Source organism: Periophthalmus magnuspinnatus, chromosome 16 (genome assembly GCF_009829125.3).
Source record: "Periophthalmus magnuspinnatus isolate fPerMag1 chromosome 16, fPerMag1.2.pri, whole genome shotgun sequence".
Taxonomy (NCBI): Eukaryota; Metazoa; Chordata; class Actinopteri; order Gobiiformes; family Gobiidae; genus Periophthalmus; species Periophthalmus magnuspinnatus.
The window spans coordinates 16,640,277-16,712,365 of record NC_047141.1 but is presented as its reverse complement, the minus strand read 5'-3'; the positions used below and the strand labels follow the sequence as shown (position 1 = coordinate 16,712,365).

The following is a 72,089-nucleotide window of genomic DNA, read 5'->3' as shown; positions in this document are numbered from 1 at the left end:
CAGTGCTTTTCCACCTTCAAAGCGCTTTACATCAAGGAACCACTCACCTATTCACACATACATTCATATCCCAGTGTACACAGACACTGGGGGCAAAGAGGGTGAAGTGTCTTGTCCAAGGACACAACAACAGCATTCATTTGTGGGAGCCGGAATCGCACGTCCAACCTGTGCGTGAGTGGATCTGACCAGTGATGTTTTTTATGTCGAGAGTGGGATTTGAACCGCCTACCTTCGGATCAGTGGAAAAACACTCACATCAACTGAGCTACTGTTGGCCCAACTAACTCACTTTGAATAGAATAGCTACTCCTTTAGAATCAAAGGAATACATGGTCGTACTTCATGCAATTTTGGGTTAAGCTGCATAAATAAAAATGTTCTTGTATACATTTTACTACAGGTATTCAGTATTCTGTAACTAAATATATTTTCCGTATGCAGTATTCTTCCCAACATTGTTAGTACCCCAAAAGTTGCATTATGTAAGTTCAGTTACTTAAGTCAGCTATTAAATTATTAAAGTTTTGTCAATCCATTTATCTCCTTTCCCCATTTTCCTGTGTAATATTTCAAAGTGTCTGTAGTTCTTTCTTAGTGGATCAATTTTAACTTTTTTTTTTTTTTTTTACTTAAGCTTAGGCACAGCTGTTAACTGAATTGTGAATCCCATTGTCAAATAAATTTCTGAACTGTGAAAGATTTTGCGTAATGTCTCAAATGAAATATAATTGGTAACAGGAACTTTGTTTTTATGATAATCTGCTTTTAACATCAGTTTGCTGTTATTAAGCCCCTCAATTTCTCATGAGACTATAAAACACAATATTTCAGAAGTAATGAATGACGTAATAAAAGTGTAGCGTTTTTAACACTGAATATGTTGAAGGAGGTTAAAATGGAGGTTAGTGTGTACAAGAGCTGGGCTTGTAAAGTGTTTCCTCTCATCTCTTATGCGCTCGGCCTGGACAGACAGGAGCTCAGCTGCTAAAGCCATCTCCACCAAATCAAACTGTAGGACATCTGCTGCGGTGCTCAGCAACAAGTGAAAACCAAGACCTGTTTTGATCCTCATGAAAGAGGAAAACAGGTGCTTCAAGAGGGCAGAGGGACTAATTAATGACTACTGAGTTGACTACTGTTTACATGCAGTATCACCAACCTAGACGATAACATTATGTAAATAGTGGCCACACCTATACACACTTGATAAATGATAAGTGGTCACATTGCTTTTCCACCTTCCAGGCAATAGGTGCGCTTTACATCAAGAAACCACTCACCCTTTCACACACACATTCATACATACAGCTGTGTACACAGACACTGAGGGTGAAGTCTCTTGCCCATGGACACAACAACAACATTCATCTGTGGGAGCTGTAATAGCACCACTAACCTATGGGTCAGTGGATCTGACCACTCAACCAATGATGTTAATGTTGCAAGCGGGATTTGAACCTACAACCAACTGTACCAACTGAGCTACTGTCGGACCACTTCTGCAAAACTTGAGAAATCTTCTGTATAGAATAAAAAAAGAGAAACAGCCTGGATCCCAGATAAATATAGTACTTATTATAAACTTGTCATACCAATCATAAATTCTAACCAAAACAATAAAAGTGAAGATGCTTGCAAGATGTCTGTGAATTAATGATTAAACTAATGAAAGAAGCATCATTGGCGTTGCTATTATATAACATACCACACACCACAAAATATACAGTATATTATTTATTGCACACTTAAAATTATTTGAAATTTCTGAGACAGTGATAAATTTACCCAGCCCTGACCTAACCCACGTCTCCCTGAATTGAGTGCTATGGGGTAAACAGGCCCATATAAAGCACTGTAGTCTGGGATTTATGACACGTGCCTCTATTTAGACATAAACACTACACATATAACTCAGATCACATGGGCCAGTATCTGACTCAAGGCTGGTGTTTTATTTGAGATATTTATTACAGTCTGTTGAGCTGCAGAGCCAACAATATCACTGCTATATCACTGTTAACTGGAGGCACTGAGGTCTCTGCATTAAATCATCACGATTCCTGAGAGTTCTGATATGTTTATGAAGCCATAGTTATATTACATTATTAATTCTGGTTGTTCCTTTGTGCTTAATGCCTTCAGCACAAGTACAATAAGAACATTTGTGATGGTATTACTTTATAATTCAACTTTAAGTATGAACAAAGACCATTCATAATGAGGAAAAATGTTTATTATGAAAGATGCTACTTAAGACATTAAGGTTTGGGCATTAATTAAATCAGAAATAGTCTTTGTTAAGGCTAATTAAGGTGAGGTATTATAAAGTGAAATGACTTGCAACAGGTGTATTTTGTAGAATGGTCACCAGCAGTGTACTATGTGTGTTACTCACACACTTATTACTAAAGAGATTCCACTTGTGGTTTGAAGAATAGGTCAAATGCATGAATACACTTCCCAACATAGATCATAATGTCCCAAGATCTTTTTTAGAAGTCAAATGTTTTCGGCAAATGATAAAAATGGATAACTGTTGGTACAAACAAAACAGTTAGCAGTGTCTTCCCAAGATTAATGTGAAAAAACATTTAGAATAACGGCCCACTCTAAAACCACTGTCACTGCAGTGGGTGGACGCTTAGGGACCTGTCTCCATACTGTGGCTGCAATCTTGGTCAGGAGTTCTTAGCTGGAGGATGAGTCTGCAGCTGTGTATTGGGTTTCAGATGACATCACAACATTATGAAGGCCGATAATAATTAATACAGATATAGGAAGTTAAAAAAATACTGTAAAATGCAGATTTACGTTGTAATTCAGTGGGTTCGTGGGTCTATTTACGAAATGAAATGATCAGGGTCAACATTTCTGAATTTACCTTTTGGATATTTCATGAAAGCGTATAATGTAATAGGAAAAAAATGGCTCTTGCCCCCTTCTGGGAGTATGACATCATCTGAAAACCACCAATAGCCACATTTCCAAACCCACTCAGCTTTACTCTTTTGACTTGGCTTGCCTTTACCTGGCTTTCATGTTTTTCCACTTTAAAAAAATCATAAAGAAACCAAGGAGCAGACTTGGATGTATTGAAAGGAGCCTTAAAGGTACACGATTTTCCGCCACTGGGATTGCTGTGACTTGAATGTTTCACAGTATGGTATTAAATTTATCTAGCATGTATTTCATTCTTGGCCCCAAAATAGACTGTATTCTTTCATGTGAGCAGGCTCAACTCTCCACAGATCTAACCTATAACTTGATTGATCGGTTTCGGGAATGGTCATATTTTTATATAGCGCTTTTCCACTTTTAAGGCACCCAAAGCGCTTTACATCAAGGAGCCACTCACCCATTCACACAAACATTCATACATCAGTGTGCACTGGGTACGAGGTGGGTTAAGTGTCTTGCCCAAGGACACAATAACAGTATTCATCTGCGGGAGCTGGAATCGAACTGCCAACCTTCGGATCAGTGGACAAACACTCTACTAATTGTGTTACTATTGTTATAAGCTTGATGCCACACAGCTGAACATTCAAGGCAAAGCAATAAAATTGTCATGGCGACAACTAGATGAGTTAGAAAAGTCACATAGTGCACCTGTAAGTAGTGGTGTGACAAAAACACAAATACTTCAAAACCGAAGTGAAAAAAAGTCTGAGTTGGCACCAGACTTACAATTTATCTCTAAAAGGAAATGAAAACACAGAAAGAGGAACAACAGAAGTACTTGAATAAAGTTTGTGGTTATGATGCCTGGAAGTCAGCAACCAACAAAACAGAAAAACATCTGAATTATTGTTTTTTTTTTCTGACATTTTGACTGGCCCAGCTACTGCCTTCTACTGCCACAAGGAAAGGCCCATCCCAGTCACAGGAAGTAGAGATTTATTCCCTCTCAGTCCGGAGCACGTAGCGACCGACCACGGAACCTGTTTATTTTGGGAGAGAAAACTGCTCCTAATGAAAAGCAGAGATGGGCGTTTTAGCTTGACTTTTTCTCCCAAAACAAATGAATGGGTGATACTTGATCCACGCCACCTGATGCGCTTACTTAATAACTCCGCCATATTGGATTTTCTGTTTATTTCTAAGCCCACCTTTGAGTAATGAGCTATGTCATTATGGGCAAGTCTTATATATTTTCTTACACCCCAAAAAGGAAATCATTTTTGGTTTTACTTGCTTTAGTTAGTCAGCGACTTTGGTTAAACGTTGACATATTCTTCCATTGTGCTTGTTATTTCAGTGTGGAGTATGCCAAAAACTCAAATTATGCGCTTAATTATACGTACAGGCCATATGGTTCTGGGTTGTTTTAAAGACATTTTTGGGAAAGTGCTTTGTCATGGGTTGTAAATTGCCTGTGAATTTTTGGTGTAGATGTGTAGAGCGCAGACAGAGCAGGACTTACCGTTGGTGATGACAATTATAAATGTCTGACTGTTGGCTGGGCTGGGTGGCAGTGTTTTTTGTATTCTGTCTAGACCGTGTTCACATGTTTCACAAGCATAAACATGGCGATAAATCAGATAAATAAAAGAGGAACACAGGCCGACCGCAGAGGGTGAGTAGCTGTGTGGTGTCAGTGTGAAATGGAACACAACTCTTCAATATGGGCGGATATATTTAGGTACTTCAGGAATGCAAATAGTTATCATAGTGCAGATCAAATTTGTATATTTTTGTAACTTAACCGTTTTTTAAATAATGTGATTTTTTATTATTATTTCAGGTGTAACAATGAATGGTATTACGTCAAGACTCTCTGCACACCAGTAGTAAATTGCAATGATATTTGAACTTTTCTGGTGGAAGGTATACCACCTACTTGTCTCATGGAGATTTTATTGCTTTGCCTGGAATGTTCCACAGTACCGACATTAAGCTTCAATTTCTTCACCTTTTTTGTTACCTGACTGTCTCCGTAGTGATAGACAAGTTTAATGCTATGCTACAGAACATTCCAGGCAAAACAATAACAACTCCATGTGGATGAAGAGATGGCGGACTTGGTGCACCTTTTTTAGACTTGGTTTTAGACTATTTGAAGAATGACCATAATTGTGTCCCACTGTATTCTAAGCAGGTGGTTTCGGAGAAAGGGGACCCCATTTGGGCTGTGGTTGCATTTGAATGATAATTTGGCACTAAAGTGATGTTTTGTTCTGACTTTCGCCTGGGGCACTTTTATTCCAAGACTAACTCTCAAAGGAGATTATACAAATAGAGTACTCGTAAACATTGTGGTAAAAATAGCGAGTAGCGTAACCACACAGAGCAGTGAATGAAATGACCTTGTATGGCCTGTATTTTTGCAGACGGTCTTGTGTTGTCCGATGATCCTGGTTTTGGCAGTGAGCCGTGGCAGTGGTCAGAGGCTTAGAGGAGATCAAACAGTGGATTTAACCAAAGACGACAAACCACAGTCAATTAGGCCTGTGAACATAGGAATCAGCTGACTGGGATCACACCACAGTCACACCACTCAGGGCAGGGCAGAGCTGCAGCAACCCAAGGATTATATTTTATCCTGCTCCTAGATATGGGCTGATAGATAGAATTATGTAGTATGCCTTGGCTGGTAAAACACAGCCAGAAAAAACAGCGTTCATATTGAAATGTTTAGTGGTTGTACACATCCGTCCACTAATCAAAGATCAGAGTTTTGATGCCAGCTCATACGTCCCAGGGTAAGACACATTTCTCACGTATGACTGTAGGGACTGAGTGTGCGAGAGGGATTTCTGGTGGTTGGAAGAGCTGATGGCACAGACTGGCAATCTCACTTCTGTCAGTCTACCCAAGAGCTGCTTTTATCCTGAAGTAGCTTACAATCACTACTATCAAATGCAGAAGACAAATTTCCCTTACCTTAAATGCATTACTATTGGTAGTTGTTTGCCCACTGATCGGAAGGTTGGCAGTTCCAATCCCGCTCTCGACATAAACATCATTGGTTGAGCGGTCAGATCCACTGCTCCACAGGTTGGGGGTGCGATCCCAGCTCCCACAGATGATTACAGTCGTCTTGTGAGAATGTTTGTGAATGGGTGAGTGCATGGTTTCTTAATTCTTTAATTCTTAAAGGTGGAAAAGCGCTGTATAAAAATGTGACCAGTTACCATTTACCATAACACCTTGAAAAACATGCATTTACATAAAGTTAGCGGGAGTCACCTTTCCACAGATTTGACATGTAACTTGGTCCTCTGGTGACCTGTCCTGCTTTACGACATAGACTCGGGTTTAATCCTAAACTGTGGAGCACTGGGAAAAGCAATTACATTTCCATGGAGACAAGCAGGTGACGTTACAGAAAAGTCACATAGCCCTTTAAAGACATTAAATCTTATTTTATTCACAAGACTCCGATTTTCCTGACCCCATTCAAGGATACGCATAATCACAATCACTGCATAATGACACGACTACATTAACATTGAGAAAAGTAGGCCTCATTGCTTTCACATTTTTTCCAAGCCCAAAACAAGCAGAATTTTTGGCAGTGTTGCTGAGCAGAGCTGTTGTGGTCCATTACGTTTGCATTGGCACTTCCACTGGATGCTTACTGTGTCAAACATGTTTCCTCCCTTTAGCATGAGCCTTGTTTTATAAGTACAACCAGCCCAGCGCTCTGGACCAGGTACAAGCAAGCTTTCCCAGCCTCTGTAAAAAGGCACCATTGAACAAAGACTATTTATTTCATGTTTGGTTATTTATCCCTGTTGGCTGCACTTTAATTGTTCCAATGTGTGCATGGTGGACATTCAGTGGTGCAATGCTTTGTTTGAATCAATTGTGTTGAAGTTTAGCTTTAGCCGTGAGCAATGCGCTAATGCGAAATACAGATTGGCAACGGGAGATCCACGTTATCCCAAGTCGAGTGGGTGGTCAAATGAGGTAGAGTGGGAATAATGAAATAAACAAGGATTGATGATCGTCATGTTGGGATTAGGCAGAGGCACAAAACGTTGGTCATTCTGGGTGGAGCTGTGGGAGTTGTTTATAAAAATGTAACAGTTGGAAAGTGTGGCAACATGTATCTAATAGTTACCGATAACTATGACACATTTCACTTTCCTATCTCTATATCAACTAGGTAAAAGGTTGAGATGAAATAGAAAAAGAAACATGAATTCTGTCTAGACAATATATTATGAATGTTTTTGGCACTGATCCAACTGACTTCCTTAGTTTTGGTAGGTTTCTCGTAAGTAACTATCTTAAAATATCTGAAGGGAGGAGCTAACTAAACTGAAATGAACACACCTAGTTTACAGTAAGAAGTGCTGGGTTATTACTGGTACTGGGTATTTTACACAATCATTAAGAAGGTACTTGGATGAGTAGGCAGGACATATGTGGTCTGCTTAAACTTATACTGTAAATACTGTAGAATGATCTTTCACATGATCTTGGGTAACCAATTTTAGAACATAAAATAATGGCTGTCCCAAGTAGGATTAGCAACTTTTCTTCACATGCTAGCAGAAACATGCGGTTGCAATGAACACAGTTGGCTTCAGTTCTCTATTATGGACTTTAAAACAATGCAGGAGACCTCTGGATTTTTACCTATTACATCACACGACTGGGAGTTTCAAAACGGTGCGTGTTTTTTTAGGTTTAGAAGGAGCGGACTCATCAGACAGGGGAGGCACCAGGGGAGGCGCCTCTAGCCGTCCCTAGAATAGCCAATGGTGCCAATGGTCTCCTAAAGTTCCTCCAGAGATTTTTGCCCGACTTTCATAGCACATCCAATGTCAATGAAAAAAATGTTCAAATGGTGAGGGAAGTCTGGGAGTCCCTGCTTAGACTGCTGCCCCCACGACCGGCCTCGGATAAGCGGAAGAAAATGGATGAATGGTTCAAATTTTGACTGTTCAAAATGAGACTACAAAGAAAAAATGAATTCCATATTTGGTTCTGTAAATCTTTACAGGGGCTAGTTACATTTATACTGGTTTAAAACAGCGACTCAAAAATGGTAGAGGGGTGGGGGATACACTACATTGTTAAAAGGCTCTAAATGAATGTGTTAAGTATTACGTGAGTACCCACACTGAAGACCTTATACCACCTTAGCTCCTCCAACCAAAAATGCCTGCCCCTGTCATCAAATAAGCATGAATAAAGCAAAAAATACAACGTTTTTGATTTGGGAACAATGCTATAACATGGTTAAAAGTTGAAAAATTAAAAAAATGCATAATATGTTGTATACATATATAATTAATCCAGTTCATTAGACACATTATCTGATTACTGGAGTTCAATCAACAGTTGAATTCAAGTAGAAAATTATTACTGGAACATCGCCAAGAAAAGGGAACATCCAAAATAAAAAGCAAGGCTGGATTTATTATCTTATGATGCATGGTTGCAGCACCAGTGTTTATTTACACACTTATTCCAGGAAATGCAGGCTATTTGTGTGTTCTTAATTATATCTGGGACATTGAAGTCAGACTGAGTGGAAGAAAGACAGTGACTAAATCTACGGAATACAAAACATTTGCGGAACAATAATTGGAAGAGAATGTGAATGAATTCGGAGCAGATGTTTCTTTGATTTGTGATTAATTACAAGTGAAGAGACTGAATATTTCGCAAACAGTTGTTGAAGAGACAAGAGGAATATTATTACTATTTGAAAAAAAAAAAAAAATACTTAAAGGGGATATATTATGTAAAGCCCACTTTTATGTGCCTTTAACCGTGTTTTATAACTGTGCTCCGTCATCAGTAGTTTGCTCAGAATTGTGCTGTATTGATTCATGCTTTAGTAACTCTGTGTTGCATTTGAGGCTTTTTGCTCAGAAATTTTAAATCATCTCTCACTGTGTACCTCCTCCGATTTTCTTTACTTCTCTTTATTGCAATTAAAATACTGCACGACCATTTTTAACAACAACACATAAATGAAAACCTGTTGATATACGATGAAATTCCACTATGAAGGGGTGGGGCCTATCCATATTGCAGTTTTGAACAGGAAGCCAAACAATGGACCTGGTTCTATTGTGAAGCCTTAATTCAAGACAACTGTTTACAAAAAATGAAATGTGAAATCAAAAGCTTATAGTTTAATACAAAAAGTCATACACGTCTCCACTAAAAAGAGGATATTATGCAAAGTTCTTGAGCTTTCTACCATGTTATAATGTTGTTCCCTCATCAAAAACATGCCTGAGGAGGTTTTAGATGTCATGCTCGTTTCAGTATTCTCAATACAAAAGCATGATACAAAACTGTACACAGCAACTTGACAAACCAGATGCGATAAGGTTTTTTGCTGATTGACAAGGACATTTCAATTTCAGTTCAAAAAGTCCAGCAGCTATAACTAATAACTAAAAGCCTATTGAACGCATGCAGCCTTGAGATGACACAAACTCACACACTCCAACACATAGTTCAGCCTTGTTAGTTCATCTGTCACTTTTTTCTCTTTATCAAACCCACAGCTGTTGACAGTCTGTGGTTTGACTCATCTTCCTGTCACTGTACTACACATGTCGTCTTCTCCCATTACAAAACAACAGTGGTGGAAGAAGTACTCACTTTTGTTAGTACAGGCATTGGAGCAAAAAAAAGGAAAAATAATATTCAAGTAAAAGTATTAGATGAAAAAAATGTACTTAGGTATTGAAGTTTAAAAAGGTAATTCATTCTTCTGATTTTGTGAAATATTAACAGATTAAATATAGTCTGGATAATTTTGGCTTGGTTTGTTCAACAGAAATAATTAAACTGATTTCTTACTTTTATTTTCATATTTGTGTTTCCTCAAAGTTGGATGTTACGTCAAACTATATGAACATACTCAAAACTAACCCATCAGCTTTTTCAGACGATCTCAAACCACATAGAGAAGTGCTGGCAAGTAGAGTAGAAAGTACCAATACTTAACCCGCAAATAGTGAAGTGAAAGTAGCAAGTACAGATACCTCACTTTTACTTTTGTTCTTTATTTCTTTGTTCCACGACTGCAAATCAGAAAATGCCTTTGAGTACAACAGACACATAGCATTTCCAAAGACAGAACACGGCCGCATTTTTGAACCATTCTTCAAACTACAAGTCATACGCTGCCTGTAAACCCTTCGACGAAGCTGAGATGTAGAGGCAGTGCGTTGGCAAGTTTATTGTCTAGACTGTCTGTGCAAAGATGTCATCACTTCACTTACAACTGAGTGCAGCTATTCTCTCTTTGGTAATCAATTATTCTGCATAAAAACAACACATCCATCTTGAGTATATGCTTTTTTGTTTGCTGTTAAATCATGATTAAGGTCATATTTATGTTTTATGATTCCCTTCAGATGTTTTGAGTAGATTTCCCTACAGTTCTCAGCCTATTTCTCCTGCCTGCTATAAACATAAAAGTAAAGTTGACAGCACGTTTAGGTTCAAAGCTGCACACTACCTTCAAACAACAAATGGCATTAACAGTGTACATGCCAGCCGGATTCTAATAGCTATAGTTTTTATTTCCAAAGCACTTTCCAGTTTCTCATTGCTGGCTGTGTGGGCTGGCCAATTGTCAAAGCAATGAACACGGTTTGGACTACTTTACATTAGGCTTGAACCTTCTCATTTTCCTTTGCACCTGCCATACTGAATTAGTTCTAGATATTTTTGGGTGTAGTGAATGTATTGGGAGCCATACAGTTCTTATGAGTATTCTTTAGTTTGTTCATATTCTGGCTACAACAGCAACAACTGATTTTGACAAAACACAAAATACAAAACCAGAATCCAAACTTGATTGCCTGGGATCCAGAATACACTGTAATATCTGCATCATTGACATTTTGCAGGGGTGTCAAACTCATTTTCATCGAGGGTCACGTCAACAAAATGGTTGCTCTCAGGGCCAGGGCCAGATGTAACTTTAAGATAAATGTCATTATGTTTTAATATTGTTAATTAACAGTTTCTATATTTATTACTTATTCAAGTTACAAATATTGCATATGGATTTGCATAGACATGAAAACATGCCTGTTTAACTGTGTATCTCCTGATAAACTGACATTTTAAGACAGTCATACCTTTTAATTTACTTTATCACGGGCCACATAAAATGACGGGGCAGGCCGAATTTGAGTTTGACAAGTGTGCTTTAGAGTATCTGCATTAAACTGGACACTTAACAATACCAGTCAACTTAATAAGCCATGTTTGCACTGTTCTGATGTTGTTGTATGTCGTTGTATATATCTACCTCTAAGTATATTATTTTATTTTTAAGCATATCTTCTTTAACTTTACTGTATGCATGCCCTTATTTGTAGCTTGTGAGCTGTGTTCAGTGACAATGGCAAGAAAAGTCTTCTGATTCTGATTGAACACATTATGAAGCTGGGAGCCTGGTCAACCTGGTGAATCAAAAACACATCTGCTCACGAGGAAAAAAGATATAAAGACATATCACAAGGGACTGAAAAACATTGCACATATCAGCTGGATCAATAAAAACAAAGCAACTGTGTTAATCTGAGGTGAAAGAAATGTGATTTTGTTTGTGAATGATAAGTGACCAATGAGCTCCTTTGTTTCATATGTCACTGAAAAAATCTGATTCCTCGAGATGTGACAGAGGGCATGGTGATCAGACTGGTACCATCTGTATAAAAAAACAGAAAAACTGAGTTGTGGATTTGCCAGGCAACAAACTAAAACCATCGATGGGAGAAATCACTCATAAATACCAAAAGAAATCAGATGGAAATGTGGAAGGAAAAGCTTCAAATGGTGAAAAAATATCTGTTGTCGGACAAATGTTATGTCCTCGGGCAAGAAACTTCGACCATGTATGTGTATGTAGCATGTTTAGTTCTGGACAATATCACTTCTTCTACTTTTCTGCACTTGCCAGGCATATTTAATTAGCCCCGCCTCTTTTAAATTAATGAATTTGTTTTATAAATATGTGTTTTTGATCAGTGTGGCAGAAAATGTACAGTCTTTTCTTGCACATCTTTAACAAGGCTTTTGTTCGGCCCATCGCACTTGGACTTTACCCACAACACCCCCCCCCCCACCCCCCCCACCCCTCACTCCTGCGTAACTTTCATGTGGCAACCCCCTCTCCCTTCCCTGCCCTCTGGTTCTCTCCCACTTGGCCTTTGACCTTTCCACTTCAATCCATATTTCTCCTCTTCTGTGAGTATCTGTTTACATCTTGTTTGGTTGTGTCCCCACGGCAACCAAATCTGGGCCTTTCGGAGCAGGAGCGAGTGGAAAGGCAGATGAGTGCAAGCCAAAGAAAGAAGAAAGAAAAGAGTTTGCAGATCCAGAACACACTCCAGGCACAGAGCAGAGAAGCATGTGTCTGGGAAAGCCAGCGCTGCTCTCCATTTTGGTTTCTGAGGTTTTAAATGCACTCATGAGAGAAGAGAGAAGATCACAAACACAGGGATAGGGACCGAGGCCAAGGATTCATGCTGGAGATTCCATTGGCTCAAGTTTCAATATCAAAATATGTCTGGAGGGAAGAGATACACTTTTTGACACACAATTCTGCAGTAATTAGTGAAGGCTCTTTGTATGCATGTTTTCAGTGCGTCTGGAATCGATATTAGACATTTCGACATTGTGTTTTACAAGCCACGAAATGAGGTAAAAGTCAAGAAAAAATGTTTCATGTCTCAAGTGGATACATTGTTTTGGACGGTTTACCTAAGTGTTGCTAATTGTCACGAAACTTACATTTTAAACTTCATTCTGATACCATGGAAAAGGTTAGATATTTGATACACATTTTGATGTCACAATGATAATGATTAAAAAACACATACCTGATTAGATTAGCAGCCTCATTTCTGTCAATCAGTCACCGGGCAGCTGTAGGAATAGTAGCTTATCACCATGGAGTGAATGAATAATGCACTGGAAAGCACTTTGTTAATGGTTCTAAAACTATTTAATTCATTTTTTTCCCATTATCTTATTCACATTAGTATATAGTTTCAATACTTGGTTAGAATTTGGATATCTATTATAAATAAATGCAGATAAAAAGAAAATAAAGGGTGCACACTACAAAAAGCAGAAGCTGACACTCATTTATTCATCTGAGGTATTTTTGAATCACCAGTTCACTTATGAAACAAAAAGGATAAAAACAAAAGAACTGTTAATATTCTTAACAGAATCTAACTTTCTGCCCAGCCCTGAACTGGCCCAGTATGACATCATGTTCTTCCATAGACCTCGGTGCTGCAGTGATGGAGCTCTGTGGTAGGTCCTCGTTCACGTTTACTGCACTTTCCAATGTTTCTGCTCCACACAGGAATAAACTGTTTAAACCAAGAGGAGGAAACACAAGTGCCTATTACTGCAAAGGTCAGGGCACAGTGACGTCTGATGTTTGAATGAAGCCTGTTATACATGTCTATTTTACGAGTTGTACTTTCAATATACATTCACATACTGTTGTATGTGGGTGTACCTTTGAAGTACAAAAGCTACTCTGAGAGTTGTAATGTGTGCAGTTTTTAATGGATTTCAGATTATATCAGTGGATTTTAAACTATCCTTGTGTGCATTCACAAAAAACACCATATCAAAAATGGAGATTTACTGAACCAAAGTCAGAACTAACCTGAACCAGAACAGGAACAAGCCATGACTAGAACTGGACCAAGCCAAGTCTGCATCAGAAGTAAACCTGGATAAAACCAGAACCAAAGCCAAATGTGAAAACAACAGCTACATTGCAACATAAAATCAAAACAGAACAAAAAACCATACACATGTATACATACTTACTATGTAGGCTACATTCTATATACATTCTAATATTGGCTTTTTATTACTTTTCTACTGAGAAACCGTGTGGAAGTAGTAATGTGGTTTAGACACATTTGTGTTTGATAGATAACTTATTTCAGCTGTATCAAGTTTTTTAAAATTGCAGCAGATCTGACCATTGGCCAATAAAACTACAGACAACTATAATACATCATCATGTCTGTCTGTCTGGAAAATGAAAGGCAGAATGGCGGGGTTGGCAAGAGCGAGACAAAACTTTAAAAACCCAAATAATCAAAAGAATTATTTTTCTTGGTCCTGCTTTTCTTTCAACTTTCAGTATGCACACATACAGTGCATATGTTCAGACATACATGGTAACCTGTGAGAAAGGCTCTTATTGATCTCTGTCACTGTGTGAAATTGACCAGGTTTCTCTAAGTGGATTTTAATTCTTTCACAACAGCACTGTAATGGTTTAAGTGCAACACATGTGAAGGGTCTGTGGAATTACACCTGTGTCAGGTTACACCAGACCCAAAAAAGCCTGATCTGGGAGACACGGTCATTTATTTAACATGCCTTGGTACATCAACAATTAGTCATATGTGTGTTTTACTGAGATAGAACTAGACTAGACTAAATATTTTAAAAATGTATAGAATATTAACATCCAAAATTATATTTCCAAGCCTCAAACTATCATCACTGAATCTAAAGCAAGACGTTCAACTCACTGATGAGGAGTCAAGACACTTTAATCGTCCCCTTGTGGCTTGATGCAGTATAAGTCATTGCACCCATAAGCGTCATGTGAATCTATTGGACTAAAGTCAAGCATAAATGTAATATACTTCCAGTAAAAGTTTGCCAAATATGAGTGTTTATCAGTGGTATATCTGCTCAGAGCATGATTGAGATTGGCATTTATAATGACAAACTGCTGTGACTGTGGGCAATGGGCCAGGATAAGCCATATTGCCAAAATGTGTGTGTACAGATTGTTCAAATGTTGTGCAAAGGCAAATGCATTTCAGGTTGTAAAAGTGGATTGTATGAGAGATTGTAGATACAATGTTACACTCACCAAAATATTCATAGATTGGAGGAGATGACATATTCAAGTACAATACATTGTGCAGGTTAAAGAGAGACTATACAAGTGTTTGACATGTGCTTGTTTCCATGGAGATGACATGTTCCACAGCATGGCAAACTTTATCTAGCACGTTGGTTTAGGACCAAACACCCAATGCATGCAGGCGAGATAAGTCTAAGAGTAACTTCCCATGCAAAACAATAACATCTCCATGAAGACAAATAGGAGGTGTACAATGTGTACCTTTAAAAAGAAAATGTGGTGGTAACTGTGGTGCTGAGAGTTGTAACTGCTAAATCACTGTGACTGGTTTGCAATGACACGCCCTGAGAAAGAAGACAGACAAAAAAAAAAAATCATCAATACATGGGGGTTGTGGGGGTAGGCCTCTTTGGATATTTGACTCCTGCAATGACTCATATGTAGCTTGGTATTTTATGAGAAAAGAGGGAAGATGCCCGGGATCCAGAATAAACACTTCTTCAATACTTTATGAAGATGCGGGTCTGGTCACTGGTGAATCTTCCTGTTTTAAAATGGGTGTGATTGACAGGTCTGTTAATCTGAGCTGAGATAGATTTGATTTTATTTGTAAATCTTAGGTGACCTATGACCTCCTTTGTTTTACATGTGTCACTGAAAACTAATTGTACGAGGACATGGAGACTAGACTGATAGCAATCTGTATAAGAAATACAGAGAGATATCATTCTGGATTTGCCAGGCAGGGAAAATGCAACTTTATTGAAAACCATTTAGTTTAAAAGCTGTTTGAAATCTGTCAAAATCGTGTAGAAACAAGTGCATTGATTGTGTCTTGCTTTCATCACCATAGTGGGCACACCTCTGGCAGTGTTTTAAATAGAACCACACTAATGCATTTCCTCTGCTCTGTGTCCAAGGGCCTGGTACACTGTAAAAGTGGAGGCATCTCTCCAGAAGCTGCCTGCTGAGTTTGGCTGTGGTGAGCTGCGAGCTGAAGCTGTCCAGAGCTCTGCTAATACCTGTTTACATACAATGTTGTGGCCTCAAGGGCTTTGGTCATAAATTAGGGCATTATAAAGTAGCCACAATCATTAGTATGGCTACATTTTATTATTTGTTTTAAATGTACACTATCTAACTTTTCAGGAGACAAACAAGGGGGACACCCCTTGTTTGTCTCCATGGTGATGTTATTGCTTTGCCTGAAATGTTTGGCATTAAAATGATTAATCTAGAGACAAGCAAGTGCTGCAACCAGGCCATGTTATAGGCCCAGTCAGAGTAGAGCCCACTCATAGAAATAATGCATATTTTTCAAGATATTTTGAAGAGATATAAACAGTTGTAATGAACTTAATGATGTGTCTCTCTGAATTGAGTTCTACACATTATCAGTCTGGAATGGCTCTCACTGAAAGCAATCGAAAAGCATGGAACATCATGACAATTATTTGCATCTAATTGGTCAAAGCGTCATAACAGCAGAACAAGATGGAAAAAATCTAACTTTTGTTACATCCAATTGAGAGAAAAGCATAGACATCTTCCCAGTCCACAAATACACAAATCACTTATCTTCTTAACAAACAAAATAGTATTGATGCTAAAATAGGCTGAAGTATGTCTGTTGTCATCGCCATGTTTGCTTTGGTTGCTTGACCGCTTCGCCTTTGGCTTCTGCACAAACCTAAGACCGTGCCAGTGGAAATGAGGCTAATGCTGCTCTGTGATTGATGCACCAACCACCTGTCGGGTCCTATCGCACCAGTGGGGGCATGCCCCAAGATGGATTCTTGTGAGTTTATAAACTCACAAGTATCACAAGAATCCATCTTGTTGTGCAAGGTTAGGACATGGTGTGACAAGCAAGAGACATTTAATCTCATTGATAAAGAATTACATTACAATTAAATTACAATTATTTTCTGTTTCCAACCATTATAACAAAGAGACATTTTGAGAAATTGTAATAGCAATTGCGATAAGATCAAGACAGTCAGTACAAATTTTTGGCAAAAATGGCTGTGCTGGACACCTGAAATAGGGACAGGTGGTTATTAAAATGGGGGACATAATGACTGAAAATGTTGCAGACTGTTAAAAGCTGGAAATACAGTTTTACACATGTGTTAATGTGTTTATTAGAGTAAACATTTGCAACCAAAACATGAGCGCAAACTGCAATTAAAACTCAGGGCAGGCCTCACCAACTGATGCGCTTGGAGAACTTGCAGTAAACGTCCTACAAAGCATTTATGATGCTGCTGCTTTACATGTGATGCTCTTGTTTTATTTTATAGGAGTCCCACCAGCTATGGGAGACACTGCTCACACTGTTATATAAGGACTTTATTGCAGCTGGCCCACACCATTTCAATTGAAAAGTGCAGAAACTCCCTGATACTTCTGAGCCAACGCCCACCATAAACCTACAGCACTGAGTTAGAGATAACAGAGGAGGCCTTGTGTTCACACTGTATCAGAGCAAGTCTTTTGTATTGTATAACTCAATGCTTTTATAGGTTTGGGGAAATACCACTTTCTTTCACACATGACTTCACGCTTGCTTCTTAATTTTATGATGATGACCAACCTGTTTGTTAGGCTATTGCACTTAGAGCTCACAGCATGGTCAGTCTACTGTATTCTGAATACTTAGAATACTTTCAGGTTGAGGATTAAAAACAGCTTTATGTTTGTTGTACCATTTGTAATACATTTATTTATCACTGATTACAGAAGGAAAACACACACATGCACTCACCACAAAGTTTATATTTTTTTCTTACCAATATACCATGCAGCTGGAAGCCTTATTGCACGATCAAGAACTGCAATGTATTCCTCTGATTTTAGAAAACTAACTGCATTCTGAATATCAAGAAACTAAACAGCAACTGCACCAGAATACAGTGTGTACACCAGCTTGTCTCCATGCAAGTGGTATTGATTTGCCTGGAATGTTCCATAGTATAGCATTAAATCTTATCTGTCTTCAAATACAGGTGTTTCATTGGTAAAACTACCTTGAAGACATACTGTGTACACTGTTGCCTTTCCATAGATCTGACCTGTTACTTGGCCTTTTGGTATCATCTGCCTTCCTCGATGGGGATTTCATTTCATAAAAATTCCGGATTAAGTAATAAAATTCCCTGGGCACAGCAGGTGACAGACCCCCACACCAGAAAAGCTACATAGTGCACCTTTAAACTGAAAAGCACTGAATCTTGGTTAGTGTTGTGGAAAACAGTCCTCTCGTGTTCATTAGTTTCTGCTAAAACAAACAATAACCTTGATCCAGAGATGAAATTGATTAAATGAATTTACTTAATCAACCAGTAAAGAGCAATACTCGTACAAGGAGTCTGTGTAACTGACATTCACAGGCAGAGACTGAATGTTTACGCCTATACAATGAGTTTTATACATAAACTATAGTGGGAGACCACCATGGTTTAGACTTAGCGCCTCTTCGTTGGTGCAAAGGGAGCCAGGCCTCTTGGCACGTTGCACAGTCTTGAAGGGATGACGAGTCATGAGTCAGCGCATGCTTATCAATAAGTCATTGCCCTACCTAATTATTTGAGTAGATTAGATATATGGATAGATATAGAATATCATGTACATGTCCTGAACATATCTGTGTCACACAGCTGTAATCTAGTCTTCATCTTCACATGTACACTGGTACAATAATGGACTATAGCAATACAATAATAAACTATAGCAGTGGTCATGCAGAATAGCTACACAACAGTTGTAATCCTCAAAATGTTATTTCACACACACTTGCAAGTATGAGTGTTTCTGACCCAGTGCACATGAACTGTCATACAACAATATTTGCCAAACAACAACATTAGAGATTGCCTGACTTGACCAAATTACAGAAAAAAAGAAAAAAAAAAAACTGTAATATTGTGATTATTAATTTCTAGGTACATATCTCTCTTATTTTAACTTTCCAATCTGCTGACCATGTGCAGTAAAGTGAACCATAGCGGAACAAAAACATTTCTGTTTCATGGGGAGCCATCTATCTTCTCTATGTGACTGAAAATACTTCTCCTATTTTCCATATGGTGTGAATAGAACAACACACATGCACACATACATAATGTGAAAAATTGCCTCTTATAGCTCTGGTTTAAAGGTTCTTTTATGTGACTGAAAGAGGCTGTGTGCATAGAGTCGAGTTGCTCTGATGGGAGGTCACAGGGGTGAGTGGGGTCAAAGTTCAGGGGGAGTAAAATGAAGTGGTGATTGTACAGTGGACTGAGGAATGAGGGAGTAGGAGTAGTGGAAAGTCAGAGAGCAGAAGAGATGGACAAGCCCACTATGAGTTCAGCCTTTGTTCCTTTATAGATTCTTTGAGCATCAAGAGTATTGGATCTGACTTCAGTGGACACTGGTGACCACTACTGGTGATTATAGGTATGGCGAGAACTTAAACATTTGCAGGTGGAGCGACTAAAAGGCCTGATTTGAAGTTCCGCCACCTGCTTTTCTCCATGGAAATATTATAGTTCTGCCTGTAAAAATACAATTCAAGCAATTTTTGATAATTAAAACATGTGAAATACAAATGTATGCAATATACATATGTTTAATGCCATACCGTGCAACATTCCAGGTAAAGCAGTATTATCTCCATGGAGACAAGCAGACAAAGTACCCCTCACTAGAAAAGTTACATAGTGCACCTTTAATTTGTATTGACGGCTGTTTATGTTAAAGTTTCAGTTGAGATGCAGTAGAAAAAATCTTTTTAAAAACAACAAAGAAAGTGATGCAAAATGGAAATTCCCACGAAACTGAAGCTGCTCTCCTAGAACTGTATATGCATCTTTAGCTGAGCCTTCATTTCACGCCTCTACGGATTCAAACAGCCTAACTTTTACCTTTTTTTTTTTTTTTTTTTTTTAACAAAGGAAATACTGACACCTACTGGTTTCTGATGTACAGCACATCTAGTAGATCAGTTTGCTCCATAACAGAACTTGTGCTGTACCCTGCCACACTGCCTCAAACTGCCCCAGGAGACTAATATAGGACCTGATCTAAAACATAATCCCCAGATTATTTTGATCTAATCTGTCATTAAGGAGAATTATATTTATCCATAAAACAAAACAATATGAAAGATTTTGGGACCATGTATACACTTCATTAAGGACTTGGCCTATTTCAGATGACTTCTATGGCATCCTGTAGTTAGTTCTATAAATGTAGATAAATTCTATAACTGCAATTTAGACAAAGAGAATTGAGTGTTCTGATATGTTTTATTACAGTCACAATTGAAACACAATAAACACACTACTCTGTAATGGGTAAGTAATACCATGGTACAAAACAACAGAAAACCACATGCAGACTTGACTTCAGACATTTTAGTTAAATTTGAATCAGTGGATTACGAATGCACCAGGCATATGGAGATATGGGACACTAGAGGGCAGTAGACCACCGCTGAATTCTTATAAATTTCATTCTTAAAATGAAACAGCTATTCATACCATCATCATGTATTTATGATAATGGATTGAAACATTATTTCTTCATGTGGCTCATTATATTAGCTGCATGAATATTTCATGTCTTCTATACAGTCCAAATGACAGTGGCTGATTCATAAAAACGTTTACAACGTAATCAGTCAGTGTTAAAAACCTGCTAACCGTATCACAGTCCTGTTCCTCCAGCTGCTCATGCTGTTCACGTGGCAGTAATATACAGGCTGTGCAGTAGTTGATGAAAATGAGCCTCATCATATGAGCAGATATGAGCAGATTCAATCTTTCCTGACTTTCATTCTGTGCATAAAAGTTACTTTCTGAGTGATACGGTGGAAAACTCGAATTGTGACCTTATCCATGTGACAATACGCCATTTATGTCATATATTCAAAATGTGATTCACTCATTTTCTGTTAAATGCAGCTCTCTACTCAACCCACTAACTCTTATTTGTCAATCCCAGTAAGGATTTAAGCAATTACACTGAAGTTTAAGTGAAATGACAGATGACTTTATATACATCTTCAACGCTGGTGCCAAGAAAACTGTGACATGATTGATTAAAAAAAAATATATTATTATTATTATTATTATTATTATTATTATTATTATTATTATTATTATTATTATTATTATTATTATTATTATTAACATCTTAACATGGATAGTGGTTCCAGTCCCCATCTGAGAAAACAGTGTATAATGATAATGTGGAGGAGTGATGACAGAGGGAGCACAGAAACAGCTGGAGGTCAAAGGTCAAAATCAGAGGTACCTTTCAGAAGCAGACCGAGGGGCGGATGTATAGATTTACTGCAGCTGCTTGATGGGAACAACAGACCACTGCATACTTCTTAGTTTCCCAGACACACAAGCATAGAAAGTAGAGGCATGTGCAGTTTTTGTACTTTACTAATGATTTTGAAGGCAAAGTGTTCTTTTTCATTATGCGCTGCTGTGAGAAGAATAGCAGAAAGCATTTCCCTTGCATTATCAACAGAAACTAAGCTTTTGTATGAGGTCAGTAGAGTAGATATAGCTTAATTATGACTGGGGAAAAACATAACCTCACTAAAGTAAATGGTGAATAATTACAAGAAACACACCAACATTATTTTAAGTTTTTCCAGACAGGATCCTTCCTTAGAACGTGTAATATATTTAACATAGTTTATTTAGGACTTAAGGACATACTGAGTAAAGTGTAAGTTACTGAAGGGAAATGTGTCTTCTCCTAATTAATGAGGCATTACAAAACAGACTAAACTAACAAACAAACTGAATAAATAAATAAATAAATAAATAAATAAATAAATAAATAAATAAATAAATAAATAAATAAATAAATAAATAAATAAATAAATAAAAAATAGACTACAAATACATAGTTGGCCTGATTATGAGTGCAAAACCGCATCAGATCAGACATGTGGCTTTAAACTTGAAATGGTCCTGGAGGTCAAGCCAACCGGTCATGATAAAAGATGAAGTTTAAATCTGTCAACTGGACAAATTGGTGTAGGAGTGAAGATTTTTCGCTGCATATCTAAGCCGCTTCTTCAGTTCTGGTCAGATTGCTGGTGGACACTGCCTTATGACACTTTAATGACACTATTCAACCTTTAATGGCCCTACTATTGTTCTATTTTGTTTCTTTTGCCAGTGATAAGCACAAATGTATCCAAAAACACCAATTATCATCATCATGTATCATTTTATTGATGTCTTTAGCCACATTTCTGTATAAAAATCAAATTAAGGGGACATTACTATCTATCCTCCTCATCATCTCCAGTGCAGACAGTCCAGTCTCGCCTCTCTCCAGCCCGGCGCAGTCTTCTCAGATTTCACTGCAGAGTATAAACCTGGCGATGCCCCCTTAAAAAACTTTGCGCTTTTACTTTGAAGCGCGCAGTTCCCCAGACGCAGAAACGTAGCCGGCTCGGGAGACAAACGCGGACACTCTTTGGACTAAAAAGATACAAAAGAAACACAAACATACAGAATTTGACTGATCATTACAGTGAACTTTCTGATGTAGTGGATTTCGGATCAACAATTGGTCGTGAGGCGAGGATGGAGCTGCAAATCCGGTGTTTATCCATCCAAACCATCGGATATATCGCCTTTACGCACAATAAACACGTTTTCTCCAGTTGAAAGTGGGATGACTGCGCCAAAGAAGACCAAGCATGGTAAGATCCGCAGCGACTGTGTGATTATTTGATTATTTGAGTGTGCAGAAGTTGAAACAGGTCATGAAAAGTTTCGCGCTGAGAAGGCACATCCAGAACGCGCACGCATGACACTTGTGAGTTACAACCCAAGAGCCGGAGGTTAGAGGAATTTGTCAAAAGCACAATGTGGGCTAATAAACGCGCCATATTTCATTTCACTGCCCGGGTTTGTCCAGCTTGACCCATTTATCAAAACTTTAAAAAGGCTGCGAAGGGTTGTTGGGGTTGGCTCAGTGGACAAACACCTGACAAAACGAGTAGTGCGAGTAGTTTGTTGTTGTATTACAGATTTGACACATTTGTGCACTTTTACCAGGTATTGTTTTGGTTTAAAGTACTAGAATGTATGTTTTTGGCTAATCAAAACTCCTCAGAATAGTTTTTTCTACATTCTTTTGCCTCTTTATAGTAATTTTGTAGTTTTTTATGTAGTCTGACTGTTCATATTTTGTGTTTGAACTGTATATTGTATATTTATCTAGATTGTTTAGAGGTAATAATTTCTGCTACCACACTTTCTGGTATTAAAATGTGCAGCTGTGTTACTTTTAGTTTACTTTTTTGACTTCTGCTTGATGGGCTTTTTGTGCAATGAAAAGTTCAAGCATACTTTTGGACAAAGTCACTCTCTGGGTCTCTGGGTGTGCTCCTATACAAAAGCATGTCCTGTCAGATCCTATACAGCCTTCATACTATTCACATGGATCTGTGCCAATGTTAATATAGATGTCTATGTAAACCAAGCAGAACTGTTTTGGAAGTGACATCTTTGTGACTGCAGTAATGAGTGGTATTTGTCTAAATGAATATCTATCTCAGAGCAATATGTCAAAGTAATTGTAGTCTCGCCATGTACCTACCAAGACATAGTTCTCATGGTGGTTTGCTGGCCTCTGAAGTGGTGCGTGCCCTGTCCTTTTGCTTAGTTCATTGCACTGGAGTTTAGTTTTGCAGCAATTATGTCATCTAAATATAATACTGTATAAGTTATGCACAGTTTTACAAAGGCATGATTATCATTCAGTTGGTGATGGTAATCTTCTGTTGCCAACAGCAGCTGCCCCACTAGCAGTCACACAAATACATACGATAGGTGGGTGACGTGTCCTGCTCAACAGTATGCCCTAGTGAGACCTGGGATCAAACCAACAGCCTTTGGGTTAGACTGCAAAGGTCTTATTTCTGTTCTTCTGCTGGACCAGCCATAACTATCCAAAACCTTACCACCCAGGCAGAGGCAAACATAGGCTTTAGTAACACAGTAATAAAATGGTATGTTTTGATAAATGGTTCTCTCAAAACAATATATCAGAGTAATTAATAATTATAGTCATTATACTATGCCACTGTAATACAGAATATTTAAAGAAACATTTTATAAACTGTTTACTGTGGTTGCATGTGACTTTTAGGTAAAAATATTATATTTTTTCTCCAAAATATGGCTCATTTTGTTATTAGAAGTCTACAGTAACTCTCTTTCCCTTAGGTGACATGATTTTGATACTTTTGGCACAGAAATGCTGGATGCTCACCAGACCAATTTTGATATCTAAGCTTGTAGTTTCCATCTCTTTATCAAACTGTGTTAAAAATCTAATGTAAACACATAAACCTCAACTCAACTGTGCTATTGTCTGTCCCACAGATAATCTGGCAATCTAAATTTCAGTATTATTGATGGGATGTGTTTTGTTATGGTAATTATTGGCCTGGGTGTTGCTCTGTTTGTATTGGGATGAAGTTGGCTGGACTGGGCTAACAGTACTTGCCTATCTGGTGCCGGCGATCATCAGTCTTTCATGCAGTCCCCACAGTCTCGCGTTTCAAATGGGTTCCAGATGTGGCACAGACACAGGCTCCTGGTCTGCACTGCCACAAGAAACCAAAAGGAAACTCTGCCCATTCTTCTGCACACAACAGCCACTCAACAACCACTGCTATTCTGCTAATAAGAAGTCAGCCTTTTGGTTCAAAATGTATCATGCCACCCCCTATGTATTTGCACTTATTGATTTTATAATGTCAGAGCTGATACAGCTTAAAATAGGACTTTTACTATGTAACTTTGAGAATAAAATATTTTACTTCACTATCTTTAAAATAATACATCTGTCTTATAGTGCATTTCAGACGCTCAGAGTCACTTTACAGTTTTGTGCATTATTCATTCACTTCACACTGTGTGATGGTAAGCAACCTTTGTAGCCACCACTGCCCTGGGACAGACTGATGAAAGTGATGCTAATCTGTTCAGCCCCTCCAGCCACCCTCACTCATACACCGCATTCATACTAGGGAACCTACGGACACAACAACAGTTTTACCATTGGTGCTCCACTATGGCACGTGATAATCCCTTACCTGACCAGCCAGAACCTCACACTTTGACAAAACTTTACAAAGACGAGTGGGTCTGGAACCGTATCCTGTTTCACTGAGTCCAGAGGGTGTGACTGACAAGCGAATTAGCGAATCAGAAAGATGCATACTCTCTTTCGGTACAAAACAAACATGGCTGCTTATGAGGAAAAAGGTAAAAAAAAAAAAAGACACATAAAGACAAGGACTGAGAAACAGAATCAACAATCAATACACCAAACGTATTTATCTCAGGTAAAATAATTTATATATCTTGTGCTGAATGAAGATATTTTTTGAGAGCTGTTGTGTTCTGTATTTGAGAAACATGATGCAAATTAGCAGCAATGATTGGACCATCCCATGTAAGGACAGGTTTTTCATGCTCTATGATCCAATTCCAGGCCCATCTGGATTCCAACAGAATACAGAAGGGACTGGCTGTTCAGGCAAGGTATTCCCAGTGGCCTCCCATCCAAGTACTAACCAGGCCCAGCCCTGCTGAGCTTCTGAGATCTGTTGAGATCAGGCTTTGACAAGAGGGCGGGTCAATAATTACACTTTTTAAAATAGACTTCATTCATAATGAACATATAGTTTATTAAGAATGAGTCAGGCTTTGTAACTACTTAATCAGTACTTTAACTTCTAGTAGTAGTTACTAAGCCCAAATCATTGTTAATAAACAAAAGTTGTGTTCGTAAAGGTATACATAATAGTCACTGAAGTGGTTGTAGAGGAAGTAGCAATATATTATACATTTGCCTCTATAGAAGTTTATACTTGTTTCATAATTATTTCAAAGCTAGGGTACTTTCTATATTATGTACTTAGACATTTAGATAAGGCAGATCTGTCTTCTACAGTCCCAAATGAAATGTAAAAGTGAGCACACAGTGTTCTACCCAAACTAAAGTGTGGGTTTGAGACTTGTCGTAACACTGGGGACTTCTGCCCTGTGACTGTGTGCTGTAAGCTTAACTGTACTTTGCTGGTTCAACACTTTTACTTGTTTTAGAAGCCTTTTTGCTCATTACAATAATACTTTCCATTGTTCAACTCACAAGGATATAGTGCATTTGGAACAAAGAAATATATTAAATAAGAGATTAATGCTCGCTCAATGTATTCCCGATCTACCACTAAAGTCTCTATCCAGACCATTAACAGGTAAATGTATCTGTGCATTCCTCTATGTATATGTACTTATATATTTTGATATCCTAAAACAAGCACAAAGTATGCCAGGAAACACATTCTCATCCCAAAAGGACTGTTGCGGTTTAGGCTGTGTCAACCATCTGCTATTAACCCATGGGCACTAGGACCATGGGTTTTGAAGTTTGTGGTCTGTCCATTTTTTTCTTTTTACAGGATCTGTCAGGGCCTTTTTTACAAGAAGTGTTTCCCCAAACACAGGCACATGCTGAGAAGACTGCATTTATTGCGGATGCTGTAGCTATATGCACTGCACTAGACTTTAACAAACCATAGAATAGTTACAGAGACACTCAACTATAAACAATTAATATGCAGCGTTTAACAACTTGCAAGAGTCTTAGGGCTCTAATTAATTTGTGAATATTATGCACACTTTCCTTGAGAATGAGAAGGTGGTAAAAAAATTTCAATTTGAGCCAGCAGTTTTATCATACCAGCCTATCTAAGTACCCTAAACAACTGATTGACATTAAAAACAGCTGATTGACTTATTTTTGTGGTCAGGTTGCTTTCTTTTTTTTAAAGACCTATTGTGCTTGTGTCTGCTTTATAGTTATAATTTATGACACCCGGGGATCATTGTTGTAATTTGCACATTTTAAATTGCAATATTGATTTAAAACTATTTAAGAAAGAAGTCTGATGACTTCTGCATCAGAAAACTGCGGTACCCAATGGGACCTAATGTCGCTGTAAAGGTCATCACAACAAAGACTGAAGTTGCTAATGGATAGCTGCAGATCATGCTAGCAAGTAGCGGATTTTTTTCACAGCTGAATCCTAGGCCTATCACTGATTAAGAAAATAAAATTGAAGAACAAAGTACTGAGCAGTCGGCTTATGCCGGTGGTGATGAAAATGGAGCTTAATCAGAAACATGGTGTCTTGAAAATAAGCGATTGAAGATTGCTCATACAAGCACAAACCACGCCAGATATAACTTTGGGTGACTAAATGATGAGGGAAAACAACTTGGCAAACAACAACATGGCTAAAAACTCTGAAGAGTTTTATACTTTTGGCTTATTTTTATGGGATTCTGATGGCTTTTTTGGGCATTTCTTCAAAGGCTTAGTCACTTGTTTCTTTCTGAAAACCTGGCAAACATAAACCATACTGCAGTACATTTGAACCAGTCATGACCCTTAGCTCATACGTGTAAGTATGTGGCGTGTGCCTGTAGACTGGAGCTGGAGCAGCTGTGAGCCCATCTGATAACCATCTTGTAATCCCAGAACAAGCTCAGAACACGCAGCAAACCGGAGCTCTGATTCAGGTGTGATGTGCGTGTATGGAAAACATATGGTAAACTTACTGTAATAAAGATGATAAGCTATGTAAGTATACCAGCGATGTCCTCCTCCTTGTTTTTAAAGATGATACATTTACAGTTACCAGACTCATTTGGTCATGTCAGTGTTCAAATTGTCTCCTCTGACCAAGTATTTTTTGATTGAAACTTCCATTTTTGGCCCACTTTTACAAACTTTACTCCAGTCCTTGCATCTCAGGTTGAACAAATTAGAATTTTTCTGACAAGCATTAGCGCAATTTATGTTTTAATAATATAAATCTGTTCCAAGTTCACATTTTAAACGCATCCTTTGAACGGACATAGGCCTATTTGTTGTTTGCACCTTGCAGAGACAAATGTCATGCTCTTTAGAATTTAAAGAGCAGTATTTTTTTTGGTGGAGGGTACGTGTCCATACATCTTATTGCACTGCCTTGAATGTTTCACTGTAGGGCATTAAACTTCTATCCAAACTTCCAAACTTTTTACTGTCATGGCAAAGATAAAAACAACTACAAACAGTGCACTTCCTGGTTCTCCAATGATAACAAAGTTTACAATTTATCTTGGGATCTAAGAGAAAAAAGTTTGCTCTCTACAAGGAAAAAAAAAACGCACGTACAGACACTTTAATAAGTTTCAATCAATTCCAAACATCAATTTTAGTGAAGGCTAAACTGTCCCTAAATCAAGTCATTCTAATCGGATTTCTCAGTGCCAACCAGGCCATATTTCACCATAACCAGAATGCCAAAACCATCATTCTCCATTGGCCCATTGCAGCTCTCATCATGTCCAGGAAAGTGAACTAAACGATAGGAACATAACTTGCTTTGTTTTTGGCAGCGACTTTGGTTGGCAGTTTCATTGAGCCGAGCGAATTATACTTTGTCTGGCTCTGCACAATAAACGCAGCCAATAATGTTTACAAGGCCCTCTATAATGAGCTGCCAAATGTAGTGATATATTTACTTATTAATACACCGTGCTTGGCTAAGTGCAAAATGGGGGTACATTAGTTCAGCTGTTTTATGGTTAGATAAGGTTAATGCTAATTTATGAGTTTGAATGTATTTCAAGTTGTGAAATCAGTTTTAATGAAAGTGAAATGAACATGTACCATAGCAACATAGCATTAAATGTAATCTTTGACAGCATTGCCCAGTGTTTGTAGTAAAGTACTGCAAAAATAAGTTAAAGCAGACCTAATATGCAAAATCAACTTTTAACCACCCTTTGCATTTACCCTCTTGAAGTTGTATTTGGAGATATTTGTGCAATCTTGAATTCCTTCTTTTCAAGACGTCATATTGTCGATCGATTCCCCATTTTCACCACCACCGGCACGAATGTTGCGATTTGAAATGCAAATTACAACATAAAGATTCACGGGTGTCGTATCAATTTTTGACTGACCCCGTATAAAGATTTGGTATTTCATTTGATACACACTGTAATCCTGAATATGATAATCCCAGTTGGTATCATTTCATAATTGCAAAATAGGGTCAAAAGATTCACTGTGTAAGTTCTCTGGAGAAGGGTCACTACCTGCTTGACTCTATGGAGATGTTATTGCTTTGATATTTCTATAGAATGTTCCACAGTATTGCATTGCTAAGACAGTGATGCCATCGGTTCAGATCTGTGGATAGGCGAGTGAGATAGTTTAATGCTATTGAACATTCTCGCAAAGCAACAATGTTTTCTTAAAGACAAGCAGGTAGTGAACCCCCTATCAGCTACGCAAAGATAGTGTCCAAACCAGCAATAAGAATCAAACTATTAACTTGTCCTGATTCAGTCCTGATGTAGATTTGTATTAGTGACTGAATCCAGCTTGACTATGACACAGTGATAGGGATAGACATGTAAGTTTTGAGTTTTTATCAGTGAACTCTGCCATTAGCTATGAATTGCAGATGTTCTTGGAATGGCCAAACAATGTGAATGTGATATTTTGAATTTTAAGAATTTGTTGTTTTGAATGTGTACACCATCAGTTATTCTTTCTTGAGGAGAAAGAAAAGCAACTTATCCAGATTTAGTTCTGATGTAGACTCAGCTTGGTCTAGTTCTAGCTCTGGGTCTAGTCCCAGTTTAATCCTAATTTTGATCTTAGTGATTAACTCCCAACTGAGTCCTTGTATTTTCACCATTGCTATTTCTTTCTTTTTTTTTTCTTTGCATTTGTTAAGTCTGCGAATATGTGCACACAGTTTACCCCGCGCAGGCTGTATCAGTATGAATATGTTTAATTAGCCCCATATGCAGTAGCCTGTAGCCTGTCAACCTTTGATTCATTATGTGTCCTGATTGGTTCTGCATGTTTAACTCCAAAATACATTCAACTACACAACCCAATTCTCTTCCTGTCTCCGCCTTTTGCACACATGAACCCGGCTGATTAAGATTCCATTATGCACGCTAAAATGGATTGAAAATCTATAGCTGCATATTGGCCATTTAACCAATTTGAAACGTAAATTAATTCAATAAATGAGCGCTAAATAAACCGCCCACTTTAAATGATGCTGGAGTACTCAGTGAGGCGTTTCAATGGGGAATAATAACAGGCGTACAGCAGCCATATCCTGCAGGCCTGAGGATTATGGGACGTGTTTACAACATGTAGAAGCTGGTAAAAAGTGCTAACACCGTGACATTAGGACAGAGGCATGCGCTCAGATTTCATACTAATGCTGAGGTGGTGTCAAAAGGTGAAGAAATATACTACATAAGAAACTAAAGGAATATCTAAACCTTTCTGGTGTGGGTTCTGCCTCCTGCTTATCTCCATAGATCATTATTATTATTATTGGTTTGCCTGGAATCTTTCATAGCATGGCATTAAAGTAACCATACTTTTATTACATTCCTGATCTTTATATAGCTAAATATTGTGACTTATAACATCAACTGCATGTGTATGTTTAATGCCATATTGCGGAACATTCTAGGCAATGCAATTATAACTTCATGGCGACTGGCAGGTACTAGATTCGTCACTAGAAAAGTTTTTAAAAAAAGGTAAAAGTGCAGCTTGAAATCTAGTTCAAAATGATTAGTCCCCAGGGTCTACTGACAAAAAATAGTTGATGGGAGAGGGAAAAAAATCCACAAATACTGGTTTTCTTTTTTATCATTTTTATTGTTTTTTGAGTCCAACCTGAGATTATGACAGAACTGCAGGCCTTGACATGTAAATTTAGAGTTTGTATCAGTGAATTCTACCATTAGCAGTAAGTCGCAGATGCTGGAATTAGCACTGAAATGGCTAAACAATGTGAACAGTGATATTTTCAGTATTTTGAATTTTAAGATGTTTTTGTAATTTTGTATTAGTCACCAAACATTTTTATACACCATCTGCCACTTTTTCTTGAGGAGGCGGAAAAACAGGTGTTATTTGTAGTTTTTAAAATGAAAAGGACAACTGCAGGCAGGTTTAGAGAAGATATTGAAGGTAATAAAGCAAATGACATTTTAAAGGTAGAATTAGTCTCATTTCGAGGCAACTGGCTCCCAAACACAGTTACTTGCAGTTAAGGAAAGAGATTGCAGATTTCACATGTTTAAAGTCGCTCTGTCTCACCAGTTGTGACACTTTGAGTAGAGTGGTAGAAAGTAAAAGTAGACTATCGTTCTTAAGTACAATCGTTAGGTATGTAGAATTATTGTTTTAGAAGGTCCACAGTGACATCCTGTATAAAGGATTTGAGTTAAAGTCCTAGATTTTAGCAAACTAAATGACTAGAAAAATTAAGAGATTGATAGAGCTGCTTCAGTGAGTACATTTTAAATAGATACTCCAACTTTTAACCCCTACCCCAAAAATGTCAGCCTAAAATAAACACATTTGAAAAAACATGCATGCATACTGAGCACGCTTGGATCTCCACAGATCTGACTTATCACTTGGCCCGGAGTCGTACTGTTGGAGTGGCCAAATGAGTAATGCAGCTTGTTTTTTTTTAATTTCACACAACCACAACCACAAGACAACCACACTGCTCATGCCCCACCCCATTCACCCTCCCCAACATCCCCTCAAATTCAGCAATCAACATTATATTCTCTTTCCAAATTTGTCAGTATCAGCCAGTCACATGTCACCAGTCCATTACTCAGATAGGTGCTTTGCTAGGTCCCTGCATGAAACCCAACACTTTCCTCCATATTGGAAAAAAAAAAAAAACAGAGCAGTCCAATACAACTTGTTTCATAGTCATGTGTGTCCCCCACACTAACAGCCATGACAACATTACCTGAGAGTGAAGACGAGAGGATAAGACCAGGAGAGAGAGGACACCAGGGAGAGGAGATGTGATAAAAGCAGGAGGCAGTGCACTCACAGCAGGCTTCTGTTTGAGCTGATCAAATATTTACATCATTATAATGTACCAGAGATACATCTGAGAACAGAACAGCTCCCTCCGGTCCACACTACACTTGTATCTCCGGTTGTGTGTATGGAAGAGGTTCACGTCTTCACTACTCTGCGCTGATATATTTTTATAGAAGTGTACTTGTGATAAATTTATGTTTGAGAATAGGATAAAATGATCAACAATTCCAAATTCAACCTGAAGAGCAGTGTTGCAAAGTCTAAGGTCTTTTTTCGGAAGAGGTACTTTTAATAAAGAAGTGATCGGTCAAATGAAGCTCATCGAGGCTAGCGGTTATCGGGGCGGAAGCTGGAAGTGCGCCCATGCTCACTTCCCATTTGGAACGTGGCGGCTACCAGGTTAGCTATGTCCATATATATATACAGTCTAAGATCATAAGTGGAGGTTTTTATCCTTTTTCAGTTTGGTTTAGCTTAGACTAGACTCAACTCAACTTGACTGAATTACAATCTGTAAACATTTCTTCTTTTTTTCCATAAAACAAGCATATATCAAAAGTACAATGCAATATAGATTACTCACCCCCCTTCAATCCAAAATAATAATAATCTACGCGCTAACAGCATCACAAAACATGTCATACTGATTTGAGAGTTTGATAGTTTAACAGCTGCTGCTTCACTCCAGAGACCAGAGTATTGGATCTAGCTCAATCTGTAAACCGTGTGAAGATAATAAAGTGTTACATGTTTTCTGATCTTAGACCGTGGCCTTTTGAGAGATCAGTAAAGCAATGAATAAGACGTACTATAGATTTACTTAAGTTGGTCATAGTGGACAAGACAGAGAAGCTAAGGCTGAAATAGTTTGCACTGTTATGTCAATGGTTTACAGAGTTATTAAGTGAGAGGGAAACTTATAGACTGCTGGACTTGCACTTTAATATCACCTTTTAAACAACAGACGCTTTATGTTCCGACAACAATACAAATGTCTTCAAAGTGATGTGACTAACTTACAATCTGCCTCCTGTCTCCTCTGCACACAACAGCTGGTGTGAAGATGGTATTTTTTTTTTTTTACTTTCCACTGGCTCTATATTCATGTCAAACAGAATGATTGTCTTCCACAGGCCGTATGAACACATTTTAACCTGATTATTATGTTAATGATTTAAAGCTCACGAGAGGTGCTTTCTGAAAGAACGATTTTTAGTTTGCACTTACAGAAGTTTAAACTCTCTGGATTGGCTTAACTGATATTTAAAGGTCCTATATAATGAGAAATTTACTCTTGTGCACTTTAAGCATGTTATAATGCTGTTACCACCACAAAAACAGACCTGGAGTTGTGTTTTGTTTCATTCACACATGTTTCATTACCCCTTTATTATTAGTCTGTCTACATCTCCAAAGCTCAAAATGCTCTGTTCCACCTTGTGATGTCATGTAGTGGTAGTTTTCAAGTTACTAGTTATTATTTAACTTTTGTCAGTAGAGAATCGCAATTCCAGGGCTGAAATGATCCAAATGATTCCAGTTATGTTTGTGGCGCAATATGGGCCTTTTAACATGCACTATGCAACAGTCCTGATTGATCTGCTGTCTGCTTATCTCAAAGTAAATGTTTCTGCTTTGCCTGGAGTGCTCCACAGTAAGACATCAAACTTCTCTATCTCCATGGAAACAAGTGAATGACACCACCTGACGAAGTTACAGATCAGATTTATGGAGAGGTGATCTTGCTCACAGTAAAAATGCCTATTTTGAGTAATAAAAACACATTTAATTCAATAAATTCAAGGTATATAGTTCAATGCCATACTGTGGAACATTTGAGGCAAAGCAATAACATCATGGTGACAACAGGTAGCAGAAAAGTTACATGGTGCACCTTTAAGTAGATGGGGAACATTTTATATGAAAGAACCGTAGATATCCTCACACTGATGTCTTGCTGAATAGAAATAGCCAGTGTATTTTTGTGAGTCTGGGAATTGAACCAACAACCCTCATGTGATTGGGTGTAGGTTCTTTGCCCTTATCTACTCTCGCCTAAAGTAAAACATTGCAAAACTGATTGACATTGTCCTCAAAAGTACATTTTATTCAGAACATCTTGCTCAAAATCATGCATTTTGGCTGTGGGCCTAGATCTACATAATTAACTTTTTTGCGGGCAACAAAACAATATTGTGACTTGTCAGGATTAGTTATCATCTTCCTTGTGCAATGCTTTGTGTTTCTGTTTGGTTATTCGAAAGTGGACAGGCTTCCGTTGGCTCCATATGGACAGTACCTTTAGTGCCATGGAGTAATCACTTTCAGGGCTGGATGTGATCTGATCGGGACTATTTTCTGCTCAGGGCACTGGGACGAACATAAAACTCTGCTGCCTCCTTTTATCCTTTCGCCAATGGAGAAAAATTGAAGTGCACTCAGTCACAACAAAGCGTTTTAACAAAGGCCGTTTCATTTCAAGGTGAAATTGGCTCGGCATTCAGAACAGAAGAGAGAATCTGCTGCTGCTGGCGGCGTTACACAATGTTTATTATGGAGAAGTTTTCGGAGAACGGGAAATTGAATCAGATGTGTTTTTTATTTTTGTTTAAAAATAACACAAATATTCTCAGAAGAAATGAAACAACATGATGGAATGCTAAATTGTTGATAGAAAACTGCGCACAAGATGCTCAGGGGAGAAAATGTGCCTTTTCTTACTTCAAAAACTGCAACGCCAATGTTTTTGTGATATAAAGGTAGAATGAGAAGGCAAGGCACATTTGTTTGTATACTCTTTAAGCATATATATATAACTCACTTGTCTTGGTTTCCTGCAGCTCAAGAAAACTTATTTTTGTGATGTCCAGTTCCTTGATGTTGTAACACAATTCAATTCCATGAAACAACAATTTTAGGTTACTTAAACTTACAGAAATATTATCTCCCTAAATACAGGGTTAGGGTTAGTGAAGTTGATGTATTTTTAATCATTTATGTTACCATTTCGTGCTTTGGCTCTCAAGCTGATTATCCAATAAGAGAGTGGCATGAGTGGCACACTATGGGCTGCCACATCCTACGATTAAAACCAGTTAAAAAGAAACCAAAAAGTTCTTATGATCTGAATACTCACCACCAAAACCTGAGCACCTGCAGCCAATCATAATTAGCTCTGGCACAATCTTCAGCAGAGCAGTTACTGAATTTTGATTGTAGTACATTTTTAAACCAGTAAAAGCACAGGCTACAAACCCTATCTCTAAGTCAATCCATTCTCTTTACTCAGATTAGATCAGTTGTATTTCAGCTTTTCAACTACCAAAATTGTTATTTTCATTCTAAAAAAGAATAAAAATGATAATAAAATAAAAATCCCGGTCAGTCATTGGGCCGTGGTCTCTCCATCCCTGTCAATTGTTGATCTCTCATTCAGACCTGCCCAGCCGTGGTCTTTGTCTGCTCTCAGGCCTTAAGTGCTCCGGAGAGTGGTGCAGATGTGATTGGGGCCTGGCGGAGTGACATTTCAAAGGCACATTCAGTAATCTTTAGTTCTTGTCAGGCTGAAATGGTGGCAGTTAGAACAAGTTGCAGCATTGTGTTGTAGAGCTGATATTCAGATTTAGTCTGGGACCAGAGTTTGCTGTAAGCAATGTTAGCAACTAGGGGTGAGATGAGACACACGACTAGGCCCCCGAGAACAAGACAAAGTGAGATTTTGGCATAATTTATAATAAACTGTACTCCAGTTGACAGTTTTTGCTTCATGATTTTTGATTAATTGAATTGCATATTGTGTTGTCATTTCCTTATGTGTGCCAAAACCTGTGGTAATTTTGTGTGAGTAGATCTTATGGCCCAAGTCCTATCCCTATTAGCACCCAAAGGTACTGCTCTAATGACATTGCTGGTAAACAGGTTACACAGTTCTGCTCGACACTGCTAACAGCTCTCCATTGTGTATTAAGGTGGGCTTTATTGGCCCCACAGGCACATTTGTCCTCTGAGCTTGACTCATTCTTCAGTGCCATTGGAACAATCTGTTAGGAGTGGTGGGTCTCAGCCATGCAACATAATGGCCATTACCACAATCTATTGGTCCATTGTCTGGGTACCCTAGCAAGAAGTTTGGGCTGTGGTGGATCTATTAGGTTTACGAAGGAAATTGGCCTGGAATACAGAGAAACTTATTCTCAGAGCATATCCAAAACATTTGTATTTCCTTTTGCCTATGCCCTTGTGCACCATTATACAAGACTTGTGAGTTTAACCAATGGTACAAAGACGACACCTTCCCCTTAATCTCGTCTAAAAACTATAAATGTGTGAATATATTATCAAGCTTTGGTCTCTCTTTTGGTCTCAAGTGAAAGACTATATTCCCAATTACAAATTTAGATTTTGAGTCTAGCTTAATATCTTGCAGAAATTGAAATTTGATTTAAAAAAAAGAATTACGTAATTACAAAAGAAGGCTATTTTAGATTTTTTGAGTTACTATTTCTCTACTTTTTCACAGGCTTAGTTTAAGATGTACTACTATATTTATTACTATGTTGGAGCATCCTGGTAGTACATTTAACCTTCTTGTCAAGGGCAGGTCTTTCCATCTAAATGAATCCATGTCAGATTTGGGAGTGTGTAACTGGATCCAAAATGCAGTGAGTGGAAATGTGCTGAGTGAGAAGTGAACAGGAGCTCTCATATTCCCCTCAGGAAAACCAGGGTCCAGTTTCCTCTCCACCACAACCATTAGACCATACAAACCTTACACTTACAAATCTGTGGATGGGCACTTGACGTTTGGGGGTGTAATGCCTTTTTTCTGTCCTGCGGTGTGATATGCCTTTGGAGAAAAACAAATCAGTTCTATAGCAGATGTAAGTGAACCTTTTCATAAGATTACATAATTTTTTGTGTAATTATTTTTAGACATCAAGCTGGCGCATGTTCATCGTTTTACAGAAAAGTTTGATTTTACAAAATAAGGACATGATAATTATTTCTTCTGACCTGTATCTTAAAGCCCTAAGCCCTGAGCTCTTTCTGCTATATACATGTCAGTTGTGCTACTTCTATTTTTTGTGTAACTCTTTTTAAATATGTGATTTTTCATGTCACACCACAAGAAACTATCTCTAACACAAGAGAGTCTTTTTGAAGAAAAGTGTCACACCTCAGGACATTTTAGTGTTTTTTTTGTTTTTGTTTTTTTCAAGAAATGAAACGTGACTTGTCAGTGAGTAATTTATAGAATACATATTTGTGCACAGTCGAGTTGAATTTTAGAGGAAGAAAAACATTATGTAGAAAGTCATTTAAAGTGATAACGCTGAAAATGGGCGCCACATCAAGTACCCACATACACTAGCTAAAACACTTCAACGTGTGCATCATTTACATAATCTCATATTCAAAACAACAAAAGCACATTTCTCGGAAAGGCCTATTCAGTACAAAATGATTACGCTTTAAATAATACTATGTACATTGCTCAAGATGGGTAACATATGTTAGTAAAATAAACTACATGCCCACATCAGTATTACATATTATTATTATTAAGTTGAAGATAGTGAGATATAGATCTTAGCCAAAGAAAAGCAATGCTTAGAGAGAGGAGTTAAAAAAAAGTCTTTTGTTAGGAAAGACAATCCTTAATTGAAGAGGAATGGGGGCCTTAGACATCATGTATCTCATGTATCTTTAATTCTATCCTCAGACCCAAACCAAAACAAAGAAAACAATAGGACTAGCCAAGATACTAAGAGGTGTGAAAGCAGCCATTAGGGGCTTCAATGATTATGGTAAGTATGATTTAGGCACAGTGCACACTTAGTGTAGCTCAATCGACCTAGTCTACAAACAGAATCTGTAAATAATAGCTGTTTACAGTTTCAGTGTAGTTAGTTCCTCCCTTCAGATAGATCTAAGGCAGTGTCCACCAGCAATCTGACCAGAACTGAAGAACTTGAATGAGCAGCAAAACGTCTTCACTCCTACAACATTTTGTCCAATTGACAGATTTTATATTTTTTCCTTACTTTTACTACAGCTCATACCTGGATGACTGAGGGATTACAGACATTATTAAGTTGAATATAAAGGTTTTTGAGAGGTAGAGCAAGTCAGTATTAAGTTGTAGAAATAGTAGCTTTTGATTTAGGTTCTGTAGTTTGTTAGTGATAAACTTGTGTACTTGTAGAGTTTTTAGTGGTAGGAGTGGTTGTATATATAGTTAAGGTAGTAGTACTAGTAATACTAGAAGCAGCAGTAGTAGTAGAAGTAGTAGTGGTTACATCGTACTGAATGCGCTTGAGGCTTATTGATTCCTGTTATGCTGTGCTGCCTGTGGCTCTTTACCCTGGGCTACTGTGGTACTGTGGTACATGGATTTACATCATCATTTACATCCTCCAGTTTACTGTTTAAAAAATAAATAAATAATTATATATATATATATATATATATATATATATATATATATATATATATATATATATATATATATATATATATATATATATATATATATATATATATATATATATATATATATATATATATATATATATATATATATATGGGCTTCTGTTACAAGCCCAATATAAAATCCCAGAGTTGTCCAAACCAGATGGCTTGTTTGTGTTTTGGTCCAACTTTTATACAGCAGCAATACTGAAATGGACTTGTGTGTTATATATATTTATTATCAGCAGTAAAGAAAAAGTAACAAAGAAAGAGGATTACATTATTTAAATCTCCATACAATCTCTGTGCTAAATCTGGGTGTTTTTGTGCCCTTGTGCTCGACACAGTGAGGCTGATGTAACTGAGTGTCAGTGCAGCCTGCAGCACCTCAGAGCACAGTTTACTGAAGCACAGCTGAAACAATACAACCCTCTTCACTGATCCAGCTCTGTTGTAAGGACAAAAAGCAATATCACAAAAACCTATTTTTATACTTCTCCTATTTATACCTTACAATATTGTCAAAAGTATCGAAAAAATACTAATAGATTCTAAAACTAGTATAGAAAATAGATACTCATACTCAATACTCATCAAGTATCAATAATAAAAAAGTCACATTCACAGGACAGAAATGAACCCTTCCTGAGCAGCTTTAGAATGATCTTGGAACTTACCTGTACGACTGAGGGATCACACAGATATAAGACCACATGGTACTATGAAGAAAGTACTATGATTTAATGCTGAAAATTACACTCTATTGTCTAAATAAAGTGCTTTTAATATCATTGTGGTATCGTAATCGGTATTGAGTATCAAGTATCGAGTCTGTTCCTTAGAATCCCCTTTGAAATGTTAGTATCGTGACAACACTATGTCGGTTTTTGTTCTGTTGCATGAAGAACAGGCGCAGAGGCACAGGGATCGTTCTGTGGATCTTTATTGTCGGTTACAGCAAAATTCAAAGCAGAGTCAAGTGAGTGGTGTCTTAAGCAGTGTCTGAAGCAGAGTCTAGTGCAGAGACTAAACAAGATGAGATTGTACCAGTGCGTTATACTACTCCCAGAATGGAGGTTACACATTCTACAGATAAGAAATTTAAAGCAAAGTCTAACAATGTGATCGCATCAGTGTCTTATAACCCTCCCAAAGTCAGGGTCACACATTTCTGAGATGAAAAGAGAGATAAGAAATGTGGCCTTAACCAAAACAACCAGAACATAGCTGTTATCTTCTCTTAAGCAGTGTATTACATTTGTATACTGTCCACAACTACCACACAATGAACTAGAAATTGTGCTTAAATGTCGTAACATCTGGACAGGAGGGACCAAAAAGACAGAACTCAGGGAAAGGTTTAACAGTGAGTGCAAGTGCAAAAAATGGGGTGTTTGCCGTGGTCCAGGGACAGTGCATGAGTAGCAGAGACAGAGACGGGACGAACAGTACAGAGAAGAGCAGGGTTGAGGCGGGAGAGCTGTCCAGGGAGTGGGATCTGGTGAGGAGCAAAAGTATCCAGTTTAGCAGAGTCAAAAAGCGAAAAAAACATGAACTGAGCCAAGCAGGGAGTACCACAGAGATACGCAGATGATCTGGCGCTGAGTCCTGGCTCCTCTTATCCTCCCCAGGTGCAGCTGATTGCGGATCAGCTCCAGGTGTGCACGGGAGGAGCCAAGATCTCCGCCCCAGCTCCAGGCTCAGACACAGAAGCGAGGGGAAAACGAACAAAAAAAAGGCAGGACAGACAGGGATTGTGACATTAAATTGCACTTGGTTGGGTTTGTTTGTAGTTTGCACGCCAGGAAGTTTGTTGAATATGTCTCTACGCTATTTTCTCCATTTCAATCCAATAGAATAAAACACAAGAAAAGCCTGAATGCGTGGTATGATACTGAGAGGCTTTGAAGAGTAGTCTTTGTGTGCAGTATATAAATACAAATATATTATCATTTTGAATTTGTTTTTCTACTAAAAAACACACCTGATGTGAACTTTTGGATGGATGCTCTTAAAGTTGAACGCTGTGAGGCAGTTTTGAGAGCCCTAGGTTCATCTTTCCTCTGCTGTCATCATCCTCTAAAGTCACAGTAAAACACATGGAGATGGAGAAACAGACCGAGAGACACAGAGAGATGGAGAGAGAGATGGAGGGAGAGACCGAGAGATGGAGAGAGAGACCGAGAGATGGAGAGACAGACCGAGAGACACAGAGAGATGGAGAGAGAGACAGAGAGAGAGATGGAGAGAGAGAGAGAGATGGAGAGAAAGAGAGAGAGACTGAGAGAGATAGAGAGGTGGAGAGAGAGAGAAAGAGACAGAGAGATGGAGAGAGAGAAAGAGACAGAGAGATGGAGAGAAGGATGGAGGGAGAGACCGAGAGATGGAGAGAGAGAGAGAGAGAGAGAGAAAGAGAGAGAGACTGAGAGAGATAGAGAGGTGGAGAGAGAGAGAAAGAGACAGAGAGATGAAGAGAGAGAAAGAGACAGAGAGATGTAGAGAGAGAGAGAACGAGAGATGGAGAGACAGAGAGATGGAGAGAGAGACAGAGATGGAGAGAGAGATGGAGAGAGACAGAGATGGAGAGAAAGAGAGAGAGACTGAGAGACAGAGGTAGAGAGAGAGAGAGAGAGATGGAGAGAGAGAGATGGAGGGAGAGAGACAGAGATGAGAGAGAGATGGAGAGGCCGAGAGAGACAGAGAGATTGAAAGAGAGACAGAGAGATGGAGAGGGAGACAGAGAGAGACACAGCAAAAGACAGAGAGAGAAAAAGAGAGACAGACAAAGAAAGTGACAGAGAGAAAGAAAAATAGAGACAGACAGAGAGAGAGAGAGCGAGAAACAAAGAGGCAGACAAAGAGACAGAGAGAGAGAAAGAGAGATAGAGAGACAGAGACAGAGGTAATCAGTTGCTTCTGTTGGGGCATTGTCTGTGTGTTTTATCTTCCCTCTTTCCTCTTCTCTCTCTCATCTGTAACAGGCCCACAGTCACCAGCAGCTTTGAAGAATGGGTCAAATGCACAACACAAATATCCACAGGACAGTAAAGTAGACCTAAGCAATATGGGCAAAGTCGTAATGGATAGTTTAAGTGCAGACCCTGTTGTTTAGAAACTGCCTGACTCGAGAATTTCTTGGTTCAGTTGTTTTCCTACTTGAACAAATTAGACTGGTGGAATTGCAACCAACCTATTTTCCTATGTCTTTTATATACTTTTTGTTTCAAGCTAAAATATTTGTGTTGACTAATTAGAGCAAATTTCTTACTGTACTGAATTATAAATGAAAAAGACAAAAGTACAAAAATCCAAAACGTGGAGCTATTAACTAAATAAAACTAAACTTCACATAAATCTACATATTTTGTACTGAAAACGTTGAACTTTTTAACACAGTTCGCAGAAATTATCCTCAGGAGCATCTCGGGGAATGCTTTAGACTAAAGGGGCATTGTGGAACTTTACATTTCAGAAGAAGCTAAAGGCAAATTTATGGATTGTAATTTCTTTTCTACTGAATGTGGGACAGTAATAACAATCTTGAATCTTGAGCAATCTATATACAACGTAGTTTCAAGTGTGTCCAAACTGTCTTCTCTCCACTCTGACAGCCCCACAGATGATACTCACTGTATTTAGATGAGCTGATAGCACACACCAGTCTAATGGAGCTATTAAAAGTGTAGATTATGTTTGAAATTTATGAGGTCAGGAGGTCTCTGTCTGTGCTAGCTTCAATTATCAGCAGCTAAACTCTCTCTCAGACGCACAATGGCTGCTGGAGCTGCAGTTTCATCAAAGAGACATAATAAGGAGAATGCACCAGGAGACACTGTTTCGAGGGAGACTTAGGTATGTGCTAATGGCCAATACACATATGTTTAAAACTTGAATTCTAACCCTATGTATACTTGTATAGATATAATATATTTTAGGGGCCCATAGTAACAAAAATAAAATTAAGCTGAAGACATTTGGACTTTTATCTTGTTGAGGTGACCTTTGAAACCTTTTAATAAAATGTTACGACCACTAAGTTTCAGTTATGTATCATTCACTGACCTATGGTTATTGGATCAGTTGTAAATGGGGCCTTTTATACTCGGATGGCAAAGCTGGTGCATACTGTAAGTAACTCTCATAAATAAGGCCAGGACTCTAGCTCACAAGTCACACATGTGGTACCTTCTGTTAAATGTAATACATGTAATTGATAGTGTAAATATATTGTAACATCTAAAGATATATGTGCCTTTGTTTAACTCCATCCATGGGTTTCAGAATGATGAAAAATTTGGACTGTTGCCATCGCAATTAACAATTAAAAAAAGAAAATATCATATCTTTTGAATAGGCCTACTTAAAAACTCATGAGTATATAGTAAAGTAAAGTAAATGAGTACTCTAGTTCCACGCTTGGGTGTTTGGTACTTTTTAATTTACTGCATATACTGTGTGGTGGGAGTACTGGCATTTGCACTCTAAACACAGATGGTGCAACCAACACAGGGTGAGGAGTCCTGGCCTCGCAGACCCTGCTCTGCACATACACATCTGTGCTCACAGGTATATGCTTCTCCCATGCATGTTTTCCACTGTGAGCTCATAAAGGGCATTCACCTAATTCAATTTGTATATATTTAACCCTATTTTCCCCAAACACAGCAGTAAAGCTAGAGCATACCAATGATGGCTGTAGTTTATATCAACATTATGATTTATAACAACTGCTTTGTGAATAGAACAATTGAATTTCAAATGGACTGCACTATCTTTCAAGTTTGACCCAATACATACATTATATACTTTATATAATTATATATTATAAGTACAATTACATCAAGCTCTAATGCATTTATGCTATTTATTAAATGGATTCAAATATATTATACAGCCATTCTCAAGAGGAGTAGGTGTTGCAGTACTATGGTAATAGTTTTAGTTCTTGCACTAGTAAAAGTAGTAACATGTCATTTGACTTATAATTTTAAGTTAATGTAAACAAATAAAAGCGTTAAACATTGCTCAAATTCTGTTATTTTCTGAAAACATAACTAATAAATACATAAATCATATCTAACATTAAGGTGCAAAAACAAACTATTGTCAACATCAAGTTTTCATCACTTAAGACTTACAATGGAAAGCATAAAAGAAACATTTACAAAATTAGGAGTACTGTTGCTTCAAAAATATATCATGTACAAGAACGATGTCTACTTCTTTATATAACCTAAGCCTATATACATTTACACGTCTATTGTTATCCACACAGACATCTTCTCTTTGTATCTTAATCAAATGAGGATTTAACAATGCAGCTGCAAAGGTCACAGCCCGGCAATAATTATCATGTCACTTACACCATGTGGGCTCTTAATGAAACCTGCTCTGTTTGAATGTGAAGAGAGAGGCTCATTGGAGTGTGCTGCACAAAGCCAGATCTGCCTTCAGCCCAAGAGGTGCTCAGAGTTAAATGGTTCATATAGTGCTTACATGCTAATGCTTTTTCCAATGACAGTGATGGCATGATGTGATAGAGGATTCTTATACACTACAAGAGCAATCTTTAGAAGAGAGAAGTAAAGTCCCTGCACCCTTATGTAGTGTGGATAGGTGATAGACAAGGTTATGGCACTTCTATCTAAAATAATGCATTTGGAAAAACATAATAATGGGGAAAAAATTGAACTGAAATTATTGGTGGACTCAACGGAGAAAGCACAATCACAGAAATTTCCATGGAGATTAAGGTGGGAATTTTGATTGGCCTGATAAAGCATGACAACTCAAATCTGATAACTGGAAATCTGATTATTGGTGTGTGTTTTGGTGATGACTTGGCCTTGAGTCTGATTTGAGTCACTGTTTTGGTGACTTGAGACTTGACTTGATAAAATGGACTAAGACCTGGGACTCGACTTGGACCTGAGGGTCAGTGACTCAGGACTTGACTTGGATTTGATGCTTCTGCTCGAAAAACGAAGCAAACTGGAACATGTCCCTCTGGCTTCTCTATTTGTATCTAAGACATTTTTAAGAAGGACCATGCACTTAATGTAATCAGATTTAGATCTTCACATGCCACTGAAACAACTCCAGAAATCAGATAATAATCAGGTAATTAGTGTCCATGCAAACAAATGTAATTACTTTTTTCCCAACATTTCATATCTATTCTATGGATAATGTCCTCCAAATAATGCAGTTTGTAGTATAATAGCATGCTTCCTCTCTGTATGAGCACATTGCAACAGTTAGCTTGCTCCCTGATCTTGTTATCTTCACATTAAGTGCATTGTTGTAGCTCTCTCACAGATGGTTCTAGTGCTCTCTCGCCCCCCTCGCCCGCAGACAGTTGTTGAAGTGACGACCTCCATCTGCTGTTTCTCACTATACCTGTGTGTAACCATCGGGGCTTTAACGTCTATTGTCAACACGAAAATGTGCTGTTTGTGCCTATCTCTTTAAGGAGACTGATAAAAGCGCTCTCAGATAAGGAGCAACGAGACAGAACTGAATTGTCTTTTTGTTTATAGTGTCTCGTGAGCCTCGTAAGAGTAGAAACACACTGCAAAAAACTGTGTGTATATAAGTGTGTATATGGCATCAAGTCATGGTCAAATGAATGAAGATAAGTTATTGACTAATTAATTGGGGCAAGGGCATACTGTAGTGTAACCAATAAGAGCAGTGCATTATAAAACATGTTAAAAATTTATTTTGATAAGATCAGATTAAATACAAATAGTTCACTGATCTAAAAGCTAATAAAAATATATAAAAGCAGTGATTAAAAACAATGTGGGCTTAATGGAACATTTTTATGTTTTTACTTCCATGGGGTATGAACTGCCAACACATAACATATTTTTATTGCTTTGAAAATGCTGTATTCACAGAAAACAAGTTTGACTTTTGTTTTTGATGCTCTTAGTCTCCTCTCCCTTTGCTCTCTGCGCTAAGTCACTTCCCCTTCAGAGCGCAATCACAACACAATCAGCCTGCATCCCACTTATAAAACTACTGCACATTGCAGCAGGTTTGTTAAGTTGTTGTGTACAGTTTTGTATCGTGCTTTTGTATATTTATGGAGAATTGTCATGTGGGAGCATAAGATAGTGGGCTGCACAGACTCTTACAGCTAACCGTAAGCAGGGTTCGAATACTGCCCAGAAGAGATTGCTAAATTCCTGTAACATGCATGGATGACATCAAAAACCTCTTCAGGCATGTTCTTGATGAGGGTAGAAAGCTCAACAAATTGATTTTGTATAATACCCCTTTTTCAACAAGGTTTACTAGTCTGGAAGGTAGGTCTTGAATGCAGTATATACATTTATCTGCCACCTATACCTTTTTGCCCCATGAACCTGGACACAGAGCAGACAAACACCAGCACCACAGCAACCAATGCCGATTTACACTAATATGTAAGAGATGCCCCAGCCTGCACTTTATTTCAGGGGTTGTGACCTTTTCCTTTTAGTTAGAATACAGCATTCACACATCTATAGGTGACTGTCTGACTTGAGGAGAGATTTAAGAGCTCTGCCTGACTCTTCGGGTCCCTCTTCACACTAGACAGCTTTATTGACATCTGTTCATCACCTCTCCAACCATCCCTCACTGCCTCACTGTAAGAGGCCAGAGGAACTTTCAAAACTTTCTCTTCAACTATGTATGTATGTATGTATGTATGTATGTATGTATGTATGTATGTAGATAGGTAGATAGGTAGATAGGTAGATAGGTAGATAGATAGATAGATAGATAGATAGATAGATAGATAGATAGATAGATAGATAGATAGATAGATAGATAGATAGATAGATAGATAGATAGATAGATAGATAGATAGATAGATAGATATAGATACATACATACATACATGTATATAAATTAACTTATTGGGCCATTCTGTTCTCACCTGTCACCAATTACTTCCAGAAAGAAAAAAAACAAAAACTTGCCATAGCAAACCTTGTCTCGATCTATTAAGTAAAGAAATAGCCTACTAATTGGCAAACTTTATTCAATATAAAATGGCAGCCAAGACACATTCACAGTCCAATGAAAGTTTATCATTATTCAGATAAATCCACTGATGTTTTTTGGACACCATCCCAATAACTAATTTAACAGTATGCCAGTGTTCCTCCTGCACCTGTAGCATGTCTAGACTTAAGCTGCATTCCTGCTAGAAACCTTGATCTGGGAGAAAAGTATTAAAAAGAACAGACAGACAGAGAGACAGGGGGGAAAAAAACACTAAAAACGTGACAATATGGGGAGCTGTCAAGACAAGGAGACACCTGGAGCATAGTTAGGTTATTAGGCGAAGGGTAAGGAGGTAGGAAAGGAGAGAGGAGAGAAGGGATCTGGGCTCAAAAGGAGGAACGCTGCAGACACAAATAAGCTGTCAGAAGCACAGGGAGAGGCCATGGAGATAACTAGAAGGAAATATCTTTAGCCTGCCAGTAATAATGTCATTTTTCTTTGGGAGAGAGAGGAGCTAAATGCTAAAAAAATAACCTCTAAAATCCAAAATGACTCATATCAAAACAACAAAAATGAACAGTGACGTATGGGCAGCTCAGGCATATTTTTCTGTACACAAAATGGTTGAAATGGTTTAGGGGTTGAATTGCTATGTGCGGATATAGATCTACCTTATCTTATAACCTCCATACCTCTCAGACCTCCTCCATATTGCCACACCCGCTCGCTCTCTCCGCTCCTCTTCCTCTCTCCATCTCTCTGTTCCCTCAGCCCGGCTTGTCACCGTGGGGAGCAGGGCCTTCAGCCGCTTTGCTCCCCAGCTCTGGAACTCTCTCCCCCCTGACCTCCGCAATACTGACACACTCTCACACTTCAAATCCAACCTCAAAACCCACTTGGTCAGACTGGCATATTCTTTATAATCCACACCTGCCCTGTCCTTTTTCAATGTTTTTATCTGAATGCTTTTAACTGTATGTTCATAAATGTTGATTTTAACTGTCTGTATATGTATATATTGTATGTAAGGTGACCTTGAGTGCCCAGAAAGGCGCCCTATAAATAAAATGTATTATTATTATTATAACCTGCAGTGTTTTTGCAAATATTGGTTGTTCTTTATGGCCTTATTTTAAAGTGCAAACACATTTATTTAAGCAGTCAGGGTTATAGGAAGTGGGGTTTCAATTAGACTGTTACTAAGCATGATCAATTCTTAATAAACTATTTGCTCATTATGAGTTCAGTTTTTGTTCATGAGGCAGGAAGGCTATAAAAGTATAGTTATATGTCGTTGCCTTATTCTTTACCTGCATGTTTCATGACTAAGATGCACTGCAGTTCACACATTCAGTAAAGGTATGTGATCCCATTTATGAAACACAGAATACATCTACAGCTTTGACAGTTACACAAACAAGTTGTCTAACCTTAATTTTCTAATTTTCTACATCATTAGTTTCTAGTATTGCTATGGGGCTTTAGGGGTTAACGCAGGTGACACTTTTCCTGCATTTGTGTCATGAGATTTGCTGAATGTCTCTGCACACTCTTCAACCCTATTACCACTTTTAAAGTCCTATCTGACAAAGCCTATGAGTTTAATGAAGACATATAGTGCTTGTGTCTACTATTTTGCTATAATCTGTGACACTCGTGGATGTTATAATTTGCTAATTTTAATTTTATTTCCACGTTCAGAATATTTGGTGCCCAGTGGGAGCTGACGTTGCCGTAAACATCATCACAACAAAGAGTCGGCTTTTCTCATGGATAGTTGCAGATAACGTGAGCAGCAGATTTTTTTTTCAGTTGTACCAAAATGACTGCGCAACGCTGCCAAATTCTGCGTGCACCATCAATTAAGAAAATTGGAGAACATAGAGTAGTGAGCATATGCCATATGCCGGACTATTGATCGGCAATATGGCGTCTTAAAAAAAGATTAAAGATTACTGCACAAATCACTTCAAATATAACTTTGAAAGGGTAAGAAACAACTATAAAATGGTCAAAATGTCTAAAACTTTGTATAATAGGGCTACTTTAAAGGAACTCTCTGTAAGATTTTGATTTTAAATTTCATACGCTTTACACATCTGTGTCCTCAGATATGAATGAACATGTTCAAATCAAATATAGCGTTCACTTATAACAATCGTAAGAGTGATTTATTCCTTATCACAAAACATTTAACACAATGTCCCATTTATTTATGTACATAGAATTTGGCGTTTTGATCCTCAAGGCTATTATCCTGTCAGAGAGCAGAATGAGTCTCTCATCTGAGTTGCCAGTTTCAATGCTGAAACCTAAAATGCCTCTCTCTGAATCGTCACCACTTAAACTCCAGCTCCTGCAGCCAATCATTAGAGCTAGTGCAGTGTCAGCAGCTCAGTGAGTGAATTCTGTTGTGAGCTTTATCAATAGACTTGCACCAAGTTTGAATTTACTAAATCAAAATTATAGGCAATGACTGGCAATCTTTCAGCTACATATATAGCCACCAAACAAAAATAAAGAAATGTAATGCAGACTCAGTAACTATAACTGATCATCTCCCATTTCCTCCTTAAAATAAATGATTGAAAGTCATTAAAAAGTTGCAACTCAGGCAACTTTTTACTATCAGAATTCCTCAATTTAACCACTAACGTTCCCCCACTCTTTTTTATGTCCACAGCTGGTCATAAAAGTACTAGAAACCCTACGAAGGCCCAACCAAGCACATTTTATGAAACAGACAGGACAGTGCCTTTTCAGTCCTATTTGCCTTCTTTGTTGAACTTTGACCCTTTGCAGTTTGTGGATGTTATTGTACGGAGGTGTTGAAAGCAAAGATACCAACGACGCACAGACATGTCAACACGTTCGCACTAGCACAGATGCTCATTAGCAACGGGAAGCTAAAATGAACGCGGGATGCACATTGAAGAAGTGAATAGGTGGTTTAAGTGCTGACAATTTAATATGGAGTTTGCTTTGGAGATTGTCAGCGATGAACTCATGTCTGGGCCAACATTCAGATCGTTTGTGTGGTGGATTCAATTCGGTAATTACGTAATGACTTTTTATGACCTTAAAAACTTTTAATCTTTGTTGGCTTCGTCTTGACCTCAGAATAATGAGCCTGTATTTTTTGGAAAGGACCATTTTTGGCACAAGTTTAGACATAAACGCTGTAGATGAGATTAGCGTGAGAGGAAGTCTATCCAAAGTCCTATGTATTAATATTACTCTTTATCACTTATTGCCTGCAGGTTTTTCCTCTTCTTATTGGAAAAGAACAGAAGATTTGAATACATTTTATCTGATTTTGTGATTTAATGCTGCTGCTGTCCCTCATTCAGGAGCAATGCACAATTTATTAAAGAGACTGTACAGTTCCCACATTGTTTTCATGTGGAAGATAAATAGTTGTTGTGCCTCAAATGTATATATTATCTCTTTTGGTCAAAATAAGACGGCTCAGCACTGACAGCATCTAATAAGGCAATAATTTTAGCTGTCACAGAAGTAGAAGTAATGCTAGTTTGCTGTTGGTGGGCAAAACTCCATAATGTTAGTGTGAAGGTCAAGGTGAAGGTCAAATTTACTTATATGACATACTTAAAAAAACAAAAACCTACGGAGCCCAAAGTGTTTTACAGTACGGGACAACAACAGAAAAACTGTAATCATTATATAAGATACAAAACAGCAATACTAAATGTTAAAGAATAAAGCAGAATTATAATAAAACGATAAAAAACAGCTCAACTTTTATTAAAGGCCAGTGCAGAAAGGTGAGATTTAAGTGTGGATTTCAAACAAATTATAGTTTGGGCCGATCTAATGCTGAAAGGCAGACTATTCCAAAGTCGTAGGGCAGCAGCAGTGAAAGCCCTGTCTTCTCTGGTTTTCAGGTGAGTACGAAGTGCATCCAAGAGGAGCAGGTGTGCAGAGCGAAGTGTCCTGGGAGGGATATGAACAGACAACAGCCCGGATAGGCAAAGGGTCAATTTACTTCTGAAATCTGAGTCCAGCTATTGTTTTCTGGAACCACCATAATAGGAAACTCTTGGTGGTGGAAATGAAGAGGCTGAGTTGGCTGATGGTTCTACTGCTGTAATGGAAATTGGGAAAATAATGAATTAATTGAGAGTTGTGACATTGAAGGGCAAAGGTAGAAGGATAAAATGTAGCAGTGACAGACAGATATGGTTTGAATGAGGTTATATAGTCATTCAAATTATGATAAATATTGACAAAACCATAAAACTGGTTGTTTCTATGCACACAAATCTGCCCTATAGACTACACATGGCCCAGTATTTGACCCCCCACTGTTCGGGCTATGCATACATGAGTGTAATCTGTCATACTACCTCTGGCCTCAACACTGCTGTAGACTGGGCTCATACCAGCGCCGTGTGGACCAATAATGGCACCCTTTCACAGGAGGAGAGCGCTGGAAACGAAGCTAACGGATCGGAGATGGGAGCAACATCCCTGGGGTCCCCAAACATTCCTTCAGCCAGCCTTCATTCAAAAAGCAAAGAAGAAAGTTATATAGGTCAAAGCGGCACTGAAAATGCCATCTTTTCACCTCAGCTTCTACCTATATGTGAGGACAGGAAAGTAGGGCACAGAGAAGGCTTTAGGAGCTTTCTCGCACTGGGCAGTGGTCCAGTTTTGAGGATAAAAAGCTTGGAAACTTAAGGGTTGTTTGCATAACACAAGCAAGGAATCATTGTGGTGCAATTTGGCAAACAAGAAACCATTACATGATTATATTTTGAGAGCAGTTATCTTAATGCTACAACAATTCTTCCATTTAAAACCCTTTTTCAAACAGACTTTTATTGTAGATTTTTTTTTCTTTATCTACACAAAATATGTATCTGTGTTTATAAAGTAGTGTCTCCAGTGGACATATTGGATGAAGAAGTGGCAAAAACAAACATGAAACCGCTGGTAGCAAAATTGTACCTGTGCTACTGCCTTCACGTCTGTGACACATCTAATTTTACTTTACTACAGTAATGTTCATAGAAAGGGTACCCAGGTTAAAAGTATGGGTCAACTGATACACTGAGTAATCTATTTGTCCTCTTTTAGATAGACGTTACAACATATCTAAAACTAATCTATCATAAAAAACTAATAAATATGGCTTTTGATGTCAGTTCCATGAACATAAAGAAGACCATCTATCAGTGTCATTTAACACATAGTCTAATTTATTCCTGCAAAGTCTGATCTACATGTTTTTTTCAACAGAGGACTTGCTGTTGATCTGTTGATTAAAAAGCCCCTAGCTTATCATTGATGATTTGAAATATCTGGATCTCAGTTAATTGCACCATCTCATGCACCACCTCATGCACCACCCTAATGCCGTAGACATAGACCATATATATAAATGGACATAGCTAAAGTGCAAGCCGCCGCGTTTCAAATACAAACTTTGAAACGTTGTCACTCCTCTCTCTGTAACTGCCGTGAGCCTCATCATTTTGGTCTTAAAATGTTCATATTAACACGCTTTACATGATCCTGGTAGTTTTATTCCTCTATTTTGTCCATAAATCAAGATATGAACATTAATAACAAACAAATCAGGCACCATCTTTCCCTGAGGTCACTCACACTAATATTAGCAACAGGTTTGATTGACAGTGGTACTAAGCACCCACTTTCTGCTAAACCACCAGTGCAAGTAACAGGCTCGCTCCAGATTGGCTCTATGGTTGCTATGATACTCGTGATCGGAATTCCAAATATGCAAATTGGCTCCAAATTCACCCCTATAATTGTTAGCCTCGATGAACTTCATTTGACTGGAGCCTAAAACTATGGGTGACGTCACACTCACTTAATCTGATTCTTTATACAGTCTATGGTTGTAGAAAAACTTGAGGTATCCTGAGACCTGTAAGAAAAGGCATGAAACTGGAGTTCTAATGCACGAGAACCCTCAAAATACCGTGGTACTGTCTGAAGCCTGATCATGCTTCCATTGTAGGGAGTATTATACCTCTGACAACGGAAACCAAGATAAGCAGTGCCTACTAACTAATATACTAATATTGGAACATATCTTCAGTGTCTTTTTCGATGTATAATTCCACTCTCAATTAAGAAGTGAAGGTCGCTACTGCCACTGCACCTCACCTATGCCTTATATCACTGAACCCTCCACTTTTCCTCGGACACATTTATCTGTCACACTTACTGCATTTTGCTATGAACCTTTCCTTTCAAACCATATGCACTCCCACAGAATAGCCCCTTTGAAACCCCAGTGTTATTATGAGGATGTCATCTATACTGTGGTAAAGAAAATGAATAGTGTGGCAGGTACTGTAAATAAAAACACCAGCAGTTTGAATTTCTGTTGCAAAATCACTTTATCGTGCCTTCATTGAGCGGGGTATACAGCCAGACCGGGGCAGTAGTGACAGTGTGGTGTAAAATATATCTTTTCCGCTGTGTATTGCGATGCAGAAGGCAGCTCTGAATTATGGGATGTCACTGAAGTATTGGTCTCAGCTGGATAAGTCCAATTCTTCTGTAACCTACTGGAAAAAGCAACGGACACAGTCTATATTCTCTTGTACTCATACAGATATTTGCAGTGTTTTATTATATTTACATTTAGAGTGATGTAAAAGGTATAGAAAAAAAAACTTGTGTGGAAGAGTAGGTTGAAGCTTTGTCTTAAAGTTTGTCCTAAAGTAAGTAACGAAAGAGAAGAATAGAAATGTTCTGAATTCTTTTATTTTAGTTGTAGTATTTCTTGTTATTTGTTGGTTGAAACTTGTGTATTGCCTTCTATCAAAATGATAATGTGCTTTTATGCAAGAAAGGTATGCGGTGTAACTTTTCCGAGAGTCCGCCATCAGGCAAGTTACAAGTCAGACCTGTGGAGTGGTGAACGCGGTCACAGTTAGAATGTATATTTTGTCTTGTAGCAATAAATACTCCTGTAATTGATTAAATGCAAGATAGATGAGTTAAATGTCATGCTGTGGAACAATTTGGGTGAAGCAGTAACATTTCCATGGAGACAAGCAAATGGCAGATAAATAAATGTTACATAGTGCATCTTTAAATACAAGAGCTTTTCGTAACAGTTTTTTTTGTTTTTTTGTTTTTGCGTCATTTTATATTGCAATGAAAATAGTCTTCAGTGAACCTCAGAAACTTTATGACGAATGAAGAACACATGGTATTTGTCAGTTTGTTTTGAATAAAATGAAAAACAGGTTTGTTGCTTAACCCACTTCCACATAGTCACCAATCACTTCTCGTTCTAGTCTTTGACTTTGCTGTCACTGGTAAAGCTTTTGGTTAAACGGGTGGTATGTTCGTTTTAGCATACTTTTACTGTATATAATTATGGTTTGGTGGCTTATTTTGTTTGGGTTTGTGTCTGTTTTTGCAGGCCTGGCGGGTGTGGTCCAAATTGTTCAGTGGTTACAAATGGGTCCTCCTCCTCTCGCCGCTATTCCTGCTATTTCTCACCATTTTCATCATGGCCTTAACGCTACCTCCACCTGCTCCCCATCCTGACGTGGACCGCTGGCCTTCCCGCGCCTTAAGCTCCGCCCACGAGTTCAAGTCTCGACCTAGGACTTCGGAGCCACTTCCTGGTCCTGTTTTACACCAACCAATCAGCTTCAAAGTTCTTCCAAACAACAAAGCCTGGGAAAGTGATCACGGGAAGATGAAAAACTCTAAAAATGTTGCAGATGGCAAAAACATATTTAGAAGCCACGTGTCCAAAAATAAGGAGAAGAATGAAAAGGAGACAGGAGGCAGTGCCAGGCAGACAACCAGTCATGCCAATCCACAAATACCACAGTTTACAGGCAACAGCAAAAGACCGAAACCTAGAATTAAGCCAGGCAACCACAGTAGAGAGTCGTATATACAAGTGGAAGGGGGAAAATCTGGAGCAGGTCATGTCCTTTCTATGAGAGATGGTGATATAAAAACAATACTCGAAAAGGCTGATAGTGCAATGCAAGCAAAACATAAGGACTATGGAATGTCAGATTTCAAAAGGCACAATACAATGCCTGCAGATGCTGTGTCAGTAGTGCATCCAAAGACTATGGAGAAACTAGGTAAAGATAGTATTAAATGTCCAAATTTTAAACCAGAGAGCATTCCAGGTGGTGATGATAGAAGTATCAGGGTGAGCAGAGACAGGAGGGAGGTACCCTGGTTCAGTGAAGATGACATCCAGAAGCTGAAGCTGCTCGCTGGAGGAGAGCCAGTGACCAAGGCCAGGGTCCCAGCGCACGGACAGGTTCTGCAGGTGGCTCTGGAGATGCCTGGACAAAAACAGGTACTACTGAAAACATGAAAATATTTTGGAATTAGACATACACAAACTTTATTGATCCACAAGAGAAATCATTTGGACACAGTAGCTCACACAATATAATACAATAATAATTTGTCATTGTAAAGTGTTGGCGTTGAAGGTGCACTATATACTGTTTTTAGAAGAGGATCTGCCACCTGTCTGTCTCCATGGGAATGTGATTTCTTAGCCTGGAATGTTCCACAGTCTTGCATTAAACCATTTCACTTTTTTTTTCCATTGCAAAAAAATACATCTGCATTCTTACATAAGCAGGGCAGCCTCTTTACGGATTTGACCTGTAACTTGACTTGGCAGCGCCGCATCACCTTGGTTTTAATGTTTAATGTCTTGCTGTGAAATATTCCAGGCAAAGCAAAATATATAATCTCACTGGAGAGAAAAAGAAGGCAGACCCTCCACCAGACGAGCTACATGGTGGACCTTTAAGATAATAGTACTAAGATGAAGCCAATTATTTGATATAAAGGAATAAAGATAATATGCCCCAAAAGCAGTTTCAAATTGGAATATGTGTTGCTTTTGATATTAAACTGAAGAAATATGCTGAAAGTGAAAATATAAACCTAATGCACAAAGAATATGAAGCTCTCTTGACACAGATTGGTCACATATAGTGTCTTCAAATTGACTTAGTCGCCTGGCAGACATTATTTTAGCTGATGTGCATGCATTTGTATAAAAAAGTGTTTAATTTTGTTATGATTTGGATGAAAGGAAAAAAACAAAAACACTATTTGTCTCATTACATAGCTTAATGTACTGTGAGTGTTTATTGTGTTTAGGTTGTTAAAATGTGACACTTTACATAATTTTCTGTCTATAATGAGTTTTAACAACACATTTGTTCATTTAATTACAGTTACCAAACTTGCATATGCATCGTATAGTGTACATATAGATTGTTTTAAAAATGTATCTGTGCCTCAATCTACCCCTGCAGGCACTGGGGAATGGAGTGCCTGAGGACTCCCCCGCCATGACCCATACCAATCACTGCCACAGGGGGCAGTGTTCTTTGGTCAAACGCACAGACGACTGGTTTGAAGTCTTTGCCTTCCACTTGGACCGGGTTTTGGGACTAAACCGAAGCCTCCCTGCTGTACTGAGGTCATTCCACAGTGAGATTCTGCCCTACAGATACATCAGAGGGGGGCCCAGACCAGTGGTGTGGTGGGACCCTGACATACAACACTTGGAGGACAGTAACAACGACCAAAACTCTGTCCCACTGAGCTATGATCAATATCAGAAGATGTTGAAGGCTCGATGTGGGATAAAGACTGGTCTGAATGAAGAGCCCTGTGTTGAGGTGAATCACTCAGAGTGGAGCAGGCTGGCACTGTTCGACTTCCTACTGCAGGTAAGAAGAGACCCATTCATATTCGTCACAGCCTGTATAAAAGTTTAACTGTAGGATTGTGAATATTTTTTAGTAAAATCTGTGAATGTATTTTTAGCTTCTTGGGGTATACTGTGGTATGAAAGCACAGGTACAATGGTGTATCTTTTGAGTCTTTTATATGGGATTTTTGGTACCACTTTATAACTACAGCTTCATTAGCCTTTATAAAGCATGAACAAACACTTCATTATTTCATTCATTGGGGTTAGGTGTCAGACTCAGCTTTATGCTTAGGCTAATTAAAGTGTTATTATTAATGTGTTACAAGATTTTTCATAATTTCTATAGCCCGATTATTTGTCATTTAGCTTATTGCCCCCACTTAGAGTACAATTAACCCCCGAGCCAAAAGTACACAGTTAGAGATAGTTCAGAGATAGTCTTATCTTATCTTATCTTATAAAGATTCAAGTGTATTGAGTTTGGTAAAAATTTGTGCTACATTTTGTTCAAAAGAAACAGTTAAATTGGTAGGGTTTTTTTTCCTAACTATTTTTATTTGTATATTTTTGTTTGCTCAAATTACAAAATAAACCCCTCAGACTTTTCAACAGGTCTCAAATAATAATTAAAAAAAATACTTTTACTTTTCAGTCCAGTCAAAAAGTACAGAGTAGAAAGTACAGATATCTTCTTTCAAATGTAGTGTACTAAAAGTAAAAGTATCCACTTTAAAATCCACTTTCTTTGCACAGTACAGATACCTACAATTTGTACAGAAGTACAGTACTTTACAACTTTTACTTTGTTACGTTCCATCACTGGTACCTGCAAAGCTAATTTTAAAAAGCATAAAAAATGTATAATATGTAGCAACATTCTGCATGAAATTGTTGCATTTTATCAAAACCCAATAATACATAATTATAAAATAACAGTTTCAAAATCCAAATCTCTGGGGTGCCGAGTTACTGTCATGGGTTTAAAAACAGTTTCTATTTATAATGAATAGTAGAACGTGATGATAAAGCCTATGTTATCTCAAGACCAAACAACAAAACTATGTACTATAATACCAGAGAGACTTTAATTAAATGTGCCATGTGCTCCTGTAATCAGTGAGCACACTACTAATTACAGAGATGGAAATAGATGTTTTCAGCCCTTACTCAAGTGAAATATAACACTACCCAACAGGTGCTATCAGTCATTATTACATCTACATGGCACAGGCAAATGTTAACCTGTATGCACTTTGGTAAAATGAAAACTCTGTATGTCTCTGTATGTAAGTTTACTAATATGCACTTGAGTATAACAGGTGCAGACCAGACAAATGCATCAGGTTTGTAGTGTGACCATCAAAACACGTGGAGCCAGTAGTTATATAATCCTCCGCTTTGATTTTGTTCAGTCAATGGAAAAAAGTCAGATCGACCCGCCAGTGATTCATGATTGCTCTCACTCGCATAGACCACAAAAGTCAATGGAGTTATGAAGATAGGCTTTAGAAATCACTGATTATAGACTTAACTTTTATTAGTTAAATAAAAGCTGTGCGGTGCCATTGAAAGATAAAATTGATGCATTTGACCTGTCCATAGCTTTGGCTTTATCAGTCAGGAGCACTGAGCAACCCTTATTACAATCCAAGCCAGGATCTTGCTTTGCCTGGAATAGTCCACAGTATGGCATTAAACTTATCTCCACACAAGCAAGTGATGACGTCCGGCCTAGTTACATGTCAGATCTGTGGAAAGGCAAGCCCACTCACAAGAACATTTGTATTTTTAAGCAATGAAACATCTTTGAGTAAAAAGAGATACGTTTAATGCCATAGCAGCTCAATGGAGGCAAGGAGGTTACAGACCCCCACCACAAATGTTACACAGTGCATCTTTAAGTAACATGATATTTGTTTATTATCAATGCAGGTATACTGAAGCTCATGAGTTACAATCTATTTTATTTACCCTTTAATACTCAGGTAGGTAAACTTGAGACTGGTTATAGATTCTTCATATGTGCTTAATGATATGCAGCTGACGTTATGTTTATGTTTTTGAGATTTCAGTTTTATATGAGTTCTGTGTGCATTCCACTTCAATTCCCTGTGGTCTCTGTAAAATATTTTCATTTTCCTTTCCTCTTTAAACCGCCATCACCTCTGAGTGCACTGTAGTCAAACATCATACATGGGTCAATACCAGCGCCTGCCTCCTTAATTACTTTATCGACAAGATGATGGCCCTGGCCTCTATGCTATAAGTGCACTATCTGACAAATCTGTAGCACAAAACTCAAAAATAGCTATTTTTTCCAAAGAGGCTACAGATTTTAATTTATGTAGACATCGCTATTAACTGTATCATAATTGATTTACAATAAAGGCTATGTAACGATTATACAAACATTGTGACCTATGTCACTGATTATCACTGATAATTATTGTAATGCTATTTTAAAAAAACAAAAAAACATTGGACATGATGTTCAGGTTGTTTAAGTTATGTGCTGTTTTGGTTCTCAAGATGATCATCCAATCAGAAAGCAGAATGAACCTCACATGAGTCTCTCATTTTGGGGTTTCAAAAATGAAATCCAGTTGGTTTAAACTTAAAAGGACTCTGACTGATCTGAATCCTTACTAAACCCCAGCACCTGCAGCCAATCATTAATCAGTCCTGATGCACTTGTAATAAGCACCAGTGCATGGAGCATATTAAGTCATGTGGTTGGCAGTTGTAATATTGTAATTAGATCCATATGATGTGTGTTTCATTTTTTTCTACACCAAATACTGTGTGTTCATTGATTTTTTACACAGCACATTCAGTTCCAAAGGGGCACTGTAACTTTCCAGAGGATGGTCCACCACCCTCTGGTCACCATGGAGATACTATTACTTTCACTAGAATGTTCCAGAGTTTGTCAATAAACATACCAATCTCCATGGAGACAAGCAGGTGATGCCACCAGGTCAAGTTGAAGGTCATATCTCTGGAGAGGCAACCCACAATGCATGTATTCATTCAATTCATTTTTTAGCATCTCCACAGAGACAAACAAGGTCCAGATCCCCTAACCAGAAAGTTACACATTGCATTTTATGACATTTTAGATTAATCACAGCACGTTTTCATTCAAGGCATTAAAGTTTGGCCACGGTACCAGAGGGTTCAATGATAACTTTTCACAAGTGTAGACTCATATTGGCCGGGTCAGGAAGCAGTAACTGCCTGTGAAATGTGGAGAGAAAAGCTAATTAAAAGATGCATTAAAAAGCCATTTACTGAGACGACACAAGCCAAAAATCACTGACTGAATGGGCAGCTGTGTTACGGTGGGTGACCATGTTGTAGCGCACTGACACACACACACACACACATGCATACACACGCTCACACACACCCCCACACCCCCACACACACAAGTCTGGCTTGTGCACAGGGACACGGTGACCTGACATCACAACGGAGGGCATAAGAAAAGTGCAGTGTTCATGTATGAATTACGGTGCTAATTTTTAACCATATGAGTGGCAGATCTTTCAGGTTGTGTGCCTGGTGTAAAATAACAGTGTAAAATGTATAAAGTAAAATGAAGTCATGTGAAAAAGACTAATTAAAGAAAAAAACAAATGACTTAACATCCTAGTTTCTGCTCGAGATAGCCGTTCATTGCATGCAATTTTTCTTCCTTACAAGTTGCCTTACCATTGTCATGCAAGCTAGAGTTTAGGCACCACACCCAGTCATGACATCAATATCTCTAATAGTTAAGTTAGATTCTTTTTTTTTTTTTTTTTTTACAAAACAATAAGCATTATAAAAAGAAGGTGAAGAGTGGGGAGAGACATTCAGAAAACTGTCAGAGTTGGCAGGCACAGAGCCAAAACATTTTTATTTTTATTTATTTTTTTAAGAATTTGTTGTCCAGCCGGCATATGTGAAAAGTGGGAGAGATATTTAGCAAATTTCCAGCCCAGGTGAATGTTAAAAGTTTATTCAACACAATCGAGCTTTGCATATTTGAACATGAACTATAGAATGAATTTACTCCATGTTACCTTATCTTATCTTCTGTAACTTTGCTTCTGTCGCTATCATATTCTTTGTTTATTGACGCAGTATTGACTTTTACGTGGCGTCCTGCATGGGTGATCTGAAACCTCTTTACCTTACCTTATAGTTTCCCCTATCCTCTGTTTTTATCACACTGTATATTTCTACCTCCTATCTCACAGCCGTGTCACCAATTTTACAACCTGCACTGTAGTAATCCAGGCCTGCTTTGTTCTTTGCACCGTGAAATAGCCAGTGTGTACCCATAATGCCTTGCTCTGAGTTTTGAGTGTGTGTAGGGCTGATATGAATAACCCATGAGTGCAGAAGTCAATGCCTGTAAGCGGGCCAAGCGCTAATAGCCTGATATTGATCCAGGGGAGAGGCGATGAGTGGGGCTTTAGACACTTGTTCTACCTGCTCCCCTCACACCTCCGCAGGCTCAGAGCGTGAAGGACACGCAGGATGTCCTGCAGGGGGATAGGGGGGTAGGGTGACAATAGGAGGCCGCGTGTACAGTTCGTAGTGTACAGTGTGGTATAGAGATGGCATGAGGCGGCTGGAGAATACTGTTGTAACAATGCTGAAATTTGAAAGTTGATTTTGCAAGAAAAAAACCCTCAATAGGATTTTTTTTTTTTACCGCTAGTAAAACTGCTCTTTCAAAATGGTAAAATTTATCATTGTCAACAATAAATAAAAGTGGTTAGTGTAATAGAACCATGTGGTCTTATAGTTTGATATATTTTTGGATCAAGACCATTCTAAAACTGAGAAAAGATTATGTCTGGTCTATTTATGCACACAAAATGAAAAAAAAAAAAAGCTTTTTTACTCACTGCATTGGCCTGAAATGTCTTTGTATCTAATTTAAATGCAGAATGTTATATAAAGTAGTCATTAATACTTTTCTGAGTGGATTTAGTACAAATGTAATGCAGTACTACTGTCTTTATTGCTTTTCACTATCTGGCTTAGTACCAGGCAGAGTCTGGCAATAACAAAAATGTAACAAATATAGCCATTTTTGAAGCTGGGATCAAACAACTTTAAACATAATGTAATACCTTGATCGTGTCATCAATGGACCTAGTTATTAGAAAATAACTGAAATGTCTATTTCTTTTAAATGCACTACAATCACCTGTTTTTCTCCATAGAGATGTTATTGTTCCCCGCCAAGTGTTCCACAGTATAGCATTTAACTCGTCTATCTCCATAGAGACAAGTAGATAACTACACCAGACCAAGTTACAGGTCAGATCTCTGGAGAGATGCCCCGGCCAGAATGGATGTATTTTATAGAAAGAAAAAAAAATGTTTGTATTTTCAGGGCTACACATAACAAGCCACCAAAATAAGACTGTTCACCATGTGTTCTTTCGTGTTGTCCTTTAAAGCCAGTCCTGACACATTATCACCGTGCAGCTCTTTATATCCCTAATGCGTGTTGTATGTTCCCTCTGAAAATGCCTCTCATATGAATAATGCAGCCACAGCAGCACAGTGGGTTAGTCTTTGTTCCACCACCACTTTGCTCTTACTGAACAACATAAGGACTATATAAGAGAACTGTTAGGTATCTGACTTTAATAAACCAATCTTTGTTAAATTCTGGGTAATTCTGGCTTTCTCAAACCTGTGATATTATGACCTCTAAACTAGTATTCATACATTTGCACATAGGTATTTCACGTGTTACTACTTGTTAGTAAAGCATGCAAATAAATGAAGTAAAGTCATTCAAACCCGATTTCTGGATGTTCAAAATAGTGCAATGATCAGCTGGAGAGTTAATTGCTGCTCAAGTTAAGTTTGAAACAATAGCTGCTAAGACCTCAAATTGAGTGTGAGGTAATGCGTTGTTATGTTGTGGATCCCCTGTATCCGTGGATTGCATTGTCTCTTATTGAGTTGAATATGAGCCGAGTGGTCAATACAGTTTCATTTTATCTCCCTCCCACAAACTGCTCCTCACACCTTCACCGGCTCTAACCACAGCGGCCCCACACAGCTCTCAGTGTTGGGTGTAAAGTCAATATTGGCACTGTGGAGTACTACAGGGTCCAGGAACAGAGCCTGGGTCAGCCCGAGAATGGCAGAGTGTCGTAGGGTTAGGGTCACGAGTGTGAACTGGCATCAGGGTGAGAACACACACAGAGGTGAGCTGGGAGGGCTGAAGTGATGCAAGTCACACTGAAATGTCAAGAAGAACATAGCAACCACTTCAAAATAATGTACATATGGTATAGCTGAAATGTTACTTTGTGTTCTTGTCATGTCAAAAACGTTTGTATCTCCTTTTTCAGCTTAAATTTTTCACATTCTGAAATCTACACTATGGCCAAGGAATTTTCCAGGCTTTGTGCATTATGAGATTCCCAGCTCCAATTTGCTCAAATGTCTTCCTAGTCTTTACCTCTTCATCCCAATTGCTTGCTACTTAATGTGCTGGTCAGGTATGGGGTTTTCCAGCTGCTTGTCTCCATAGAGATGTATTACTTTGCCTGCAATGTTCCACAGTGACATCAAGATAGCTATTATTTATTTAATTATGGGGGGTTTATTCCTCAAATGTACCTTGAATATATGGATTCTTCATGTGAGCGTGGTCCTCACTCCACAGATCTGACTTGCAACTTAGTTTGATGGCATCACCAGCTTGTCTCCATGGCATGGGGATAGACAAGTCCTACAGCTGGACATTTTCAACAAAGCGATAACATCTTCAGGTAGAAAAGCAGGTGGTAGACCATTCACTGCAAGATTTATTTAGGTTTACTTAGTGCACATTTAATAAAGACTCCAGTTTCCAGTTCCAGTTTCGGTTGCAGTTGCCCATAAATGCCCAGGAATCAATACTGAAGATGTGCATAATGGTCTAGGAGTCATCCAAAAAGCATCCAAAGACACCAAGCCCTCTCCACTACATCCACAGTGACAAATACGATCAGACTTGCTATACTTAATCATATTGTGTATTTTTAGGTGAATGACCGCTTGGACCGATACTGCTGTGGTTTTAAGCCTGACCCCTCAGACCTGTGTGTGGAGAACAGGCTTAACTCGAGATGTGGCAACACCAGAGATCTGCAGCTGGTTCACATCCTGGTATGGACAGCACTATGACAAAGGCTATAGTATTTCCACAACACCAAACTATCCTGAAATAGCTTACTTATGTGAGACTGTACACAATTATAACCAGACAGAAAGATCAAACGCCATTGTGTGCTATGGTCCCATGCCTGGATACATTTACAGGATTAAAGTATTTTCATATTTTAGCTTATCATTTGTTACTATGGTTTTGCACCAGACAGGGCATTAAAAAAAAACAAAAAACGTGTTGGTTCCCCTATATGGCTACATATAGGGAACCAAAACATAGAAATGATAATGATATTTATATTTATTTTTATGTGTCTGTGTGGATCTCAAATGTGTTTTGTCACCTTGCCAGAAAATTGAAATAGCAAAATATAATAGAGTACAACATTATTTATGACTTAAACTAATATAAACTAATACATCCTTATACTGGAGCCCTACCATAGCAGTAGCTGGAGATGTTATGCTAGATCACTCTGCCTCTGCTGTGTGTATCTGGAGGCCACTGCTCTGACTGATTGGATTCTTCATGATGCTGCGGATGATTATCTTACATAGGTTTTGTGTGGTGGGTCGGCACCCGCTGTAAAAATAGATGTGGTGAAGTTGTTTGTGTAAAAATAACCCAAACAGCAGGTTTACAGGCTCCAGGCTCATATCTGATAATGAGATTGTTTGGTGCAGTGTGGTGTGTGGGATAGAATTCTGTCATAACGATATGATGGTTATGTCTGCAGTATTCCATCATGCACTCAACAAAGAAGATCAGAGTTACATATGAAGGATTGCTTTGAAAGAATAAACTAACAACTATCACATCTAATCACACTCCAACTGTGCAACAGACAGGAAAACAATCATCATATTGTTCAGAATATAGATTGTGGGTTTGTTGTTTAGTCTAGTTTGAAAAGCATTTATACTGTTAGCGGGTTCGCCTCCCCATAGATCTGGCCTTTAAACTTTATCTTTAGGGATCCTCCATAGAGTTAAACAGGACCTAGAAAACTACAGATTTTTAATTTATGAGAGATGAAGAAATATTTTTGGTTTTAAACTTATTTAGGCTTTAAACTTGTCGGTATTTCTATCTAAATGTCTTTTATAAACTTTTGTGTTACTTTTTCTGCATATAAAAAGAAAATTATTCATTAGACTAGTGATGTTTTAATCAAAAGAGGTTTCAAAGCTTCCACTTAACAGTCTGTACTCTTTAGATTAGTCATAAAAAAATACATATATTCTGAAGTGTGGTGAATCAGTTGCAAACTTTTTCCTGCTTCTGTGTGTCTGCAGGTGAGGAGAGCCAACCCATCCAGACTGGTTTTCATAGACAACGCTGGTCGCCCTCTGCAGCCTGCGGACAACCTCAACTTTCGACTGCTCCATGGCATTGACCAGTGAGTGTTTACCTGATACCATTTTTGGATTTGGATATATCTACTTCCTTACATCCTTTTACCCTAAAGTTTTCTACCAAGCTCTTTGTAACTAAATGCCTTGAGCTCCGTTGTCCCGCCCACTTTGAAGCCCACTGTGGCTCCAGAAGTAAATGGACCATTAATTTTCCCCATAGAAAAATATCAGAGTTTAAAAGTTCAACAGAGTTTCACCAGCTATGCGGTAACTATTGTCCATAACACAGTCCAAAACACATTTAACAAATCATACCATGTTATAATGAAGAGGTTTTAAATGTCATCCATGCATGTTTGAATAATCTTGTGATCTCTCCAGCACATATGGGTCTTGTGGTTATTAGTTACCACATTGTTGATTAGCCCCCTGCAAGCTTTCAAACTTTTAATTGTTTTTTTTTTGTAAAGTCTAAGGGAAAATTTATGTGAAATGGACTTTCATAACCTAGTGGTGGGCGGTCACTGTTGAGCTCCATTGAGATCAGAACTCATTTGAGCTCACAGCAGGAGGAGATGTTCCATGATAGACATATTTCCCTGGTGAGCAAACCCAACCAAATGTCCACACCAAGCTTATTACTGTTGCCTTTCTGATTAGATTAGTGCTCATTCAATTAGGCCAGTATTGAGTATCCCGCATGTATCCAGGCCTAATAGAAACTCCCTTTTGTCTGTCACTTAGCATTTGTCAACCACTTTATAATATGCTCTTGACTGTCTGAGAGTAGCTGTGCTGTTATTTTAGGTAATACCGAGAGGAAGAGGAAATGATTTTCAGTCATTTCAAAGAGGAACGACTCCTTTTAAACTAGAAATGGTGTTTTCAGTTAATCGTGTCTGTATATGCACTTGTTAATGAAAAGTAGGACTATGAATAGCATCCATGTATAGGGTTACATTCAGTCTGACTGTACTGTTTCTTTTGATAGTGCTATAGCTACTGTATTGAATTTGGCCAAGACAGATGTTCCAGCTAAGTGTTTTCTGTTGTGTACAATTTGGACAGGAGTAGCTTTTGTTTCTATATATAAAAAGGAAAAAAATGCTGTGATATGATATATATACCGTAAATTTCGGACTACAGAGCGCACCTTGATATAAGCCGCACCAGCTAAATTTGAAGAGAAAATCAATTTTGTACATATATAAGCCGCACCTGAATAAAAGCCGCAGGTTTTCATATTGTAACATGAGATATTTACACAGAAAGACGGTGCACCGACACGCTTTTTTTTAAACTGTGCCTGAAAATTGGCACCAACACGACATCAACACGGGATGAACACATCTGCAGGTTTAGAAAATAAAGCTGCACCAACACGGAAAATCTGCTTTTATTTCCTCTGAAAACTTTTGTCGTCTTTTTACATTGACCAAGTTGGATTCATTGATGTCGAGCTCACGTGCAGTGGCTCTATTTCAGGGGTCGGCAACTCGCGGCTCCGGAGCCGCATGCGCCTCTTTCCGCCTCATACTGCGGCTCTGCGTGGCTTGGGAACTGACAGACACAGCTCAGTCCTGCGTAAAGAGCCCTGATTTTCAGACGTTGTGCGCACAGGGGTCAGGAGCAACTTTGGCCCGTCCCTAATGACACACTAATAAGCTCGTCCGTAGATGTATCATGAAAATCCTGCTGGAAATCGCCACAGAAATCTATTTGATGTAGTAGCAAGTATATTATCTGCTCTTGTCTCCGCGGTGACGTATCACGTATAACACATCAGACACGACGCACAAAAGTAGAGCCACAAGCGAGTGAAAATGAGCCAAAACAAAAGTCTTTGGAGATCTTTTTAACAAAGGGGAAAAGGACAACTGAGGAGCCAGAAGAAGAGACTACGACCTCCAAGAAAAAGAAAGATAAATTTAACAGACAATGCCTACTTAAAATCTGGGTTTGTCGCTACAGGTGACTCACGCACAGAGTCCACTCTACGTAACATACGGGAAAAGCAAATAAGGCAATGAAACCTTCAAAACTGCTTTGGCACATGGAGAATAAGCACCTGGGATTAAACGATACGCTACGAGTTTTTTTGTTGTTGTTTTTTTAAAGAAACTGCGGAGTAGAGTAGACATAATCACATAATCAGCGCGATGCATGATGCAGCGGTTTGGTGAGTTGTATTTTTTTAATGCACTTAAGTTGTTTTTGCCATATTTATCTGCCACGTGTAGAAGGCTTGTCCGTGAAAGTAAAACCTACATTATTCCGTTACATTATTGTTATTATACAGTGTTATCTTCATTTTAGATGTCAAAAAGTATTTGCGGCTCCCAGTGTTTTATTTTATGTGGAAAGTGGGTCCAAATGGCTCTTTGCGTGTTAAAGGCCGACCCCTGCTCTGTTTCCTTTCTGTTTCTTTATCTTAAAAACTGCATCATATCCATTTCATGATGCGCAAAATGATCGTTCAAAATCAAAACTAGTGAATTCTTCAGAGCAGAATCTTTCCCCACGTCTGTCTCACTTTTACGTTTACAGCTAGAGAGCGCCCCCCAGGGTCCGTTATCCAGTAAAATTCCATATATAAGCCGCACTGCTGTAAAAGCCGCAGGGTTCAAAGCGTGGAAAAAAAGTAGCGGCTTATAATCCGAAATTTACGGTATGTTTTTTAATATAGCCAATGAAGCCAACTGCAGCGCATTGTGCGCTCTGCTGAGAAGGTGATTGGCTGCAGCCTTCCATCTCTACAGGACCTGTACATCTCCAGGACTCGGGGGCAAGCAGGCCGTATAGCAGCTGACACCTCTCACCCTGGACATGGACTATTTGAGCCACTTCCCTCTGGCAGGAGGCTACGGTCCATTGGGACCAGAACCTCTCGCCATAAGAACAGTTTCTTCCCCTCTGCTGTTTGTCTCATGAACACTTTATAATATCTGCACTATACTGGACACTTTATAACACCGGTCACTTTAATAAGCCACTTTGCACTGTTGTTCTGATGCTGCTATTGTACATATTTTCTCCCTTTAAGTATTTCATTTGATTTTTTTAAGCATATCTTTTTAACTTTGTGCATGCCCTTATTTGTATTTATTCAGTGTGTTTATGTTGCACTTTTTCACCGTATCAAGTTCCTAGTTTGTGAACTGTGTTCACAGACTATGGCAATAAAAGTCTTCTGATTCTGATTCTGAAGTGAATTCTAAACTAAATATATTTACTTGCCACTATACCCAATTGCCAGTTTGAGTGAGTTGATTTATTGCAGCAGTGTGGTAAATATACTAATATGTAACTGTGCTAGTGGGAGGTCCTTGTTTCCATGGAGATAATATTACTTTAGCAATTCTCTGTGTTTTATAGGCCGGCTATACATTGAAGACTTTTACTGTGAGGGGTCATCTCTTCACGGATTTGACCTGTGTCATGGCCCGTAGACATAAACATGCTTTTATTGCCAATGCTATGGAAGGCACTAGGTAAAGCAATAAAGTTTCATAGTACCTATACTATCTGCTTCCACACACGTTTAAAGGATAACCTAAATATTGTCATAGAATTGTAGACTGGATTTTGTTAGATCTTTATCCATAACAGATTGCTAGGCGTCCCGGTGATTCAGTGTTCAGAGAATATAGGTGGTCCTGTTGTCTCTGTGGGATACATTGAAATCAGCCACTGCACATCTGGAAATGGCACTTTTAATGACTCCCTTGTTGATAAAAACAGGGTGAGGCAGAAATATCAGTCCATGTATTATCAACATAAAAGTACATATTTTAAGAGACTTTAAGACTTTAAGAACAGATTGGAAACACAGTTGGTTTGGCACATTTTGTTGGGAAAAAATGCCATGGGAAGATTTTTTGTGAAGGAAAACTTAAACTAAGCTAAGAAATCTGGTGTAAGAATGTAGGATATGTTATGTAATAAATACGTGTGTAGATTTTAACTTCACTGTGAAACTTTTCTTGTGAAGGGTCTGCCAACTGTTATTGTTATGCCTTGAATGTTCCACAGTTTGGCATTAAACCTACATCTGTCAGGGATTTATTAAATTATAGCAAAGAAAAAACACTGAAAAGATTATTAAAAGCATTATTACTGTGAGTGTCTCTCCACAGACCTCACCTGTAACTTGGCCTAGTGGCATCATCTGCTATTCTCAATGGACATAGATAAGTTAAATGCCATCCATAGCAAAAGATTGTGGCAAGGAGGGTATGTGTCGTTACTCAATATTGTTTGCGAAAAAATGTGTGCGTACAATTCATACTAATTTAGCCTATGGCCTTCTGCTCTTTCTCAGATTTCCAGAGCGGGCTGTATCTGTGCTGCAGTCAGGCTGTCTAGAGTCTCTTCTTTTGCGCTCCCTTTACACCGACAAAGAATTCTGGGATAGCCGCAGAGGAGCCAGAGGTCTGAGGGCTCTGATCCAGGCTGTGGAGCGGAGAGGGCAGATACTACTACAACACATCAGGGACAAGCACCTGCCCCTGTGGACGGACCTGTGAGCTGAGAGACGGCAATCAATGTGTGGAGGATACGATATGATACAATAACAGACACAAGAGAAGAGCCCACAAGAAACAAGTTTTGACTATTTTTTTCAATATTTTATGGACAACTTAAAAAGGGTACTTCCAGTGAAAAAGGCAAAAAGATGACTTGATAAGTGATGATGTACCATTATGATTTTTAACTTAAGAACGCAAAGCACTTATCCTATTGACTCTTTGTAGCTGGAATTTTCATTTTTTCCCTACCTTGCAATGATATGCTGGCTAATTGAATCTAATTGGCCCATGCTAAATATAAACAAAAAGCAAATAAGACCATTTAACATTAATTTATAAAAAAAATAAATAGATAAAAGGAAATCATGTCAAATCACCTCTGAGCAATGTTACACTTAAATTATTTCTACTGCATACTCTACTGATTCTTCTCAGTAGCCAAATATACTAGTGACCTCGTGTAAACAAGGGAAAATCATGTTGCCATGTAGCCATATGCTATCAGTGTCCAAACTCGTAATGTCACCCTATACATGTTGCTGTCCTTTTTTTTCTCGATTGGGCAAAAAACTATTTGTCTTCAAAAAACAAATACTCAACTATTTGCTGTTGCCACAATCCACTTTCACATTTTTATCAAACTAAGCAGATTTGGTGGGAGCTTGGAGCAGTGAGTAGAAGATAATGTGGAAAAATATTCATTGCTAAGCCTGATGGTGGTTTGCCAGGCCGTTAAAGAGCTGAGGGCCTGTGCCGCTCAGAGCTGGATCAGAGCAGAGCTAACATATGCTTATTCCATATTTAAACCAATACACAGGGCCAAATTGTATGTATGTTTAGTTTGTCACTGTTGACTATATTAAATAAGCCTATATGAGGGCTTAGTTAGGCTATGAATGATTGAAACATCTAGCTATATGTCTTTTAATGTCCTTATATATGTACATATGTTTGTTATGTATGTTATGAAGGGGAGATGGCAGTTGACTGGTTGATTTATTTTTGAGTTTTAGCCTCTGTCTGTTTCCTGTAGGTGACATTTTGAGGACTTTGGACTGTTGACAGTTCAGTACAGCCTACTACAGTTGAGTTCTTGGGCGAAAGAGATAACCAATCATATGAATTTGGTTCCTGTATGTTCTGAATTGAAATGACTATTTTCATCCCCAAGAGGCTGTACCAGTTTTATTTTTCTTATGTTTTTTTAAGTAAAAAAGTCCTTCGGCAGTACAGATATAATGTAAAAGCAGCTCTTAGCATCGAAATGAGACCACACTCTGCCGCCTGCACATAATTATTAACCAAGTCATACTGATACACTATTAGCATGCAAGTTGTTATAGGCATTACTGTGATGGAAAAACTCAGCTCTGGTCTCTGAAAGTTGTGAAAAGCGCTTATAGACTCATCGAGGTGAATCATTAGGATGTGAGGAATACATTAGGAAAGAGAACTGCTGCAAACTAGTTCAGTTTTTAATGTTTTTTTCAGCAAAAATCCAGTACAGCTTCATTAACTACTGCCATCAAATATGCAATGTTAAGGATTTGTGCAAGAAAAGCTCCTTATTTCTGTATTTTCCAGAATATACACTGCCCAACGTGGAGGCTAATATGGTATGCCCCCAATAGATCTTATGTTAATTCTAATAAGACTACCAGCATGTAATCTTCATTTGACCAACTGCACAAATGTTAATTCAAAAGTAAATAATTTCTTCAAAAGAGATGAGATTTTCTAACTAATGCAGCCAGAAAAGCTACAGTGTGTCTTATAATACTTTACACAGAGCTCGCGGCTGATCAAGTGATTGATTTGAATGTCTGTTTCCGAGAGATAAGCTCTTAGCCTTATAATCGAACGGATTAAACATGGCTGTCAGGGAGGCACTTCTGGACTGGATCCTAGAAGCTTTTCTTTCTTTTTTTTATATATAAAACTAGACAAAGACTGAATATTTATCTTTTTTTTTTGACATTGGTTGTCTTTTCACACAACTGACGAATAGTGTGTACAGTGAATGTAGAAGCTTGACTGTCATAACGCTTTGAAAAGATATACTGTTTCAAGCCAATGACATTAAAATTCAAGTCATATCTGCAGTGCACGGATTAATGACATTTTGAATAGCTGCCTCTTTCATCACAAAATAAATGGCTCGTAATGAGAAATGGTTTGAACGTGTGATCCTGTCTTTATCCCTACTTGATCCCTGTTACATGAAATACATTTTTTTTGCTGTTCATTTTGACAGCTGAGGAAGGTGGTTGCTTGAGGGGATTTCACTCTGCATGGAACAAAGATAGTTCTTGGTTAATCATCTGGTTTAAGGTGTTTATTATGGTTTACTCAGTGTTGAACAAAAATAATAGTGTGTTTATAGTGCAAATTTTTATAAAAATGTAAAGGGAGAACTCATCACAGACCTCAGTTAAGTCACTGGCCCTATATTGCAATGTTAAAGATGCAGTGCCCAGACCACAACTCTGTCTGCTAGTAATAATGCATTGAATTTATATAGCGCCATCGAAGACACCCAAAGAGCTTTACAGTGCATTATTAATTTACTCCACACACGGTGATGGCTGTTAGAAGCGAGGCTGCACAATCGTCCCCTCTGACAACCACCATTCATACCAGGCAAGGTGGGTGAAGTGTTTTGCCTAGGGACCATAGACTGTATAAAGAAGTGGACTAAGTGTGTGTGACGTCACCCATAATGTTCGGCTCCAGTCAAATAGAGCTCAGCGAGGCTAGTGATTACAGGGCGAATTTGGAGTCAAGCTCCATATTTGGAATTCCGACCCCGAGTGTCATAGCAACCAACGAGCCAATGTTGTCAATCAAACCTGTTGCTAACGCTAGTGGGAGCTACCTCAGGGAAAGAAGGCAGCAGATTTGTCCCTTATTAAAGTTCATATCTTGAGTTATGGACATACAATAGCAGAAAAAAAAAATCCAGGATCATGTAGAGTGGGTTAAGACAAACATT

General features: G+C 38.3%; 1 protein-coding gene across 1 annotated transcript; it reads left to right on the top strand.

Moving 5' to 3' along the window:
• Positions 1-42,826: 42,826 nt before the first annotated feature.
• On the top strand, positions 42,827-69,143 carry gask1a (golgi associated kinase 1A). The gene is made up of 6 exons (XM_033981468.2): positions 42,827-42,880; positions 53,745-54,653; positions 55,636-56,055; positions 63,090-63,212; positions 64,509-64,612; positions 68,890-69,143. The coding sequence occupies exons 2-6, from the start codon at positions 53,835-53,837 to the stop codon at positions 69,092-69,094; spliced, it is 1,671 nt and encodes a 556-aa protein (XP_033837359.1). The 5' UTR covers positions 42,827-42,880; positions 53,745-53,834; the 3' UTR covers positions 69,095-69,143.
• Positions 69,144-72,089: the final 2,946 nt, after the last annotated feature.

What these genes read in the sequence shown, in the direction of transcription:
- gask1a (XM_033981468.2), top strand. Translation starts at nt 53,835, where the DNA reads ATGGCCTTAACGCTACCTCCACCTGCTCCCCATCCTGACGTGGACCGC. An exon ending in TGCAGCTGGTTCACATCCTG is followed by an intron (nt 63,213 to 64,508) that starts GTATGGACAGCA and finishes GTGTGTCTGCAG; the next exon opens with GTGAGGAGAGCCAACCCATC. An exon ending in CTGCTCCATGGCATTGACCA is followed by an intron (nt 64,613 to 68,889) that starts GTGAGTGTTTAC and finishes GCTCTTTCTCAG; the next exon opens with ATTTCCAGAGCGGGCTGTAT.